The sequence below is a fragment of the Xenopus laevis genome, chromosome 5S (genome assembly GCF_017654675.1).
Source record: "Xenopus laevis strain J_2021 chromosome 5S, Xenopus_laevis_v10.1, whole genome shotgun sequence".
NCBI lineage: Eukaryota > Metazoa > Chordata > Amphibia > Anura > Pipidae > Xenopus > Xenopus laevis.
Window position 1 is genome coordinate 57,272,809 of NC_054380.1, and position 72,089 is coordinate 57,344,897.

Consider the following 72,089-nt stretch of genomic DNA (forward strand, 5'->3'; position numbering starts at 1 on the left):
CTGTGCCAACTTGTCCTTTGCTTATATTAGGGATTCATGACAAGCCTATCTAGCCGGTTTGATTAGAGATATGTACATGCCCCTAGTATAACAAGTAAGGAATTTTAATCCAGCACAAGGTGCAGAGTGCAGCATTCCCCAGTTGCAAGTGCTTTTTAAAGGAAAACTATACCCCCAAAATGAATACTTAAGCAACAGATAGTTTATATCAAATTAAGTGACATATTAAAGAATCTTACCAAACTGAAATACATGTTTAAGTAAATATTGCACTTTTACATCTCTTGCCTTGAACCACCATTTCATGATGGTCTGTGTGCTGCCTCAGAGATCACATGACCAGAAATGCAGCTCTAACTGTAACAGGAAGCAAAAGACAGAATTCTGTCTGTTAATTGGCTCATGTGATCTAACAAGTATGGTTTGTTTGGTTTGAATGTGTACACCGCGAATCTTACCATCCCAAAGGGTGCTCTTATTTTTTAAAATCGCGATTTTTTATTTACGATTACCCAATGGCACATACTACTAAAAAGTATATTATTATGAAAATGGTTTATTTACATGAAGCAGGGTTTTACACATGAGCTGTTTATGCATTATATTTTTATAGAGACCTACATTGATTAGGGGGTATAGTTTTCCTTTAAGAAACACTCATGTGTCCCTTACCACTTTAGCATGTACACCCCAGGCTTACATAAATGACCCATTTAATCTTATGTAGGGGCCCCTACGGGTTAATCTGCCCTTCAGCTTTAAAGGGGAAGGAAACCTTGTCGGCGCAAACCCCCACCCCCTCTCCCGTGTGTTGCCCACCCTCCCTCCTCCCCCCTGGCCTACCCCTCCCGCTGGGCAAATGCCCCTAATTTGTTACTTACCCTTCTGCGCAGGTCCAGTCCAGGGAGTTCACAGACGACATCTTCTTCCACGCGATCTTCTTCCTGCTGTGAACGGCGTTGTGGCGCATGCGCAGTAGGAGCATTTCGCCGGTACGGATCTACAAGTTAGGGGCATTTGCCCAGTGGGAGGGGTAGGCCAGGGGGGAGGAGGGAGGGTGGGCAACAAACGGGAGGGGGGTGGGGGGTTTGCGCCAACAAGGTTTCCTTCCCCTTTAAGGCCCCCACCTTTTTCTTAGAGTGATCTGCCAGGAGAGGTGTGACAGCTTCCTGCTACACTGCACTATAGTGTGTGTAAGGAGTGGTCTCTTCCTCTTTCCCCTCTGGATGGTGATCTAGCTGGGTGTGCTCAGAGGGGCTGGGTACAGCTAGGCCCAGAAGAAGGCATGTGTCCAAGTCGGGGACCAGGAAACCCCATGAATGAGGAATAGATGTACTAGGGAAGACTTGTCATAGTCTCTCTAGGAGAGAAAGGCAGAGAGGTTAGAGAGAAAGAGCAGTTCTGAGCTCCAACATAGGAGTGATAGATTTGAGGTATCTCTCCCAGGCCATATTGCCTGTAGTATAGGGATCCCAGTGGAGAGGGAATCAGGAGAGAGTGATTGCCCTGAGGTTGATCCAGAGACCACTTCCGGAATATGTCGCAGAGGTGAAGTGGGATACCTGCCAAGTCTGTCCCCAGGGAGTGTCAGCCTGGGTCTGCTCTAGGTGAGCCTGCCTGCAGATCTGTGTGAACTCTCTATATGCTGTTGCCTCAACTCCTGCCTGAGTAGAAACCTGATGTCACTTGCCTAGTGCTTAGTTCAATAAACCTTGTTCCTGTTTTATTAAGAACCTCCTGGCACCCAAGTCTTTTGTAGCCTGTGGGAGTTGTAGTTACACTACACCACACCTTTAATCTTCCATATAGCGAAGGCCCTAACCTGAAGTGTTAGCCACGTGTAACCCATGCTCTATTGCACTAGCTGCTTAATTAACCCCGGATGGCCCAAATAGGTGTTACACTTAATTTTTGCAGTTTTGCACTCCAGGACATAACATGTTGTTGGTTTGTTAGGTTTCCACTTAACCTAGGAGCCAGGAAATGGTATGAATAAGGCAATGGAAGAAGTGGATTGGAATAGACATTGATACAAATAATCATAAAATCTAGCCTGTTTCCTGATTGACCTTAACATCAGTCTGAAATTAGTCAGAACAGAATGACAGTTCAAAAAGCCACAAACAAATAAAAACAAACAAGATTTGATTGTGCTGCCTGTCACTGACTGTAACAAAAATCTATCGGAACACACATTTTACATTGGAACAATGAGGAATAACATTGTTTTTTTTTGCCTAACCCTGGTGCTGTGCAAGAGTACACATATGTACCTGCTGCACCTTTGTTAGCACAACCAGTACAGGGAGAAGAGCTTAAGGGAGACCTGTACTAAATGACTGCCTGGAGCATATGTTAAGATCTGTGGTCCTGGTGCACTTTGCCAACAGATATTCCATCAACCCAATCTAATAAATATCCTGCTACTAAGGGCCATACATGTGAATCGTTATGAGTTGCTATATCGCTGCTGCCACCCCTCACCTGCTTCTTGCTTACTTCTTTGGTTTTGGAGCAGGTCAAAGTGCAGAGAGTGCTATGGTGGAAATTCCAGAAGTTAAAGTTTTTTAACTTACGGAATTTTTGCCACCCCTGGTAATTGGTCATTTACTGCCTCCTGGATCAATGTTCTCACCTTGTCTCGTGGCAGGAAGTGCCCTGCTTAATAAACACTACACACTATTCTGGATCCAGATTCTGGAATTCAGAGCAAATATCTTTGCCTCACAAATACTGTCTCTAAGAGTAGAGAGTGTTCTTTATTCTTTGTGCACTTTATGCCTATCTAGTGAGAAAATCTATCCTGGTCAAAAAATTGGCAAAGTGCATTGAAGTCAATAGGCTTTTTTGTAGTAACTTCTTTCCGCAAAATCCATTGGAATGAATGGGCATTTCTTTCTCAGTGACTTTTTTCAGGGCAACATACTTTGAAGTCAATGAGCATTTTTTTTGTAGCAACTTTTTTGTGGCTAAATACATTGGGCTCTGTGGGCCAGGAACATTTTGGCATGGTTTTACAAAAATATTCACAGATGACAAAATGTGGAAATTTATCATGAATTCATTTCTGGTGAACAATTCTGCTCATCACTATACTTATTAATATTTTTTGTTTCCTTACACAAGTGTTTAATGCGAAACATTTTGAAGTCCTCAAAACATTGAAAGAAATAATTGTAGAGAACCTAGCAAGAAGGACTGCATTTAAATGCAATAAGTGCAGCTCTGCAACTTGCATTAGAAGTGTTCCTGATTTTAAAATGATCTGTACCTGTAGCACGTTAAGTCATATCAAATGTTTGCGGCAATAAAAATTATTGCGGTAGTAAAAATTATTATTGCAAGTTGCTCTTGCAGCTGCAAGAGGATAGTGTCCCCCACTATGTCCAAATGGAAGAAGAATCAGTCCTGGTGATCTTTTATATGTTAAAGAAAATACGGAAGCTATTAAATGGTTGAAAACAGTTAACTTTATTGACTAGTGTGGTGTGTATACAAAGGGCCTCTACTCATCCTCGGCTACCAAAACACAACAACTAGCAGAGAATGTAATTACTTATCCACCTTAATTTTTTTAATTACAGGCTTGAGGAAAACTATATTGTTTGTGAGGGAGTTTGCCTGCCTCGATGCATACTCTATGCTCACTATTTGGACTTCTGCAGAAAAGAAAAGATAGAACCAGCCTGTGCAGCAACATTGGGAAAGGTATAATTCTCTTCTTAAATGGTCATTATTGCTTTTTAAGTGCTGTAAATTGTATAAATTATGTAGATATGCTATTTGCATTTTTGTTTTAATAACGTCTTCATTAATAACATAATCATCAGTGATCACTTTTAAGATCCACAAGAACAGCAACATAATTTAATCAAATATATCATAAAACAGATATAACAAGATAAAAAACAACCTGTCATCTCTCTCATAGTAACATAGTAACATAGTAAGTAAGGTTGAAAAAAGACACATGTCCATCGAATTCAACTTTTTTTTTTTTTTTATTAACTACCTATCTGCCAGTTGATCCAGAGGAAGGCAAAAAACCCATCTGAAGCCTCTCCAATTTGCCTTAGAGGGGGAAAAATTCCTGCCTAACTCCAAAATGGCAATCAGACTAGTCCCTGGATCAACTTGTACTATGAGCTATTTCCCATAACCCTGTATTCCCTTACTTGCTAAAAAGCTATCCAACCCCTTCTTAAAGCTATCTAATGTATCAGTCTGTACAACTGATTCAGGGAGAGAATTCCACATCTTCACAGCTCTCACTGTAAAAAACCCCTTCCGAATATTTAGGCGGAACCTCTTTTCTTCTAATCGGAATGGGTGACCTCGTGTCAGCTGGAAAGACCTACTGGTAAATAAAGCATTAGAGAGATTATTATATGATCCCCTTATATATTTATACATAGTCATCATATCACCCCTTAAGCGCCTCTTCTCCAGCGTGAACATCCCCAATTTGGCCAGTCTTTCCTCATAGCTAAGATTTTCTATACCTTTTACCAGCTTAGTTGCCCTTCTCTGTACCCTCTCTAATACAATAATGTCCTGTTTGAGTGATGGAGACCAAAACTGTACGGCATATTCTAGATGGGGCCTTACAAGTGCTCTATACAGTGGAAGAATGACCCCCTCCTCCCTTGACTCTATGCCCCTTTTAATACAGCTCAAGACCTTATTTGCCCTTGATGCTGCCGACTGGCATTGCTTGCTACAGCCAAGTTTATCATCTACAAGGACTCCAAGGTCCTTTTCCATAATGGATTTGCCTAGTGCAGTCCCATTAAGGGTATAAGTGGCCTGGATATTTTTACATCCCAGGTGCATGACTTTACATTTATCAACATTGAATCTCATTTGCCACTTAGCTGCCCAGATTGCCAGTTTGTCAAGATCCTGTTGCAAGGATGCCACATCCTGGATGGAATTAATTGGGCTGGATAATTTTGTCATCTGCAAACACTGATACATTACTTACAACACCCTCCCCTAAGTCATTAATGAACAAGTTAAATAAAAGTGGACCCAATACTGAGCCCTGGGGGACTCCACTAAGAACCTTAATCCAAGTAGAGAATGTCCCATTAACAACCACCCTCTGTACCCGATCCTGTAGCCAGTTTCCTATCCACGTGCAAACGAATTCATTAAGCCCAACAGACCTTAGTTTAGAAAGCAGTCGTTTGTGGGGCACAGTATCAAACGCTTTGGCAAAATCCAAATAGATCACATCTACTGCCCCCCACTGTCCAGAATCTTACTTACCACATCATAAAATGCAATCAAATTGGTCTGACATGACCTATCCTTCATAAAGCCATGCTGAGTGTTGCTCATAATGCCATTCATTAGGACAAAATTTTGAATGTGATCCCTTAACAAGCCTTCAAATAATTTGCCCACCACAGATGTCAAGCTTACTGGCCTATAATTGCCAGGCTGAGATCGTAATCCCTTTTTAAATATTGGAATAACATCAGCTTTTCACCAATCCATAGGCACCATACCAGATGACAGTGAATCTGAGAAAATCAGAAATAAGTGCTGGTCTAAAACTGAACTAAGCTCTCTTAGAACGGGGGTGTATGCCATCAGGCCCTGGAGCCTTGTTTACATTAATTTGTATTAAAGCTTTTTGAATCATATCCTGAGTCAGCCACTGACTAGATTGAGCTGAACCATTCGTGCAGTTATTAAGTGAGCCTGTGAACCCAGACTCCTCTATTGTATACACTGAAGAAAAGAACTGATTTAACACATTTGCCTTTTCTGTATCTGTTATAACCATACTGGTACCATTATTTAATGTAGCAACACTCTCAACCTTCATCTTTTTACTATAAATATATTTAAAAAACTTTTTTAGGGTTAGTTTTCACCTCCACCGCAATTAACTCTTCATTTCTTTTCTTAGCCTTCCAGATTGCTGATTTACAACATTTATTACAGTGTTTATATTCATTAAATGCAGCTTCTGTCCCTACAGATTTGTAGTTTTTAAATGCCTTTCTCTTCTTTCCCATTAACTTCTTTACTTCTGTATTAAGCCACACAGGATGATTCTTAGAGCTTCTATGTTTAGTCCTTAAGGGAATAAATTGAGAACAGTAATGATTTAATATCATTTTAAAGGACAACCATTTCTGTTCTGTGTTTTTAGCTGAAAACCTAATGCCCCAATCAATCCTCTGTAGGGCAGCCCTCAAGGCACTAAAATTAGCTTTTCCAAAATTCATGGTTTTTGTTGCCCCAGTATATTTTTGTTTTTTGCACCAGACATTAAAAGATATAACATTATGGTCACTATTACCCAGGGGTTCAATGACTTGCACATTTGCTATAAGTTCTGGGTAATTTGAGATCACTAAATCAAGAATAGCATTTTTTCTGGTAGGCTCCTCAACAACCTGTGCTAAAAAATTGTCATGCAATAAGTTTATATACTTGTCCACATTAACTGATCTAGCAGTACCGTTGCTCCAGTCAATATCTGGGTAATTAAAATTACCTAAACTAGCAGCCTTTTCTATTTGCATTAGGAGCTTTGTCTCTTCCTTCTCACTTACATTAGGGGGTCTATAGTAGTGATGGGCGAATTTATTTGGCAGGTGCGAATTCGCGCGATTCGCGCCGAGTGAATAAATTTGCGAAACGCCCGCGAAAATTCGCGCAAAAAATTTGCCGGCGTCAAAAAAATTTTTTTTCCGAAAAACGGGCGCCGGCCTCAAATACGGGCGCCGGCGCCAGAAACGGGCGCCGGCGTCGAGAAAACGGGCGCCGGCGTCAAAAACGAGACGCCGGCGCCGTTTCGCGTTTCGCAAATTCGCCCATCACTGGTCTATAGCATACTCCTACAATTAATTTGCTGGATTCTTTACAATTGGTGAAGAACTCCACCCATACGACTTCTGCCCCCTCATTTTCTAACATAACCTCCTCCTTTATATGAGCTTTTAAATCCTGCCTAACATACAGACATACCCCTCCTCCTTTTCTATTGCCTCTGTCCCTCCAAAACAAAGTATAGCCACTGATATTTACTGCCCAGTCATGCGACTCATTCAGCCATGTTTCGGCCACACCAATCACATCATATTTTCCTTCCAACACCAGCAGCTCCAGCTCTCCCATTTTACCAGTCAGACTTCTTGCATTTGTAAACATACATTTAATACTGGTACCATATTGAACATATGACATGTGGTCCTCCCTATTAGGGATGTCGCGGACTGTTCGCCCGCGAACTAGTTCGCGCGAACATCGGGTGTTCGCGTCCGCCGAATGTTCGCGAACGTCGCGCGACGTTCGCCAATTTGGGTTCGCCAAAGCTGGCGCTTATTTTTGACCTCTCACCCCAGACCAGCAGATACATGGCAGCCAATCAGGAAGCTCTCCCTCCTGGACCACACCCCCTGGACCACTCCCCTTCCATATATAAACTGAAGCCCTGCAGCGTTTTTTCATTCTGCCTGTGTGTGCTTGGAAGAGCTAGTGTAGGGAGAGAGCTGTTAGTGATTTGAGGGACAGTTGATAGTAACTTTGCTGGCTAGTAATCTACTTGATACTGCTCTGTATTGTAGGGACAGAACTCTGCAGGGATTTGAGGGACATTTTAGGTTAGGTAGCTTTGCTGGCTAGTAACCTACCTTCTACTGCAGTGCTCTGTGTGTAGCTGCTGTGGGCACTGCTGCTGATCTCTCATCTGCTGACTGCTGCCTGTAACCCAATAGTCCTTGTAAGGACTGCTTTTATTTTCTTTTTTGTTTTTTTACTTTGCTACTATAAGAGCCCAGTGCTATTAGTCTATCTGTGTTGGGGTGGGGAGTGGGACTGGTGTGCTGCTCCTAGTAGTTCAGCACCAACCAGAGTAATTTTTTTTTTTTAATATATATATATATATTTTTTTATTTTACTTATCTCACTGTTCTTTAACGTGTCCAGTGCTGTTTGCTGTTCTTCATAGTAGTGCACCAATAGTAGTGCACTTGCAGGCATTATTTGCCCAGTGTGTTCTTCAAACAACGGCCACCTAGCTGTGTGAGCTTGTTCACATTCTGTCTAAATATCAATAATAATACCGTCTCCAGAAACACCACCTGAGTGACGTTTTACAAGCAGCAATAATATATTCCGTATCCACTGCTGTAGTGTATACGTTGACCTTGCAGGCATTGTTTCAATTTGTTTGCCCAGTGTGTTCTTCATTTTCAAACAACGGCCACCTAGCTGTGTGAGCTTGTTCACATTCTGTCTAAATACCAATAATAATACCGTCTCCAGAAACACCACCTGAGTGACGTTTTTCAAGCAGCAATAATATATTCCGTATCCACTGCTGTAGTGTATACGTTGACCTTGCAGGCATTGTTTCAATTTGTTTGCCCAGTGTGTTCTTCATTTTCAAACAACGGCCACCTAGCTGTGTGAGCTTGTTCACATTCTGTCTAAATATCAATAATAATACCGTCTCCAGAAACACCACCTGAGTGACGTTTTTCAAGCAGCAATAATATATTCCGTATCCACTGCTGTAGTGTATACGTTGACCTTGCAGGCATTGTTTTTCCAGTGTGTTCTTCATTTTCAAACAACGGCCAGCTAGCTGTGTGAGCTTGTTCACATTCTGTCCAAATATCAATAATAATACCGTCTCCAGAAACACCACCTGAGTTGTTGTTGTTGTTTTAAAAAAAATGCCAGGCAAAGGCAGGCCGCCACGCAGAGGCACTAGGGGCCGTGCTGCTATGCTATCCTGTGGCCCTAGGAAATTGCCCAGTTTTACAAAGGCAATTACCCTGAACTCCCAAAATGCTGAAGAGGTAGTTGACTGGCTTACACAGCACACCCCATCCTCTACCGTTTCTAACTTTGCCACAACATCCTCATCCTCCTCTGCTATGGGCACCCCACGTAACACTTCCTCCACCACCGGCGCCCCTTCGTCACTGGAGTCAGAGGAGTTATTTACACATGAGTTTTTTGAACTGAGTGATGCGCAACCATTATTGGCAGAAGAAGATGAAGGAGATGAGGACGTTACACCAGATATAATTCTGGCAGACAACACAACAGAGATGGACATAATGAGTGATGAGGAGGTCCCCGCTGCTGCTTCCTTCTGTGAGCTGTTAGAAGAAATTGATGCATCTGAGGAGAATGATGATGAGGAGATTGATGTTTTGTGGGTGCCCAGTAGAAGAGAGCAAGAGGAGGATAGTTCAGATGGAGAGACGGAGAGTCAGAGAGGCAGGAGGAGAATAAGACTTAGAAGAAGCATGGAGGACAGCTCGCAGGGAACAGTAGGGCAACAACATGTATCGCCACCTGTGGTCAGCCGGCCAACGCACCCGCCATTGCCGCCAACTTCTACTGTTACCGCCAGATTGCCAGCTTCAAATAGGTCAGCAGTGTGGGATTTTTTTAATGTGTGTGCCTCTGACAAAAGCGTTGTAATTTGCAATGAGTGCAGTCAGAAACTGAGTCTTGGGAAGCCCAACACCCACATAGGTACAACTTCTATGCGAAGGCACATGAACGGCAAGCACAAAGCACTATGGGAGCAACACCTCAAAGGCAGCAGACAAACTAAAAGCCACCCTCCTTCTGGTCCAGCATCTTACTGCTCTACCTCTGCTGTCCTTGACCCGTCTGAACCACCCTCCACTCCACCTTCCACCTTGACCACCAGTTCCCAGTCATCTGCCCCCAGCCAAGTTTCTGTGAGGGCCATGTTTGAGCGTAAGAAGCTAATGTCTGCGAGTCACCCCCTTGCCCGGCGTCTGACAGCTGGCTTGTCTGCACTCTTAGCCCGCCAGCTTTTACCATACCAGCTGGTGGACTCTGAGGCCTTCCGCAAATTTGTAGCAATTGGGACACCGCAGTGGAAGGTACCCAGCCGCAATTTTTTTTCAAAGAAGGGAATACCACACCTGTACCACCATGTGCAGAGCCAAGTCACCGCATCTCTGTCACTTAGTGTTGGGGCAAAGGTCCATATGACTACTGACGCATGGTCCTCCAAGCATGGTCAGGGCAGGTATGTCACCTACACTGCCCACTGGGTGAATTTGGTTATGGCTGGGAAGCAGGGAATGCGTGGCTCAACAACAACAGTGGAGTTGGTGTCACCGCCACGGATTGCACGCGGTTCTGCCACCACCTCTACTCCTCCTTCGCTCTCTACCTCGTCTTCTTCCTCTGCTTCCTCCTCCTCTGCTGCTGGGTCCTCCTCCTCCACACCTGTGCACCCCCAGCTCCCCCTAGGCTATTCGACGTGCCAGGTACGCCGTTGTCATGCTGTCTTGGGGATGACGTGCCTGGAAAGCAGAAACCATACCGGATCTGTACTCCTGTCATCTCTGCAGTCACAGGCCGATCGGTGGCTGACCCCACACCAACTGAAGATCGGAAAAGTGGTGTGTGACAACGGAAGCAATCTGTTGGCAGCACTGAGACTGGGCAATTTAACACATGTGCCCTGCATGGCACATGTTCTGAATTTAATAGTCCAACGTTTTATCTCGAAGTACCCAGGATTCCAGGACATTCTCAGGCAGTCCAGGAAGGTGTCGGCCCATTTCAGACGTTCCTACACAGCCATGGCACGCCTTGCTGACATTCAGCAGCGGTACAACATGCCAGTCAGGCGTTTAATTTGCGACAGCCAGACTCGCTGGAATTCAACGCTCCTCATGTTTGAACGTCTGCTGCAACAGCAAAGAGCCGTCAATGAATACCTGTTTGAACTGGGTGGTAGGACTGGATCTGCAGAGCTGGGGATTTTTTTCCCCCGTTACTGGGTGCTTATGCGCGATGCCTGCAGGCTCATGCGCCCTTTTGAAGAGGTTACAAACATGGTCAGTCGCACCGAAGGCACCATCAGCGACCTAATACCCTTTGCTTTCTTCCTGGAGCGTGCCGTGCGACGAGTGACAGATGAGGCTGTAGACCAGCGTGACGAGGAGCAGGAAGCGCACGATTTCTGGTCGGAATCACCAGAACGAGCCCAGGCACCTGCTGCAACGCAGGGAGAGGTGTCAGAAGTGGAGTCAGAGGAGGAAGGTGGCTTTGTGGAGGAGGAGGACCAACAGGAGCAGGCTTCCCAGGGGGCTTGTGGTGACCGTTTGGGGACCCCTGGTCTTGTACGTGGCTGGGGGGAGGAGACCGTGGATGATGTAGCCCTTGATAACGAGGAAGCGGAGATGGATACCTCTGCATCCAACCTTGTGAGAATGGGGTCTTTCATGCTGTCATGCCTGTTGAAGGACCCCCGTATCAAGAGGCTTAAGGAGAAGGACCTGTACTGGGTCGCAACGCTACTAGACCCTCGGTACAAGCATAAAGTGGCAGAAATGTTACCAACGTACCACAAGTCCGAAAGGATGCTGCATTTACAAACCAGCCTGCAAAACATGTTGTACAATGCTTTTAAGGGTGATGTCACTTCAGGAACTCATCAACATTCCAGGGGCAGAGGTGCCAGTAATCCTGCCACGAGCGCACCTGCAAGGACAATGCACTTTGGCCACTCTGTAACGTCAGACATGCAAATGTTTTTCAGTCCAAGGCAGCGCCAGAACCCTTCGGGATCCACCCTCAAAGAACGCCTCGACCGGCAGGTAGCGGACTACCTGGCATTAACTGCAGATATCGACACTTCTGAGGAGCGATGAACCCCTGGACTACTGGGTGCGCAGGCTTGATCTGTGGCCAGAGCTGTCACAATTTGCCATGAACCTCTTGTCTTGCCCCGCCTCAAGTGTCCTCTCAGAAAGGACCTTCAGTGCAGCAGGAGGGATTGTAACTGACAAGAGAACTCGCCTAGGTCACAAAAGTGTGGATTACCTGACCTTTATTAAAATGAACGAGGCATGGATCTCGGAGGGTTACTGCACGCCGGAAGACTTGTTCTGACTCCCCATGCAGCTGTCCTTCTCTGCACGCCGCATGACTCCACACACAGCTGTCCTTTAGCGTCCTCCTCCCTCCGCCACCGTTACAAACTAGGGTGCAAACCCTACTGGTTTGGTTTCATTTGAATCAAAACTTTTTGGACAGGTAAATCCTGAGTTTTTCTGGCCTCTGTGCTTCAGTGGCTGCGACAAAAAAAATGACTATTTTTAGCATTTATATGGCATATTTTTTCTGGCCTCTGTGCTTCAGTGGCTGCGACAAAAAAAATTACTATTTTCAGCATTTATATGGCATATTTTTTCTGGCCTCTGTGCTTCAGTGGCTGCGACAAAAAAAAATGACTATTTTCAGCATTTATATGGCATATTTTTTCTGGCCTCTGTGCTTCCGTGGCTGCGACAAAAAAAAAGACTATTTTCAGCATTTATATGGCATATTTTTTCTGGCCTCTGTGCTTCAGTGGCTGCGACAAAAAAAATGACTATTTTTAGCATTTATATGGCATATTTTTTCTGGCCTCTGTGCTTCAGTGGCTGCGACAAAAAAATGACTATTTTTAGCATTTATATGGCATATTTTTTCTGGCCTCTGTGCTTCAGTGGCTGCGACAAAAAAACATGACTATTTTCAGCATTTATATGACATATTTTTTCTGGCCTCTGTGCTTCAATGGCTGCGACAAAAAAATGACTATTTTTAGCATTTATATGGCATATTTTTTCTGGCCTCTGTGCTTCAGTGGCTGCGACAAAAAAAATGACTATTTTCAGCATTTATATGGCATATTTTTTCTGGCCTCTGTGCTTCAGTGGCTGCGACAAAAAAATGACTATTTTTAGCATTTATATGGCATATTTTTTCTGGCCTCTGTGCTTCAGTGGCTGCGACAAAAAAAAAAAGACTATTTTCAGCATTTATATGGCATATTTTTTCTGGCCTCTGTGCTTCAGTGGCTGCGACAAAAAAAAGACTATTTTTAGCATTTATATGGCATATTTTTTCTGGCCTCTGTGCTTCAGTGGCTGCGACAAAAAAAATGACTATTTTCAGCATTTATATGGCATATTTTTTCTGGCCTCTGTGCTTCAGTGGCTGCGACAAAAAAAATGACTATTTTTAGCATTTATATGGCATATTTTTTCTGGCCTCTGTGCTTCAGTGGCTGCGACAAAAAAAATGACTATTTTCAGCATTTATATGGCATATTTTTTCTGGCCTCTGTGCTTCAGTGGCTGCGACAAAAAAAAATTATATTTTTAGCATTCATATGGCATATTTTTTCTGGCCTCTGTGCTTCAGTGGCTGCGACAAAAAAAAATTATATTTTTAGCATTCATATGGCATATTTTTTCTGGCCTCTGTGCTTCAGTGGCTGCGACAAAAAAAAATCATATTTTCAGCGTTCATATGGCATATTTTTTCTGGCCTCTGTGCTTCAGTGGCTGCGACAAAAAAAATTATATTTTTAGCATTCATATGGCATATTTTTTCTGGCCTCTGTGCTTCAGTGGCTGCGACAAAATTTTTTTATATTTTTAGCATTCATATGGCATATTTTTTCTGGCCTCTGTGCTTCAGTGGCTGCGACAAAAAAAACATAATTTTTCAGGAAAGTACACATGCCTAATTTTTCAGGGTTCTGCAACAGTGGCAAAATCGCATCTTTTATGGTCACCGCAGGTGATCAATAAAGTAGACCAAAACTGGGCCCACACTGCAGAATCAGTGTTTTTTGGTTCACTTCACTGTACATTGAATTACCTCTGCCTGACCGTGCACGTGCGCACAAGCACGGTGACTGCTAAACACACCACTACAGAAATATTGCCACCAACAGGACGAACATCCTGGAGGTGACAAGCAACTAGTAATTAAAAACTATTATTTGCTCACTTGACGGTATCATTCATGAAAGCTCTTTGCGTTTTTTTGCGTTGCAGTAAGCGACGCGTTTTGTCTTTGCGTGTGAACAGGCTGTAACCTTTACACGACTTGATTGGCATGTAGACGCCGGACGTTTTAAAGCAGTTTATTACACAAGTTTAGAAATGTAGTGTGATTTCTGCCCTTTACAGCACAAAACGCAGCGCTGTGTCAACAATGTATTTTTCAGAAACATTTTTGCCCTTGATCCCCCTCTGGCATGCCACTGTCCAGGTCGTTGCACCCTTTAAACAACTTTAAAATCATTTTTCTGGCCAGAAATGTCTTTTCTAGCTTTTAAAATTTGCCTTCCCATTGAAGTCTATGGGGTTCGCGACGTTCGCGAACCGTTCGCATTTTTTCCGACGTTCGCTACATCCCTACTCCCTATCTTTAACAGTATCCCCAGCCAAATCTCCTCCCCCATTTTCCCTTTCTTTGCCCACTATCTCATCTAACCTGTCTTCCACTGAATCTTTTACTGAACCCTCCCCCCACACCTAGTTTAAAATCTCCTCCAACCCTCTAGCCATCTTCTCTCCCAAAACAGCTGCCCCGTCATCATTGAGGTGCAGCCCATCCCTAGCAAAGAGCCTGTAGCCGACCGAAAAATCAGCCCAGTTCTCCAAAAACCCAAAACCCTCCTTCCTACACCAATCTTTCAGCCACACATTAATCTCCCTACGCTCTCGATATAGAATGAAGGGGTCCTCATAAAGATTTAGAAATTTATAACATTTGGTATTAATTGAAAGGTTAGGACTGAAACAGAGTCCATCTGAATACATAAAAAAAAGCTTCACCCATAAATTTGTGATGTAATTTTTCCTTGACAGCAAATTCCAAAAATAAAGATCATCTTTTTTTTTTTCAAATGTATCCCTTACTTAAGGTTACCAGTTTTGTATCTATAAGCTTCTTGTAAACATACAGAATGTCACCTCTAAAGGTGGAATGTCCTATGTTATCCAGAAACTAGATAGATGATAGATGATAGATAGATAGATGATAGATAGATAGATAGATAGATAGATAGATAGATAGATAGATAGATAGATAGATAGATAGATAGATAGATAGATAGATAGAGAAATTGACCTGCAGTTAGGACGAGATGCAAATAGTTCAAATAACAACCATACAATTTTCAAGAGTTTATTTCTATTCTAAAGCTGGCCATAGATGAACAGATTTTCAACAGATCCAATCCACATCGTGAGACCAAGATCTTTTGAGAACCATCGTACGAACGTTCGAACTGTCCATCAACTAAAACGACCAATTTACCAGGAAAACAAAGGGGAGCTGCCTGCTTGGCCCTGCAAACATCCATAGATTGTACTGGGACCGACAAAGATTTTTTAACCTGGCCGATCAATTTCCTGGCAGATGTCGGACGAAAAATCGTAAGATGTTCGATCGTTTAAATCCCACTAACCGCACGATAATTTGACGAATCGGTCGGGCTGCGCTGAAATCGGTCGTTTCGCAAAGAAGAATCGTCGCGTCTATGGGGGCCTTAACAGGCTAAAGTGTTGTTTACAGCTTTTGCCTGCATTTTGCATTATCCATTCTTCCTTTATTTTCTAACAAGATGACCAGTCCATGCATCTTTTTTACAGTAGGCATGTTTTTTTGTAAGGGTAGAGTTGTGTCAAATTTGAGCCTCACAAATTGTCTTAATGCTTGGCAAAAAAGCTCTATTTTGCTCTCAACAGACGACAAAACCATTTACTGTGTGGCTGCTGGGCCATGCTTATGCCTTTTTGTAAATTCCATATGGGATTTTATATGGTTTTTGAATAATGTTTTTTCTTGCCACCCACCCACAGAGGCAACCAGAAATCTTGATATTTTATTATAGGTATGTGTATATATACAGTAGTTTTATATCCAAGAGTATAGATGGTTTTGTGTAGGTATAAATGTATAAATACAAGATGGTCTTTTTTCAACCCAAATTAACTATGTATAAGCGAGGGCATACTGTTTGTCATTGAATAACAACTCACACATCTACCTAGAAGCTAATGTCACCCAAAAGGCATATAGCATGTGGTTGTTTCTGATCACTGTGGTTCCTCTGAGGAGAACTAAGATAATCAAAAGATAATCATAATGCCATTCCCTGCAACAGTTACTTTACATTCACATCAAAAAATTAGTTACTATAGCGGGAAATGCTAGGCAGGTGCTACTTAGAAACTCCTACAGTAAATCAGCATATCTTAATTATACCTTGTGCCTGTAAACTGAGCCACACAACCAACCAGAAGGGATGCAGCATGTTTCAGATAGTGAAATGTATCTTTCTCCTATTAAATTAGTCAATGTAAATGTCTTGAAAAACTTCTCAATTAATATTTACATTTATTTTACGTGTACTTATTTTTTTAGACAATTTGGCAGAAGTTTCCACTTCTGACCACAAGAAGACTTGGGACCCAAGGACATTCAAAGTAAGACTGATAAAGGAATGCATAGCACATGTTATAAATACAAAGGTCATTTATTGTATGCAGTTTCCAGGTTTAGGTCTGGTTTAGTTAACTAGCCATTATGATAATAACATATTGATATTAAGCATTACCATGTTTCTCTTTCTCAAATATTATCAAATGTTATGTGTTCTGAGACATTCTGTTTAAAGGCTGCTGCTGTACTGTATCACAACACATCAGGTGACTGCTCCAATAAGGACAACATGGATGCTGCTTAGTAATGAGTATGGTAACATTGTGGTCAATTGGGCAAGCCACGTCTTGTTTTTTTATAGTTTTTTTTATTGGTTGTTACTTTATTGTAGGCAGCAACTCACCTGCTGTAATTTGTATAATCTAGTTGGTCTCACAAAGAAGATCCATTTAGCTAGCTTCAATCTTGTTCTTTTGCTCTGTTGTAGAGAACACAATCTATCATATTTTGGTTGGGAAAAAAATTGCTCCATGGGAAAAAAAATTTATTGTGTTGTTCTAAACAGACTTACCGTATATACTCGAGTATAAGCCTAGGGTGAAAAATGACAGATCAACCTGTTCCTGTCAGGATCAGCCCGGGACTTGAACTCTGGTAGTGCTGTTCTGCTTATTTGCAGCACTTACCTGATGAGCCACTGGGGGCTCTCAGGGCTGATTCTGAACTCTGGTGTGTATTGTTTTCTGTTATCTGCCATTCACAGTCCGTTTTCCACCCACCTCGTTTACCCTCATGTGTTTCCCATTTCCTAATCACCTTCCCTTTATAAACCCCGCCCTGAGCTTTGCTCAGGGCTGATTCATTGATTGTATTATGTTTGTTCCTGACCTGCAAATCTGAACCTGAATCTGAACCTGAACCTGAACCTGAACCTTGAATACCTTGTATGTCTTGTTCCTGAAAACCTTGTTTCCTGAGTGAGTACCTTTGTTCCTGTGTTCCCCACTTTTCCCTCACCATGTGGATTCCTCGATCAGCCATTTTGCTTGTTCCTGCCTTTTGTGTTTCTGTGTTCCGACTGCAATAAACCTACTATAACTTCATCACCATCATGTCTTTGCCTACAATTACCTATGGCTACACCCCTGGGCGTCCACCATATCCACTCCCCTTGGAGTGGCTATCCTCAGTTACAGCGGTTCCCCGTTGTGAAAGTTACAGTTCCATTGCATACCTATACTATATACTTGCTATATAAAACTGTGCAGATGAAGTGACAAATAACTAGGTCGGACGTTTTTATTTTAACCAGATCCAAAAACAGTGCAGTTCTGAGAACACTCTGTGCCTTTATACATTATAACAACAAACAATGTGTTCAATGCGATGTCACAGCATCCACACGCAGCAATGACATTTATCCACCCCCTTGCAATGTTCCTCAAAAAGAAATCTTCCATTTCCCCGGGTACCACTCACAGGGCAATAATGGGCATTGTTTCTCCTTTGGCAGAGGCTCACGCCATTCAACGAGTAGCCACACCAGGCCATATGTGGTCAACCTTCCATGCTGTCACTCACATCGCTACTTACATCAGCAGCCTCCTTCCTATACAGGCTCGTTCTGTGGACAAACAAATTACGTCCCCGCCCCATCTGTTTCCTCTACTGTCTTACCTTTAGCCGCACTTGGCTGCTGCGGCTGTTGGGCAGCAGCGAAAAAGAGATGGGCCGCAAGTAGCCGCAAAGAAGCAGTGTGAGGAGGACGGGGAGCAACCGAGCCATGGAGGCAGAAGACCGGAACTAGCTAGTCGGAAAGGGAGGGCTCTGGCATTCTGGTTCCCCTGCATGCGCTTCAGTGTGCAGCGCACCGCTAGTGCGCACACGCGAAATTTGCTGACAGTCCAGGACCAGGTAGTGGCGCACTGGGAGGACGGGGCAGCTAGTGGAAGATCCGGCCGGGAAAGGGGGAAGCGGCACTGCCTCCTCTGTGGACGCCCATGTACCTAGCTAGGTAACTTTTATACTGACTCGAGTATAAGCCAAGGTAGACTTTTTCAGCAGATTTTGGGTGCTGAAAAACTCGGCTTATACTCGAGTATATACGGTATTTGTAAATCAGAGTGTAACAATTTACCGCCCTGGTGATCTAGCAGTGCCATGCCGCTCCCCTGTACCGGTAAATTAAAGGCACGCTCGCTACGCATCTTCTGTAATTATAGGCGTTATGACGCCAGCACACAATGGCGCGAAATTCAAAGGTATTTAATGAGACAGTTTGTATTTTGTGATTGCCTGTTATAGGATAATTTTTAGTGATTTCCTGGTGCTTCTGAGTCTGTATTCTGTCTGATATCTGATACCTGTTGTGACCCCTGCCTGTTTTGATATTCCTGACTTCTATAATTCTGACCCTGCCTGGTAAACCGACTCTTCTATATCCGCATCCCTTCTAATTGATATACTGGTTTGACCCTTGCCTTTCTGACTCCACTTGTACTCTGCCTGCCCTGACCCAGCCTGATTGACTATGCCTTCTGTTTATTCCTTGCACTGAGACCTTCTGCCCAAAAGACTTTGCTTTACCATCGTGCCCCTTTGCTTGTCCAGAACCCTTAGCTTGGCACCTCTCTTATTAAGACCTGGCGGCATCCGATAAGCCAAGGGCTCCTCCCGAGGTGAAAAGCGGCTGTTAAAGGCAGAAGCAAGAGCCATGAACAGGGTGCTAAGCATTGGTTCTGGATTTAGGGTGCCGACCGTGACACAGAGGAGTTATAAAAAAGGTATGGGATAATGTTTGGATCACGTATGTTCCATATGTCAAAAAGCTGATTGTTATAAAAAGTTAATTTTTAAAAAATGACTTTTTGGATTTTAGCTGGGAAAAAATATCTGAATGCAAAATACTATATATGTACTGTAGACTTAAAACATGCTCTATCATAAATGAAGAGTTTTAAATTCCAAGATTTTTCCAGAGAAGAATTGTGGTATATAAAAATGGAGAACAATCTAAGCAGTAAATTTGAAGCAAATGTACACAGCTGATTCCTAAAAAAGAATTATGCGGCCAAATGTATAGCAAGGTATCATACTGACAGTTATTCCCATTTATGTTCATAAGAAGCACTGGGAATCCCTGGTGGTTTGTGCTGCAACTTCTTCCTTCACTGCACTTAAAATGCACTGTGTACCAAAAACCTAAAACATCTAACCCGTTACTGTGGAATATAAAAAGGCATAGTACAAAATAAATAAGACACACCATTTTGGTTTCAGAGAAGCTTTTTGGTGTAAGAGAACGTCATGTAATCAGAACCCATTTTTCTATATGGCCAGACTTCAGTAGAGTAGCTATGGCAAGATGGCATTATGGTCATGCTGTGCTATTATGAAAGGTTTCGTGGAGCTTGGGAGGTGGGGGCAAGAAATTGGGCACTGATTCACTAGATTAGTAAAGGGAATCAAACAATATCCCCAGGAAAAAATATTTATAGCCAGAGACACTGGTGCATATACATCATAGCCTTATGCATCTTTGTGCGCCCTCTGTTGGTTATATGAAAGAATAACAATGACTGCAATATCACACATCGCCATCTGTTGGTTATATGAAAGAATAACAGTGACTGCAATATCACACAGTGCCCTCTGTTGGTTATATGAAGGATTAACATGATGGCAATATCACACAGCGCCCTCTGTTGGTTATACGAAAGATTAAAAGTGATGGCAATATCACTCAGCACCGTCTGCACATGGTAGTGGGACAGTGGGACAATGCACACAGTAATCCGTTTGGCAATTCTCTGTCACCATCAACTTTGCAAAGAAGTCCGGTTGATCGCTGGGGGGGTCGCTTTGGCGGAATGTGTGCTGCTGGGAGACAGGGCTGTAGTTGTGTCTAGGCTTATACTCGAGTCAATAAGTTTTCCCAGTTAAAATTAGGTACCTCGGCTTATACTCGGGTCGGCTTATACTTGAGTATATACGGTAGCTGATGTTTTTAGGTGCACACAAACCTGCATTTTACAAACACATCAAAAGCTTATAAAAACACTCACGTGTAAGAGCCCTTATAGTGTTCAGGTACTTGGGTATCAACTAAGGGAAATGTTTCTTTCTTTAAAATACATTATAATAACCATATACATGAATAACCAGGACTTTGGGAAAAAGGTTGGATGCTTTTTATAAAAGCATGTGTGAGAAAAGTTTTACTTTTAAGTGTACCTCTATTTGAGGTGACTTGCATTTAAAAAACACTCGTCTAGAATTTCATGTTGATGCAAGTGAAACCATCGAAAGCCTTAGTAAACGAGTCTCCTACAGATGCTTGACTTTTCAGATGACGGGAAAAAGATATCACTCTGAAAAGCCATAAATACATGGCTATTTAAATTTCAGTCTTGTTATGGTTAACATTAATAAGCATTACAAATATAGGAAAGCACAACACTGAAAAATATTTTGACAGTTTTATTATTTTCCATACCAGACTCCTAAATGAGTACGGTTGTACTCTTCCAGACAGGTGCTTTCATTTTAACCATTGCTTTTTTAAGACAAATCTCTTGCATGTCATGTTCAACAACTGTGGCTAATTGGGGATTTTGATTGCCCCCAAACTGAACTTTATTTTCATCCCGTTGACATAAAGGAGGAAAATCATAGATTCCTCTGGACCTGTGATTGCTGTCCTAAATTCTACAATGTTTGTACATGTATACACTTGTTTTACTTGTCAATTGAAAGCAATAGGTTGTGAGAAGAGTGTATCCATTGCCTATAATGATTGTATATATTACAAGGCTGCTTTTGTCCATCCCCCCCAAATCTGTTCTGAGTCATTAAAATAATTTACAAACACCCTAGATGCAAATGATAGTATTAAGGGGTGTACAATTGTGACACTTGTGCTTATTCACTAATTACATGTGTCCATGGCATTGCTGAGTTCTGTACCGTGAAGCAGATAAAGAATCTTGCGTGAGGGTGCAAGACAGCCACATCCTTACCTCCTGCCAGGTCTCCAAATCACTTTGCACTTTCTAGTGGGTAGGGGCACTATGGAGGGTGCCTACATGCCTACCACAGCCCACCCATCATTAATACAGCCATACTGAACACTAAAGGGGCATATGATGCCACTTACAGCTTCAAAAACAAACTGAAAGCAATATGGGTCACAGTCCTTTATTATAAATTAATCAAAGAAAAGCAAATTATATGTTGTGCCTACAGAGTAGGTAACCAGAGGAGCCTGAATTCACAATGTACTTGCACTCTAGCTTTTCGCACTCTAGATTTTAAAAAAAAATGTTAGCTAAATGATGGGACCATAACTCACAGCACTTATTATCACTCTTTATTAATTTTACATGTTGTCACTAAAACTTTCTTTCATTTGGGGTGCAGCTAACACAACTAGGCTCAACCTCCAAGACATGGGGGTTTGATTGAACATCAGACTCCTTCCTCCCCACTTGGCTTCAGGGCTACTTCTGGGAAAAGTTTTGGCTGAACTTTGAGAAAGAATCCTCCCTAGTTGTGAGGAGAAGGAGGGTATAAAGACTCTTGCGATTGCAGAGCCCCCTTTTTTTTAATCAAAGAAAAGCAAATTATATGTTGTGCCTACAGAGTAGGTAACCAGAGGAGCCTGAATTCACAATGTACTTGCACTCTAGCTTTTCGCACTCTAGATTTAAAAAAAAATGTTAGCTAAATGATGGGACCATAACTCACAGCACTTATTATCACTCTTTATTAATTTTACATGTTGTCACTAAAACTTTCTTTCATTTGGGGTGCAGCTAACACAACTAGGCTCAACCTCCAAGACATGGGGGTTTGATTGAACATCAGACTCCTTCCTCCCCACTTGGCTTCAGGGCTACTTCTGGGAAAAGTTTTGGCTGAACTTTGAGAAAGAATCCTCCCTAGTTGTGAGGAGAAGGAGGGTATAAAGACTCTTGCGATTGCAGAGCCCCCCCTTTTTTTTTAAAACCCAATGGTTAAGATTTAGCTTAAGCCATGTTCCCTTTGATACTGTGGTTCCTTCACAGAGTTCCTTTTGCTTGTTATGCAGATGAGGACAGGGTTTGAATCCATTACGTTTTTCACCACTAAAAATAGCTAATTAATATGGAGTGAAATATTCATTCTGTGTGCTTGAAGCACTTTATTTCCCATTACTCTTGCATCTTTTCTTTCTCTTATACAAGATATGAATGCGTTTTTGCAGTTGCTGTTTGACAATGAGCCCTGGTATTTTTAAGTACTTTTACTACCGTATATTATATTTGTCTAAAACTAAGAATTTGCAAATTTAGGTGATTATCAAAAAGCATGTATGGTATTGCAGTCTCTGAAAGAACATACAGTTTATAAGTCACAACGTTCACTTATACATTGCTTGTTTACTCCAGATTGTATGATCACAGTACTCATCAAGACATATTTTACAACCTGTACCACCCCTTGCCCTCTGTCATTGACAATAATGGAAACCAAAGCATTCGGGCTAAAAAAAAAAGCCAAGTCTAATATAGCTGTGAGGCATGGGGACATTTTCTCAAAGAAAAATACTCTTCTTGATGAAAAAAAAAATCGGAGGTTTATTTAACTTTCCAGACCTCCATAAAAAACAATAAGAAACTTTTTGTTAACAGTTCAAAAACTTGCAAAGCAGACTGTTACACATAAAAAAAATGATTTCTGCATCATACAGCACCACTTGTTTAAGCCAGCACTTCCAACTTGTGCTTTACAAATGACTCCCCTGCTTTCTAATCACTCCAGCCTTTTATAGGAGTCAGAACTCCCAACATGCACTGCAGCATTCCCTTTAAATTCCAGGAAGTGCTGCTGGCCTGCTTCTTAAGAGGTGCAAGCCACCACACCAGGCTGTATCACAGGTAAAACTTTTAACTTCAAAGCTGCATTTGCAATCATGCTGTATTTTAAAATCCTTCACAATATAGTTACCACAAATTACATTTCCTATGCATATGTGTACATTGTAGCATTTATCTTACACATTTAAATGTAACACAATAGCAGTTAGGTTTTTTTAACACAAGCTAGTTAATTACATGCATGGTTCACAGGTGCTGTCAGATTTAGAGTAGAGAAAGGAAAGTGCATTAGGTGGCCAGCCTAATGGAGAAAAGGAAAAGTAACAGAAAGGAATACCATTCACCCAGCATAGGTCTGTCAGTCCATGTGAACACTTGCATTAAAACCAGTGTGACAGATTTTAGTACATATTATATACAATTTGAAGCTGTACCATTCACATCTCCACAATAGCACATGCTGTATTTACTAAATACCAGCATGGAGCTTGTTGCCCTACAATTTTAGCCTAGATCCTTCACACTATCTATAAGGACCTGAACTGTGTTCAGCACTGCATGTTCAGTTTATTAATGAGCCCTCCTATGCAGGGTCATATTTACCATGTAGGCACCCAATGGCTAATGCCTAGAGTGCCTGTCTTAAGGAGTTGGCTCCAAATGCCTATATGATAAATAAATAAAGCATACCGAAAATTAACACAGCCCACCCGATGCATACTGTGGCCAGTCAAGTACCTAGGGTGTACTGGACCTAAATATAGCTCCTATGCTCATTCCTTTGTCAAATTATAGCTTCACCATATATGTCCCATTTGTTAATCCTAATACATGTAATAAATACTAAACCACTGTTCAAAAATTGGTCATGTTTAGGACCATTTTAATATATATGCAAACTGACACCAAATCTGATCTTTTGGCCTTAGGTACCACTATTATGGAATGGGAATTAAGGAGAGCAGCGCTTACTACCATTCAGTTTATTCTGGAAAGGGGTTGACAAGGTAAGAAAGGAAATAGAAATTACATATTTAATGGATATAGATATACGGTACATGAATGAGTAATTTGTCTACACTGGGACATTGCATGCATGTACCTTGTACTGTATATTGGGATATTTTTGCCCATCTTACTCTTTGATACTAAGCATCCCTGTCTTCTCTTAAAGGGCAACTAAAGTCTAAAATAGAATAATGTTAGAAATGCTGTATTATGTATACTAAATATAAACATGAACTTACTGCACCAGCAGCCTAATAAGACAAATGATTTATGCTTTCAAAGTTGGCGCAGGGGGCTGTCATCTTGTAACTTTGTTAGACATTTCTGCAATATCAAGACTCGCACATGCTCAGTGTGGTCTGGGCTTCAGTTGGGAGGTTAAGCTTAGGGATCGTCATAAATTATCAAAACAGCACAAGTCAAATAATATCTGCCATAGAAGCCAATACAGCAAGACTGATTAATAATCATAATATAGAGACTGCACTGCGTCTCTGGATACAAATCTCTACAGGGAATCCAACAATGCTGCTCAAGTTCTGGGAAGTAAGGTGGGGGGGCTCCCCCTGCCATTTGAAAGTATGATCGTTTACCTGCACAGCAGTTGGGGACCATCTGACAATTCCTATCAACAGCAGTAAAAGAAGGGGGAATTGCACTGCATACAGTCAGGTTTATGATAAAAACTGTAGACATCTTTTAATTAAAGTATATTGGAGATAGATTTCTTTTTCATTAAAGAAAGTAAAAATGGGATTTTATATTTTTGCCTTTACATGCCCTTTAAATGGAGTTGAGACATTTAAGTGAAAATTAGGAGTTCTTTAGTTATAAAAAGTGCCAAGAAATAAACTGCATACAGCTGGGATTCCACACTGTTGCTACCTGACTATGTCTGGCAACCTGGGTCATAACTGTTGCTTTTGAATCTGAGCTGAATGCTAAGGATCAATTGCAAACTCACTGAACAGTGATGTCCCACTTGCCCACCCCCCATTCAAGTCACTGACTAACTCAGAGTTAGAGAACTGAAAAGCAGGAAGTAGTGTTGTGTTCTGTTATGTTAGACATATACTCACTCCAGCCTTTATACATTACATTTTAACCGACTAACTATATTAGAAACATAATTTATTTTGCACAGCCTATCTATTCTATTTACCCACTTTATTTTGATGCATAACTTGTGCCACTCTCAAATTGATTTGTTGTTGATATGAGGCAGGCATCTAAATTATGTTTTAATTTTGGGAACACAAATTAGGAGTTCTTTAGTTAGGAGTTATTTATTTAATGTTTAGCATTAAGGGCAAGCTGCACCTGGCTAAGTTAATAGATAAGTTATTTTACGACATGTATTCCTGAATGTTTTAATATGACAAAAATATTTTTTTTCTTTTTGCCAAAATAGGTTTTCTGGTAGGAAGTTAAAGAGCGAGGTACGTTTCTTGAATATGTATTGTAACTAAGTAAAATTTAATATTCAGAATGCTTTAATATACAGTGATAAATATAAATTAGTGGACCATAAATAACTGTGTGGAATAGATGATCAACACCTTGTTTGGGATCCTATATCAAGATACCTTGATATGCCTTGATATATCCAGAACGCTGGGAATTATGGGAAGGCCATCAACCATAGATTCCATTTTAAGGGAATAATCATTTAATAATGATTTCATTTTTCCTCTGTAATAATAAAACCGTACCTTGTACTTGTTGGTAATGCTACGTAAATCTATATTGGTGGCAAAACAACCCTATTTGCCCTATTTAGGGGCCGATTCACTAACTTCGAGTGAAGGATTCGAAGTAAAAAAAACTTAGAATTTCGAAGTGTTTTTTGGGCTACTTCGACCATCGAATGGGCTACTACGACCTACGACTTTGAATCGAAGGATTCGAACTAAAAATCGCTCGACTATTCGACCATTCGATAGTCGAAGTACTGTCTCTTTAAGAAAAAACTTCGACCCCCTAGTTCGCCATCTAGAAGCTACCGAACTCAATATTAGCCTATGGGAAGGTCCCCATAGGCTTTCCTAAATTTTTTTGATCGAAGGATATTCCTTCAATCGTTGGATTAAAATCCTTCGAATCGTTTGATCCAAAGGATTTTATCAGGGTCGAACTGGAGGGCTTTGGGCCCACCGGGGCTATTGCCCCAGGGCCCCGCTCCGGCCCCCGCTGCTGCTCCGGCGTGCTTCATCGGATGCAGTGCGCATGCGCGCGGCGCCGCATTTGTGCGCACGCGCGCAGCAATACCTTTGTGCGCATGCGCAGATCCTCTATTCTACCGCGACCCCCGACAAAGTGGGGTCGCGCAGCCAAATTAAGTAGCGGATCTGGGCCGGCGGGGCCCACAAGAGCCTGGGGCCCACCGGGTTTTTTCCCGGTGTCCCGCCGGCCCAGTACGACACTGGATTTTATCGTTCGATCGAAGGAATAATCCTTTGATTGTTCGATTGCACTATTTGCGCTAAAATCCTTCGACTTCGATATTCGAAGTCGTAGGATTTTAATTCCCAGTCGAATATCGAGGGTTAATTAACCCTCGATATTCGACCCTTTTTGAATCGGCCCCTTAATGTTTAAACGTTTTTTATGGAGATATGTATTAAGTAATAATTAAAGAACCCCATTTCAGAACATCTGTAATGTTTTCGAAGTGATGTTAAGCTCTAGTGATTGGAAATCCATGCATGGTATTCAACCTGATCTACCCATGATACTGAAAACAATCTCAAATCTGTGTGCAAAAATAGAGTTTATGTGGCAAATGGGAATATCTATAGAAATCAGCTGACATGACCTGTTCAGCAAATAATCATTTCTAAAACTATAAATACTAGAAAATAAGCCATTTACCTGTACTTCAAAGTCATATAATATCTAATTTATCTTTTACCATTGAACATTACAGCCTTCCATATATAACTTACAAGGCTTACCAGGGCTAATGGGAGATGTATTACACAGTAATCAACAAATGGACCCTTAAAGTCCTCATTAATATCTACATATATTAATATATTTATTATGTTCTGAACCGGAAGCAATTTTTTCTGCCCAATGGGGGACTATAAAATTCACCATGGTCATAATGACATGGGGTGTTGATAATGTGTCACAGGGGCACTCCATGAGGCCGGGGAGTAAAGGCGGAAATGTTTAGGCAAATATACAAGGGTTGAAGATATGGGGTAAAGAGGGAAGATTTACGATTTATGAAACATCTGTTGACTGGGGTGTGGGTGGCAATATAAAAAAAACCTATAACTTGCTGTCATATTTACTTTCATTAACCACTTTACTCTTTCAAAGATGAACGGTATTTTAACATATACCTAATTTACATAGACAAAACACATACATAAAACGAATAGTTTACCTGTAACCCCTTTAAAGGTAATTTGCTATATTATGAAAGGTAATAATGGAAAATTCTATCATACTTACCGTAATTTTCCTTTCCTGGACTGAAGCATGGCAGTAGGCACTAATGGGTTAACTCCCTCGCACAGCGGAAGTACAGGAACCAATAAACCTAATTCCCAACCCCCTTACCCCATCTCTTTCCCTGTCCGAGCTCAGGTACTGAAGGGGTGGGTCGTGCCTACTGCCATGCTTCAGTCCAGGAAAGGAAAATTACGGTAAGTATGATAGAATTTTCCATTTTCCTGTCCTTCCGCATGGCAGTAGGCACTAATGGGAATTAACTAAGCAGTACAGACTTTGGGCGGGAAAATCATTTATTAAATTGAACTGAAGAGAGGACTTTAAGCCCGAAACCAGCTTTGTTTACGGAACAAACATCAAGCTTATAACAACGAACAAAAGTAGATATAGAGGACCATGCAGCTGCACTGCAAATTTCTTCCGGCGTAGCTTGAGCCTCGAACGCCCAGGACGCAGCCACCGCTCTAGTGGAGTGAGCCTTAACATGGGGAGCCTGCATAGCTTTGAGTAAATACGCCTTCTTGATACAAGCTTTTATCCAGCTTGCAATCACACGCTTAGAAGCTTGATGGCCCATAGAAGATCCTTTAAATAGCAAAAAGAGACTATCACACCTCTTGAATGCCTCGGTTCTTCGCAAGTATATTGACAAACACCTCACCAAATCCAGTTTATGCCAGTTTACTTCTTCTTCCGTAGCGGGGTTAGGGAAGAAAGCCGGCAGCACAATCTCCTTACTAGCATGAAAGGAGGATACCACTTTCGGGAGGAATTTCTCTGGTAGCCTTAACGTTACTTTATCATGTAACATTTTCAGATATGGTTCTTTCCTCAGCAATGCTTGTATCTCCCCCACTCTCCGTGCTGACGTTACCGCTATCAAGAAAGCAGTCTTCATTGACAGGAGGTCCAAGCTAATTGACTCCAGAGGCTCAAATGGTTCCGTCATGAGAGACTGAAGAACCAAATTCAAATCCCATGATGGCAAAATTGGTCTCACTTGCGGTTTCAGATGTTTGACTCCTTGAATAAAGCGGGTCACTAATGGATACTCCGCCCATTTGACTTTCGTCAATGCTGACAAGGCTGACACTTGCACTTTCAGGGTAGCCAAGCTGAGATTCTTCTCTAAGCCTGACTGCAGAAAATTTACTACTGCCGACTCGGTTGGTGATGTAAATGAATCTCCTGACAATGTACACCATTCCCTGAATCTTTCCCAAATTCTATGGTAGGTATTCTCTGTTGATGGCTTTCTAGCTGCCAACAGTGTGTCAATAGTCATTTCTGCGAGCCCAAGCTCTGTCAGCTCTTTCCGCTCAAAAGCCACCCCGTCAAAGCCCATTTTTGTGGGTTTGGGTGGAATATTTTGCCTTGGCATAGCGAACCCTGGTGATAGGGTAGCTTGACTGGATTGTCCAATGCCATTTCCCACAACCGGGCAAACCAAGGCCTTCTCGGCCACCATGGCACTACTGCTATAACTGTAGCTTTGTCTTTCTGAATTTTGTTCAATACCCTTGATATGATCGGGATCGGCGGAAAAATGTATGCCAGTTTGAACATCCACTTCAGACTGAAAGCATCCTGACACAATGCTTGCCTCTCCGGGTACCAGGAGCAGAACAGTCTCACCTTCCTGTTCCTGGATGTAGCCATGAGGTCTATCTGAGGGAGGCCCCAACGATTCACCAACGTTTGGAAACTCCCCTGCGACAACTCCCACTCCCCTGGGTGGAGTGTCCTCCGACTCAACAGATCTGCCAGAATATTCTGACGACCAGGAATATAAGTTGCTGACAAGTCGAGGAGATTGTTCTCTGCCCATTCGAAAATCTCCAAAGTCAGACTCAACAATTTCCTGCTGTGAGTCCCTCCTTGTTTCTTTATATATTTTACCGTTGTTATATTGTCTGACTGAATGAGGACTGCTGTCCCTTTGAGCTGACTTTTGAAGCTCACTAGCGCCTGCAACACCGCTTTCAGTTCCCTGAAGTTCGAGGACCACGTTACTGCCTCCGGTGGCCATATGCCTTGTGCTGATACACATGCCGTATGAGCCCCCCATCCAAGGCTGCTGGCATCCGTCGTGACCATCTGCCACGATGAGCAATCTATTGGCTTGCCCTGAGAAAGATTGAACGGATTTAGCCACCACTCCAGGCTCTTCACTGTTTGTCGTGACAGAATAATGATTTGAGACTGAGTAACTCTTTTCCACTGTTGAAGAAACCCGAACTGGAGCTGTCGAAGATGAATCATTGCCCACCTGACGGCATCCTTCGTAGCTACCAGTTTCCCTATTATCTCTTGACAGATCAGAGCCGTGGTATAAGGAAATTTGATAACACTCTGCACTCTTCGAATAATGTCTTCCACTTTGCCTGGGGGAAGATATAGTCGCGACTGCTTGGTATCCACTAGAACCCCCAAGAACTCCATCCGTTGTGACGGGACCAGTTGTGACTTTTGGAAATTTATTAACCATCCATGTTCCTCTAGAACCGTAATGGTCACCTGGACCTGCTGGTTCAGCAGTTGTTCGTTTGAGGCCTTTATCAGCAGGTCGTCCAAATAGGTGAAGATCTGTATGCCCTGCAGGCGTAGGGCGGCTATGACTGGAGCCAGAACTTTTGAAAAGGTTCTCGGTGAAGACGCTAGCCCAAAGGGAAGTGCTCGGTATTGAAAATGCTCCCCCCTTACCGAGAACCTGAGGAATCTCTGGTGACTTAAGAGAATAGGGACATGAAGATATGCATCTCGCAAATCTATCTTTGCTAGCCAATCGTTTACCCGTAGGTTCTGCGAAATAATACTCAATGTCTCCATTTTGAATGACTTTACCTTCAGGAACGAATTTAATCCTCTGAGATCTAAGATAGCTCGGAACTCCCCCGACGCCTTTTTCCTGAGGAAGATCGGAGAATAGATACCTTGTCCCTTCTGGCTTTCCGGCACTGTTAAAATTACTTCCTTTTCCAACAGATCTAATAAAATGTGATTCATTGCTCGATGAGCTTCCAGCGTTTTCGGAACCTTTGATTCCACAAAAAAACTTCTGTTTGGTTTTTTCGAAAACTCCAAGTGGTAACCTAAGGATACCACTTCCCGGACCCAACTGTCCATCGTAGTTTTCCCCCAGACTGCCTGGAATTGAAGTAGTCTTCCCCCTACTGGCGGCAGCTGGGCCTGAACACCGTCAGAACGATTTAGGCTTTCCCTGCTTGAACTCTTTTTTGAGCTGATTTTGCCCGCAATTTCTCCAAAAGGGCTGCCTATCAAATTGCTTTCCAGGCCTATAGGTCTTGGCATCCTTAAACGGCATTCTGTCCGCCCAGCCTGCACGGACTGGCTGACGTCTCACACGCCTTTCTTGCGGCAAAAAGGAGCTCTTGCCCGCCGAAGCCTTAGAAATAATACTGTCAAGTTTTGGCCCAAACAGCAACTCCCCCTCGAAAGGGAGCGCACACAGATTGAACTTGGAAGGGGTATCTGCTTGCCAATGTTTTAGCCACAGCATCCTCCTAGCTGCCACTGCATACCCCATATTTCTGGCTGCCAATTTCAGCACCTCCAATGATGCGTCCGTGATGAAATCAATAGCCACCTTTATATCACCCACTAGGTGACCCACCTTGTCTTTGTCTCCAGCAAGCTGCAGCTCAGTTTCTATCTCTTGCAGCCAGATTTTGGATGCCTTTGCCACACACGTGACTGCTACCGCTGGCTTGCAGAGTAGCCCCGAAACTGAATAGGCCTTCCTCAGCACTGTATCCTGTCTCCTTTCTACAGGATCCTTCAAGGAAACCCCCTCATCCACTGGCAATGTGGTCTTACGAGCCACCCTTGTGATGGCAGCATCCACTTTGGGGGGGTTGGTCCACCGACTCACATCCCCCTCCGCATACGGGTACATCTTCTTCATGTGTCTAGGTTCTGAGTACTTTTTATCTGGTACTGCCCACTCTTCCTTAATAATATCTTTCAGTACATCGTGGACTGGAAATACCAGATCTTTCTTTCCTGATGATTTAAACATTCTGTCCTGCTTTTTCTCTTGTTCAGTGTCCTCTAGTTCCAATACTTTCCGGACAGCTTTTACTAGAGGTTCTATTAGATCCAAATCAAACGAGGAATCTTCATCCAATACAATTAGCTCCTCTTCCTCCTCTGAAGTAGCCGAAAGGCTACACCTTGCTGCCCCCTGCTGACGTGCTTCACACTCCGCAGGCACCTTAGGATCACGGCTCTCTTTCCCCATTACTGGGGCACTGGGACCCACTTTCTGTATCACATTAGCTGTCACAGTTCCTACTAGGTCCTCCAGTGATTTAGACATAGACTCCTTAAACCAGTCTCTCATAGCACTCCATTGATCATCTGCTCTTTTGCCAGACATAGATTCCCAGCACATTAGGCATACTTTTTTGTTATGCATCGCTGGATTATCACATATTGAACACTCTTTTTCCACCGCCTTCCTTGAATGATGACTCCTCCTTCTAGGTGACCTACAAAGAAACGAGTTTGTTACCATCACATAGGAGTCACCACACATCTCTCTGATACACTTACCCCCTAGAGGATGACCGGGATCTCCGGCTCCTAGAACTCATGCTCTGAAAAAAGAGGAGTAAATATAAGTAGCTGTACAGTTCACCTAGGTCCCCAACCGGTAGGCCTGCAACACTGCTTACATTCAGGCTCTCCCAACCAGCAAACGGCTCCTGCTGCATGTACTGCAAACAAAACCTGCTCCTGCTGTACAACAGGTAATGGGCGCTTTAAGAGCCAAGGGCGCCTAGAGATGACATCATCAAGAGTCTACACAGTGTCTTACCGCGGGATCCGACTTACTGCACTCAGAACGCCTTACTGCACACCCCGCGTCTTACCGCGTTCTAAAAGCCCAGCTACCAGGCTCCACCGGCTATATGTGAACCGGTCGCTTCGGTGAGGCAGAGAGGAACCACACCGGCACAGGGGAATCCTTCCTGATGCGAGGACAGGAAAAAAAGAGATGGGGTAAGGGGGTTGGGAATTAGGTTTATTGGTTCCTGTACTTCCGCTGTGCGAGGGAGTTAACCCATTAGTGCCTACTGCCATGCGGAAGGACAGGAAATTATCTTCACTGATTAAGTCGAAACAGCTGGGGTTTCAATTAAGCAAGTATATCTAAGTGCAGTAAATGTATGCCAGATAAACATCTCAGGAACATAAAATTAATCCATTCGTTTACTGAACGAGGTAGACTTGCATTTCTCATTAGGAAGATTATTATAAGTGACATATCTTATGCTTATCTTTTAATACAACTAATGGGTTATGTATGCAATAAAAAGAAATGAAATTGCATTTTTAACAGCAGACAGAGAACTTCTAATGTTAACAGCTAATTGATCAACTATAAAATATTTATTTGTGAATTATTTCTGCTTACCCAAATTTTGTGTCAATATAGAAACTCAATGCATTGTAGCTGTTTTTGCTCCACATAGCAAAATCACTTAAAACTAAATCTAATCTAAAGTCAGTTCAGTGGAAGGCAAAGCTTTGTAATGAAACTTCCGTTGGCAATTTATAAATCCTTTCAAGTCATAACATTTGAAGGGCAGTAAAATGTAAAATTTGCAATTTTTAAAGACAAAGCACAATTTTTTAACCTACAGTGTTGTGCATTTTGCCAGTATTTTGTCATCATTGTGGGTGTCGGCTATATGTTAAAACTTGTGTATGATGCATTCAGGATGGCAACATTTCTCCATTCATGAAACCAGGTAGTGAGATCAGGAGCTGGGGTAGATGATGGGGTGGACCTATGCCATAGAATTTTGTCCAGGAGTTCTGGAGACAACACTAGAACCAGTACAGATGGTTTGGTTAATCACACCCAAACACTGGCAACAGCATCACTTCCCATGTACTAATGTGGATAGTGTCTAAAACAGTCTTAGTTTCTGACTTAATTGGCACATGTCAGTTGTGGGTATGGACACAAACTGCTAGGTGAACCAAAAAATGACCTGCTGGTAATACCAGGGTTTCCGTTCTTCCAAGGGAATTAATCATAGCTGAACAGGCACAATGGCACATTTAGAAGGAACATGTCTGGAAGCAAGAACCCTTTTAAATGGTGTTTATTTCAACTGTACTTATTATTACAGTATTTATAAAGTGTCAACATATTCTACAGTACTGTACAATAGAAGGGTGTTAATAGGTGTTCAATTTTGGATTCATTATAGTACACTGCCATGTGCTTCCATTTATAAAGAAAGCCTTGAGTCTCTGAGAGCAATGACACACTTGGTATTGATATTGGGTGTCTGCATTGCTTCCTAAAATTGCTCCTGCTAAGGATTTTCAGGCACTTAAAACTTGGAAATGTAGACTTAGAAATAGGCAGTGCAGGAGGGGACAAATTCAGATCATCACAAGTGATACTCGTAAGTATGGCATTGCCCTTAAAAGCAAGTGCTTCACAAAATATTAAGGTAGAAATGTAATAAAAGTCTGGTTATATGCATACATAAGGACAAAAATTCACATTCGCATATTCAATATATTCTTCAGATATTACACAACTAAATTTAATTCTACAAAGAATGTTTTATAAAGCCTGCTTAAAGATGACATATTTTCCTGATGTAAAAGTAATGACTTGGTAAGAAGGTATATTTACATACACCTACATACTGGGTAAACTGTAAAATGTGTAATCTTTTTTTGGGGGGGGTCCTTGTGAAAGTTATACTAAGTTAGTGCAAAGGAAAAAAATATTGAAATACCAGAAATGTTAAAGGTGTATTTTACTTCATTTTTTAAAAATATATGCTTCCCTTGTCTTCAAATCAACGATTTGGGATACTGTAATTCCACCTTCTAATCTTAAATCAGCAATTATAAGATGTTACATAGAAACACTTGCAAAATGTACCAAAATGTACCTCGTCCAAAAACGAGATGCCAGTGGCGTTTCGCCCATCACTAATTGTGATACCAACAACAAACAAGATGTTGAGGAAAGAATTGAAAATGTTAGTGTAGATGTAAACATAATTTGGTACAGCAGTGGATCCAGGCTACCACATCCATACAAGTTGTTCAGTTTTTATAATGTGCAAACAAAATAAGATATTTGAGTACACGGCATTTAAAAAATGTAATTTCTGTGGTCTATGTATCGTTTATCCTGGCTGCCATCTCTATTTAAGGCTACGGTCATGCGTAGCCAAACCTCTTGCCTCAGATTGATCCAGTGTCTGCATAAATAGGCGCTGTGTAGCTCTTTGTGCTCTACTTTAGAAAAGGTGAAAGAAGCACACTACGACAACCCCTTCCTCCGGTGTTCCCTGAAAGCTTGTGCCACATTACTGCTGTAATAAATGTTTTAAAAGGCAGGAGCGAAGTATGATGGTATTCTTCTTTTCCCTTTTCTAAAGTAGTTGTCATGCTTGGCTTGAAGGCATCCTGGGACTGAATACACCCTATGAATATTAGTAAGTGGTGTGCTGAAGATAAAATAGTTTTCACTCTTTGTGCAGACACACAAAACAAATTTCAGAGCTTAGTGGGTCAGCACAAAGGTAGATGCAGTATCTGTTTATGCAAGCACCGAAGCAAGCTGGGGCAATCAGTTAGGCTGTTACTCGGCCTGCGTTTATCTGAGAAAAAGCTACATGTGACCGAAGCCTTAAGTAAAGTTAGTTTCTCTTTCTTTGATCTCGCAGATCAACTACATACAATGACCCTGCTCCCCTTTGTGTTCAACACTCCAATATAAGTCCATTGAAAAAAAACTGAGTGCCTTTTATTACATATGGGGGATAATGTAATAAAATACACAAAGCTTGCCTGGAAGCAGTAACCCAGAGCAGCCAATAAGATGTTTGCTTTTAAACAGGTGACCAATAAATTCAACCTGCTGATTAGTTGCTATGGGTTACAGCTCCTGGGCAGAGTGCCCAGGAGCAAAAAGGCAATAAAAGGCATAGTGGCTTTTATTACATAATACCATTAGTTTATTAAAAGTAGTGCCACTGTATAACTAATAGTGTGTAGGCACATATTTTCAGGTCATATCAAATAATCAGCAGGCATAAGTGAAAAGGAACATTATTTGTCCATGTATGTTTTCCTTTAACTTCGAGAAATGTTTCTTGTTTGCTTAGAGTATTTCCCCTGGTTTAAAAGCACACGTGGCCACCAAATTAAGTGACTGATTTATAACCTCCTATTTGGTTTCCTAATCCTGATCTTTTCCCAAAAGATTCGTTATCATGTTACTCATTAACTGTCTTGAGTTTTTTTTTTTTGTTTTTTTTTGTTTTTTTTTTTTACAAAAAAAAAAATTTCAAATAATTACATGCATGCGTGCAGACGCAGCGCCGTGCGCACATGCGTGCAGACGGAGCGCGGTGCGCACACAGAGGGGGCCATCGTGTGCACATGCACACTGAAGGACGACGCGTTGCAGCAGGGGGACGGGGGTCTGTAGGGGGGCCCTGGACTGGAGTCCCGGTGGGCCCCGGGCCCCCCAGTCCGACCCTGCCTGGGACTCAGACTCACTAGCCTCTGCCAGTCCTTTTCTCTTTCTTTCCCCACAAGGGATTTAGGCTCCAAGCTCTGGAACTCTCTTGCTGGCAGAACAGCTCCTTCTGCCCAGCTCTGTCTCTCACAGCCCCTCACTTCCCTGGAGAGCCCTGAGTTGTGCTCACACAGCCCTTTTACATGGTCAGGTAGCTCCTCTCTCAGCTGCCACTTAATTACCTGGCTGAGAGGGAATATTAACCCTACCTGAGCCAAATATTCCTTTGCAGCACATACAATGCAGTTTAAATGCACTCTTTTATGTGCCTTTTGCTCTAAGACAGTGGTGTTTCCCAAACACCCTGTCACAGTATATTTAAAATGAGGCCCCTAAATATGGCTTATGTACTTTACAAAATTGTTGTACACAGTGCAGATAAAGAACAGTTTTATAGCCGATTCCATAAATTTTACAATTCTGGGTTTTTCTTTGTCCTATGTCAATGATTGGACAGAGATAAAAGCATTAAAATGTATGTCTCTCTTGGACAGGGTTGAGATTTTTCTATTTGTATTAATAAATTAGACAAACATCTCTTATCAGTTCCTTTGTGTGACCTATTTATTTATTTTGATAGGTAGATACTCTCATCATGATGTATAAAACCCACTGTCAGTGTGTGCTCGACAATGCAATTAATGAAAATTTTAAGGAGGTAAGTCTATAAATATATTGCCGTTATTCTTATTTGTAGCACAAACAATCATTAATATCGTTTACTGTTGTAGATCCAGCACTTCCTATTACATTTTTGGCAAGGCATGCCAGACCACCTACTTCCATTGCTTGATAACCCTATAATCACAGACATATTCTACGTTTGTGATTCTATCCTTTACAAGGTGAGGTGCATATTTAAATGTATGATCTTGATAAATCTCCAACAGTTATAATTAATATGCTCATCCCTGCAACAATGCAAGAAATGCCAGAAAGGTAAAAGGTTTTCTGTTTTGTGGTGCAGTTTGTGGTGCAATTGTTTCTTCTTCGGTGTAGGTGTAAAATGATTTCTTGCTGCATTATGTATTATTGCATATACAGTACGGTATTACAGAAGTCCTTTTGTAAGGCAATAATAACTATAATACGAAGGGTGTGGCCTGATGGCATAGGGAACATTGCCTAACATAACTGGTTACAAGGAAAGCCCAAAAAGCTTTTAGGCAGATTATATATATATATATATATATATATATATATATATATATATATATATATATATATATATATATATTATATATATATATATATATATATATATATATATATATATATATATATAGAGAGACATATATATATATATATATAGACATAAAAGGTTGAACTTGATGCACTTTTTTTAACCTAACTGACTATGTGCTATGTGATAAAAATTTGTATCAAATATAATGACTGAAAGCACACATCAAATGTACAATAAACAATGTCATATACCTTTTAGAATGCCCTTGCAGATTGCAATACAAATTGTTCCATTAGTGAACATATAAATAACATCAAATAAGTGTTGGGCACACAACCCCATGTCTCCAAGCATTTTTAAATGGTTCCTGAAAAGAATCCCTTGGGTTTAAATGTTATGACATTGAGAGGGTTCAGGGTCGGACTGGGGGGGCAGGGACCCATTGGGGCTGCTTCCTCAGGGCCCCACTCCGCACCCCCGCCACGCGTGTGCGCATGAGCATGGTGTTTTTGCCACTGCACAAGCGCACGCAAGCACATGGGTGCGGATCTGGGCCAGCGGGGCCCACAAGAGACCAGGCCCGCAGGGTTTTTTTCCCTGTGTCCCACCTGCCCACTCTGACCCTGAGAAGGTTAATTAAAACAATTCGTGTAAATGAAGCAGTAAAGGAGGACATGTGAGAAAAGGCCCACTGTGAATTGCTAAGTACTGTTTCTATTTTTGCAGATGATACTAAATTGTGCAGAACTATAGGTTCCATGCAGGATGCTGCCACTTTGCAAAGTGATCTGTCTAAACTGGAAAACTGGGCAGCAAACTGGAAAATGAGGTTCAATGTTGATAAATGCAAGGTTATGCACTTTGGCAAAAATAATATAAATGCAAGTTATACACTAAATGGCAATGTGTTGGGAGTTTCCTTAAATGAAAAGGATCTAGGGGTCTTTGTAGATAACACGTTGTCTAATTCTGGGCAGTGTCATTCTGTGGCTACTAAAGCAAATAAAGTTCTGTCTTGCATAAAAAAGGGCATTAACTCAAGGGATGAAAACATAATTATGCCTCTTTATAGGTCCCTGGTAAGGCCTCATCTGGAGTATGCAGTTCAGTTTTGGACTCCAGTCCTTAAGAGGGATATAAATGAGCTGGAGAGAGTGCAGAGACGTGCAACTAAATTGGTTAGAGGGACGGAAGACTTAAATTATGAGGGTAGACTGTCAAGGTTGGGGTTGTTTTCTCTGGAAAAAAGGCGCTTGCGAGGGGACATGATTACACTTTACAAGTACATTAGAGGACATTATAGACAAATGGCAGGGGACCTTTTTACCCATAAAGTGGATCACCGTACCAGAGGCCACCCCTTTAGACTAGAAGAAAAGAACTTTCATTTGAAGCAACGTAGAGGGTTCTTCACAGTCAGGACAGTGAGGTTGTGGAATGCACTGCCGGGTGATGTTGTGATGGCTGATTCAGTTAATGCCTTTAAGAATGGCTTGGATGATTTTTTGGACAGACATAATATTAAAGGCTATTGTGATACTAAACTCTATAGTTAATATAGGTATGGGTATATAGAATTTTAATTAAAAGTAGGGAGGGGTGTGTGTATGGATGCTGGGTTTTCATTTGGAGGGGTTGAACTTGATGGACTTTGTCTTTTTTCAACCCAATTTAACTATGTAACTATGTAACTATGTGACCAAGACACGAGGAATGAAGACATATAAAGGGAACAGGGAAATACCCTGGAATCTTGCTCCAGTAGGCATAATCTGTTGTCACAGTTGCGGCTGCCTTTCCCTGCTGTTTCCCTACCTTGCCACCAACCAATATAAGTAGGCAGATTGCTGATTTAAAAAATGAGGGGAAACAGGATTTGTAAAAAATTATGTATATAGGTCATTCAATCTTTTGTGGGCTAGCTGGGAACAGAGACACAAGGAGGAACTTGGGAGGGTTTTCCCTGCTACTGAGAGTTCAGCCAGTCAGTCAGTGCTGTGACCATTTCCTGTGGCAGAATGAACTGACACTCCCACTCCTCTTTCCAGCCTAGACTGTGTGGGAAGGTTTTCTCAGAAGTTCTGATATAATGACCTATAACTGTATGTGTTTGGATATAATAATACTTTGATGATTTGTGTGTAAAAACTCTGTGTTATGGTGTCAATAAAACGTTTGTTTTGTTTGCAAGAACCTCTGGAGTCCTATTTTTATTTCTATCCAGCACCACAAAGTTGTGGTTGCAAAACACCAACTTCTTCCTCCACTTAGCGACGGTCCATTTGGATCATGCATAATGCCCATTAAAAGGCATACAAGTTGCTAAATAAATACAGTGCCTCTGTTACACACTATATATTTGCCCCAGCATATACAGTACACAAGTATGTCTTGCAAGATGAAACTGTGACATAATTCCTCCACATAATAAAGCACTGCTGCCTGGAGACCGAGAGGATAGGGAGCACAATTTGGTTTAGGGAGTGTGGTTTGACATGTAACTGTGTCTGTCATGAAATAATTGGGGGCCACTGTGTTTCATGAAGTGCTTAGCGTGGTAGTTTGGCATGACCAAAATGTTATGCTGCCACACTATGCACTGCAGTTAGTAATGCACCCTTTTAGACGTGTTTTGGAGGTATGCAGCAATGTTGCTTGCATATCTAGGGTTAATTCAATACTCTAAATGAATTGCTTAGATTCCTAGCTGTTATTGTTTTAATGTAAGTTGTAGTCAGTAGTGTATGTTAAAATAAAACTACGAATAATCTGCCTATACTGGGCATGGAAGGCAGAGCAATACCAGTCATCCAAATAACTGGAGATTGAGCACTGGGGCTTGATAGGGCTAAGAGAAGGTATATTTTCTCATATTTTTTACATTTTTTCCACTTTGCATATTGTGCTATTTTAAAGCTACGTTTGAAGTGGCTTTATTCTAGTTTTGGGCTGTTTTTGTAACTGACTTTAGCTGGTTTTGAAAATGACACCTGACCGTTTTGGCAAGAGGCATTCTGACTACTGTGTAACTGTGAGCCTGCTATAGGTGGAGTAGAGACAAGCAGAGATTCTGATCCAGTGGAAGCCTGCTACAGAGAGAGAGACAGTCTGGAGAGAAGCTAACCCTGCTATTCTAGTTGTGGACCATTACCTGTAAAAGATCTGTCAGCGCTAGGCAAAAAGGGAACAGATTGCCTACTTAAAGTAATCCAGTGATTTAGGAGCACAGACTGTGAGTAATCTGGCAGTATCCTACTCTATTGGGAGACTGTGCAACCATTAATCAATAAAAGTTAATCCTGCTGATGCTGCGCTATATATTTTGCTAAGTTGTTCAATTCCTGGAAGGATAATGTTTGCCCTAAGGCATTACTGGGGCAATGTAATAAAAATCGCAAAGAGCAAAACAATTTGCACAAATAAGAATAAAAATTCACATTTTGCATTGTAATACTCTTCCTTAAACTGTGACTGTTTCAATTGCATATTGTGCATTGCCCACTTTTAAGAAGTGCTTGAAGGTTTTGTAATCTATTGGAGCAAACATAGCAACTTTTTCAGTAAGAAGTTTTCTTACATTCACTGCACCCAGGCACAAACTATAAAATCCACAAACTTTCTTCCAATGGCAGAAGTGGTCGCTTAACAGTTTTTGAGCTTGCAAAAGCTATATTAAATTTGCACAAAGGAAAAGTTGTTGGCACAAAGGCATAACTTTTCGGCTACTTACTTTTATTACATTCCCCCAGTACATATTCTGACCTGCCAGCGTTATACAGTCACTGGCTAATTAAAGTCACTGACTGGAGAAACTCAACAAAGGCCCCAATGTGCATAAGTCATTTGGGGACTATTGATAGGGTAGTTATGTCTAAGGAGTTAATATAATATTACAATGTTCATAAACTTTATTGTGTACTTTATAGTCATGATTCTATTTGTATTACAGCTTAATAATACATTATTTGCTTAATACTGTTGGCTTCATTCAGATCCCTGCTATGGATCTTATTGTTTAAATAACTGTCTGGGAAAGGTATAGAGTATCACTGAGTGTGCTGGGTTACCTATATTACATACATATTAGTCTCACCCATGGGTGGGCTACAATCAAAATGTTAAATAGAAATAAACAACAATTCTTTACAAATGGGTTGTTGCTATTTTTGTTATTCTGACCTCGTTTGTAAGACAAAACGGAGAAAGGAAATCCTTTAGTAATGAGTGAGGTCATTTATTTATTTAGCCCAACAAGACATTATAACAGTTTTGTCTGGGTAAGCTGTTGAAGTGACACCACGGCATGACACCTAGGTGAAACCCCAGGACTTATCAAAGATACTCCCACTTGACATAAGCTTTTATACCAATGTAGGGACCCTGAGGTGTAAGTTCCCCTTTTTATTTGGAGCATCATGGTGTATACAGTGTTTCCTGATTGGTGCAACATGGCTGATCCCAAAAGCAGGTGGAGGCACTGCCAAAGAAGAAGAATTCCCAGTACCCTTTCACATAGCAAAGGGGACTCAGGACCTGTAAGTCAGTAAATATGGTGATGTACTTTGGCACCAGGGTGTGGCAAAAAATGGGTTACACCATTTTTGATGTCATCGATGGTAAAACAGAAGTGGGGGTACATGGACATACCATACATGGTCTGAACCCTCCTTATACATTGTAAAGCAAGAAGATTTGCTTAGCATTATAGTTTTGCAGAATATATTGCGACATACCTTGGCTTTCTGGTTACAACCGGCACCAACCTTGTGATCTATGTCTGCTAAATTGAGACACTATTTCAACATCAGTTCTGCTAAGCAACATTTCTGTACTGTGGCCCAACTGATGAATTCAGCACCCTGACATCTGTCTGTAGGGCTATGACCTCTGGTTAACATGTAATTGTATCCACCTCCCTTTATCTATTCTGGTTTAGGTTGTTGGCTTCTAGGAGACAGAGCGAGTGGGGGACTTAAGTAATTGATATTAGTTCGATAGAAAAAAAGGAAAAAAGGGACCGCAAACAACTCGCCGTTCTCCCCTCACAAAACAGGTGCTCTGTCAGACAGTGTCCCCACTGTATATACACCAAAAATCCAAAAAGCAGACGGCACTTCTGAAAGGTGGGTTTTATTGGAGATCCTGCTGGAAATACCTTACGCGTTTCGGGAGTTATCCCTTAGTCATAGGTTAAAAGATCACTAGCAACAGCTGGGTTATTTATACAGAAAAGATTTTGGTGCCATCTAGTGGGCACACAATAAAATTACATTTTTTATTTAAATACATTAAAACCTGTAGCCGAGTGAAACAGTTAAAATGGATACTTTAAAACCATATTCATAGTTGAAAACCAAACAAACTGTAAGTGCAGAAGTTGTAACATAGATGATACTAATGTGTTCCTAGATATATTCTAACTAGAATATCTTTTATTAACTTTATTATTTTAATAAGGACCAAATATTGACATGTCTAGTATAGGTAGCTAATATCGTGTCTAAAGATATTCTAGTTAGAATATATCTAGGAACACATTAGTATCATCTATGTTACAACTTCTGCACTTACAGTTTGTTTGGTTTTCAACTATGAATATGGTTTTAAAGTATCCATTTTAACTGTTTCACTCGGCTACAGGTTTTAATGTATTTAAATAAAAAATGTAATTTTATTGTGTGCCCACTAGATGGCACCAAAATCTTTTCTGTATAAATAACCCAGCTGTTGCTAGTGATCTTTTAACCTATGACTAAGGGATAACTCCCGAAACGCGTAAGGTATTTCCAGCAGGATCTCCAATAAAACCCACCTTTCAGAAGTGCCGTCTGCTTTTTGGATTTTTAATTGATATTAGACTTATATTATTGCACTCTGTATACTGGCCATTTACCCGTCAAGGAATAGGTTGTTCTCAAACTGTTATCATATTTTTATCATCAGGGGGGAGGGGTGGAGTTCAAATCCCCCACCCCTATACTCCCCGCAATGTTTTATGCCATTATTGGATAATCCAATTGGGAAATAGGCTGAAGAGGCGAAATATGCCCCCCTGTCCATGCCTTGTCTATTTATCCAATGGTATGTCCCAGTATGCCAATTTTTTATACGGATTTCAGTCTAAAGGAAAGGACTTTATTTGTCTTAGAGGATCCACTGAAACAAACTAGAGAGCATAAGAACATTTGTTTTGTGTTTTCCAATGTATCAAGACTTTCCTGATCAGAATTGTTTTCTTGGCTGATAAGCACCCAGGACCAGGAAGCAAGGGATGTGGAAAACTTAGAGCACTTGGAGTTGCAAGAATGCTGCTTTAAGTCCCATGTTTTTTTATGCCTGAATGCTTCATTGATGTTGTCTTTTTTAACAGGGACATCTTGGGTACAGCAAACTGTTCTCAAACTGTTAGTATCATATTTTTATCATCAGGGGGGATAAAAATGTGTGTGGGAGGGGTGGAGTTCAAATCCCCCACCCCTATACTCCCCGCATTTCCAATGTTTTATGCCATTTTGAAAGTCTCTGGGAATGTGCTATAACCCATTGTGTCCATCACAGTTTAATTACATTTTATAACTGAAATGCTTGTTGTTTCCCTAAATAAAATTGTTTGTGCCAATCATCTGCTAATTCACTAAGGTTTTGTATCTTTTAATCTTTGTAAAGCTACTGCATGTGTAAGCAAAGCAAAGTTTAAGATCTATTTAAACTGTAACTGTTGCAGTTTAATAATGAAAGAGGAGAATATTTGTCATACAAGATTAAGGATTACACTATGGAGCATATTTTATGCTCTGTAAAACAAAAAGGTGTAAAAAGCTGTGTAAAATAAATGGTGGATTTATCAAGGTGTGTTAGACACCAGATTTGCTGCCATTATTTTACACTTCTTCAGACCTTTATAAATAAGTTCTAGATGCATGTTTTGTATGCTGAGTCTAATGAATATACTCCTTCATGGAAAAAGCAAAATTTATGTTCATTAAAAAAAAAGTCCAAAGGTATATTTTATTGGTTAATATTTATCAAGTTAGAACTGCGGCCAAAGAAATGCTGGGAAGAGGTCAAACTATTTTGCAATCTGTATATGAGCGAAAGTGTAAAGGGGATATCAACCCAAGATACAAAACTCTAACTATATGTTGCTTCCCCTAATGTGAAAAGTCTTTATTTAATCACATTTTTCTGTTTAAAAAGGGAGCTACTTTCTGTATTCCTTGGAATATTGCACATTATTTATTAATGTGTTTACAAATATAGTGAGTATACTGTACACTCTTTATGAAACCTCAAAACATAGGTTCTTTTAATTCTTTTAGACCACTAGCTACCAGTGGTGAATAACCATGGGCAGAAAAGCAGGAAAGTCTTTGCAAGTGTTTGGAAGGTCCATCCAAACATGGTTATAACATTAACTTGAAGGATTACACTACATGTATGTCAAAGAATGGCAGGTGGTGAAATTGAGGCTATCATGATGAGATAATAGCCCCTTTGACAACATGGCAGGAAGTATGGAGTGCCGCTCTCTAACTCACCCAACTTTAGCTATTGGAGGAGGTGTATATTCCTTAAAAGAGTAGTAGATCTATGTAGTCCTGTTGAAAGTAGCTCAACTGTGTCTTAGGGGGCAGTTTCCACTGTTTAACTGGGAACTGTTAGAGTTTAACAATGAAAAGGGAGCATATTAGTCACTCTACACATAGATATTAACTATTTATTTATCATATTGTTCAGATTTAAATTAGAACATTACTAGAACATTATTGCACTTCCCAATATTTTAAAACACTCTCTTTTACATAAAAATATTAGTATATTGGGGCTTTAGTAAAAACTAGAAAATGGAAACATGAATCCATATGCCTTAGGTAGGAATTTATGTCTTTTAGGTACAGATTAAAGGAAATTACTCCACTTTCACAGAAGTTTTAATTCTTGGCAACAAAGAATATCACTTTGTTTGCAGAAAACAGTACTTCATAACAGATAAGTACAAAGGGCTCCTTGGGCTCAAATGGCTCCAGCAATAGAAGATTGAACTGTTTATTTTAGACATATACAGTATATAAATTTCTTTCTAGAAGGGGGAACTGTATTTTCTTTTGTATCACAGATAACCATGTCAAAGACTACTCCTGTGCCAGATAATCCATATGACTTCCAATTTAAAGGATGTTGTTTCCCAAAAAGGGTAGTCACACCAGAATACCTTGAATCACTTAAAGACTTTTACATTCGGGACACTGATGTTTTCTTAGTGACATATCCAAAGTCAGGTGAGTTTAACATCTCTTTCTTATAGTTGCACACATTTCATAGAGATATTATTCTACTCCAGTCTAGCAGCCTAAAGCTGGCCATCGACGCAATGATCCGATCGTACAAATCGTGGATTCGTACAATTTTGGACCGTGTGTGAGAGTCCCGACATTTCTCGTCCGGCGAAGATCGGTCGTTTGGTCGATCGGACAGGTTCGAAAATTTCTGTCGCTTGCCGATAATATCTCTGCAGGTATTGCCGATCTTACGATTTTCAGTGGGAGACTGTCACTAGCTTTGTCAGACATAACTATCGTACGATTGCTGTCAGAGGTAGTACATTGGCTGATCTGTTCTTTTACTACTTTATTTGATCGGAATGGTAAGACTTTGATCTTTATGGTTAGTGGAGGGTCGGAAGATGGGAAAGTCCGATCGTACGTTGATTCGTACGATCGGATCTTTGCGTCTATGGCCAGCTTAAGGGTAAGCAAACAAGATGTTAGAGGAGGATGAAAAGTAAGAGGGTGCTTACCCATTAAGTCACACCAAGCCATTGGTGCACCAAATACCTGCTCTGGCCATGGCAGAACTGCAATCCATACAAAAAATCAGCACAATGGTATAAACCAGTGTTTATGAAGGCAAAAAAAATTGAGTAGTAAAATGTCAAAGTAGTAAAATTAATTTGCATTTATTGAAATCTTATAAACATGGGCAGGGGAGATATTAGGCCTCTTCAGCCTAATTCACAATTATTGGATAATCCAATTGGGAAATAGTCTGAAGAGGCCTAATATGCCCCCCTGTCCATGTCTTGTCTACTTATCCAATGGTATGTCCCAGTATGCCAATTTTTTATATGGATTTCAGTCTAAGGGAAAGGACTTTATTTGTCTTAGAGGATCCACTGAGACAAACTAGAGAGCATAAGAACATGTGTTTCGTGTTTTCCATGTATCAAGACTTTCCTGATCAGAATTTTTTTCTTGGCTGAAAAGCACACAGGACCAGGAAGCAAGGGATGTGGAAAACTTAGAGCACTTGGAGTTGCAAGAATGCTGCTTTTAGTCCCATGTTTTTTATGCTTGAATGCTTCATTGTTGTTGTCTTTTTTAAACAGGGACATCTTGGGTACAGCAAATACTCTGTTTACTGTATTATGAAGGACACCGGACTGGCACAGAAAGCATTAAAACTGGTGAAAGAATGCCATGGATTGAATTTAATTTTAGGAATATTGATTTTGATTCTCGCTCATCACCACGTCTTTTTACATCGCATTTACCTTATCATCTTGTTCCACAGGACTTGAAAAACAAGAAAGCCAAAGTAGGGAGCATATTTAACTTATGTGTGAAAAATGTAAAAATGCTGTGTAGGTATCTGAAAGACCACCATCTGGTTTAGAAGGGAAGGATGGAATCTACAAATTACTTGAGCAAAATCTGAAAATATTAGCATTCCCTGGTCCCTCTTTGATTCCCCAAGATAGTTCTGTTTACCATAGTTCCAATCAAAGCCTTGTTTGCTGTTCTGATCTCCTGGTTATTGACTCCATGTGTGTCTACAGTCAGGAGTGATACTTTTTGGAAATAAGGCTCCTATTGAAAAATATAGCAGTCTTTAGTTTTCATAATGACATAAGGTTTCCAAATACAAAGGAGGAACTGCCTGAGCTACTATACCTAAAACTCAAGGTCCCTACAATTCGAAGTTATGAGTATAATTAGGATGATAATTTGTTTGCATTTATTGATATGCATTCCTCTTTTAAGGTAATATACGTGATCAGGAATCCAAAGGATGTTATGAATTCTTATTATCATTTTGAAGATATACTTGAAATTGAAGTTCAGAAATCCACAAACTTTGAGAAATTTATGGAGAAATTTTTGGCTGGAAATGGTACTTTACATTTTTACATTTTTTAAAATCTTTAATTGATAAAGTCTTAAGAAGTTAGGCATCAATTTAAAATTTTTATGAGCAATACAATCTGGTAAATTCTTAAATTTGTTGTGGATTGCTGTGCTTATTACTTGATCGTGAGGCCAATATCATGAGCTCAAGATATTAACATTTTAATGTTCAAAATTAAGTAACAAAATTGGTTGGTAGTTTTTGGGAGACAGTGAGTCTCTGCTGGGTTTAGGTATTACTGAAATTCTAGCATCTAACTATCTCCAACTCTATTCACCATTGCCATGGAATTTGCACATCAGAGAAAATAATACTATTAAGGGCCTAATAGTTAAAGGCAAAGAATACAAACTACCTCTTTGGCAATGATTTACTGGTCAACATTGCAAAACTTCTTACCTCTCTACCAAGTATCATGTCTACTTTAACCAATTTTGCAACAATTTCAAACCTGGAAACATTTGGTTAAGTTGAATTTTGGTTTAAAAGTACAAACAGATTATCTATAATGGTTGAATCTGACCTGTTTCGCTTCAACAAAAATTTGCGAAACCAAATGCATTGAAGTCTATTGGCTTTTTTTCACCTATTGGAGTCTCGATATATGGATGTCTTTTTCGCTGTGAAACCAGGCAAAATTTTTCACTATCTGTAATACCCTATTAACCACCCAAATCTCTTACAAGACTTAACATAATGGAACAAGCTAAAAGATTCCTGTAGCAGTAAAATACAATGTAACAGTGTGATACTACTACTGAAAATACTTTATCTCTTTAGAACTCTGCTCATAAAAGATCCCCTACTGGATCGTCACAGAATCTAATCTAGAGTCTTTATTTGGTGCCACAAAAACCTCTGTGTTTGAAAAAAGAGAATGTCCCCAATCAGTCCCCTGGACTGCCAGAGTAGCTCAATTGGACTCCCACCCATGCTAACCAACAAACTCAACTATGGGTACAATACTAATAATATTTATTAAAACTGCAGAACATACAGAAGATGTTGTTGATACGTGTATTTGAATTACAATATGTTATTATAAGTATATAACCATAAGTGGGAACAGTATTGCCCTATGTGTGTTCTTCATTTTCTCTCATTTTCTCTAAATTTTTACTACTTGGCTTATAATCAGCTCAGTGTGAGTGCTGAATATATGGAAACAGTAAAAGTAAAGTGGTGCAGCATTCATTTAATTATTTATATTGCTTTTGTTGAGTATGAACAATACGCTGCCTGAACAATACGCTGCCTAAGATACCCCAACAGGACCTAACCAACACTTCTACAATTACACTGGATACAACTATGAATGGCACTAAGGAAAAAAATACCACTTAGCCTCCTTTCCAAGTTCCCTACAAAACAACCATGGTTTTTTCCTAGGCCTCTCAAGGTTATCTTTTTCATGTTGATAAATAAAGTTGTAATCAATTTTGAATTCTTCAACTAAATGTGGCAAACCACTAACTTTACCCCAGCTCCAGGAAAAATACCAACCTTGCCAACAAGAAATATATCAGGCACTCAACTGAAGCAATATGCATGAAAGCAGGGAAAATGTTGTGACCACAATCCATTAACTTCTTCAAGCTTTGAGAAGAAATTGTGATCAGTGTCTAATGGTCAACAAGGAATCCCTTCTGCATCCATCAGAGGAGTATCTGCAACCCCTAATGTTTCAGAGGCTGTACCAATGATGGAACAATGGTACATGTACATGTACAGTATGTACAATGTGAAAATGCAGGATTGCATCTGCCTTTTGGATTACCAACCTCTTTTCAAGGGTGCTTCTTCAAAATCCTTTTACCTTAACATACAAATTTATTCAGTACACAAACTCAGTCAACACATTTTTATGGCTGCAATTATAGCCAGCAACTGGAAGAAATGCACACTCCCATCATCAACAAACTACTTATCAACATGCACGAAATGACATGGAGGCATATGACAAAATATGGCTTCTATGGCTGGCTCATGAAAATGATGCTCAACTATTCTCTGCTTTACATGCATGATAACAGGACTTACACTGCCAGGACCCCAGTCTTTGGCAAATGGTTTCTACCCATAATTTTGCTAGATGTATACTGCAAGCTACTCACCAATTACTTGACACATGGAGGCTTATTTATTAAAGGTCTAAACTCACAAACCCTAAAACCAGGAATGTCATTGAAATTATTATTATAAAAAGTACGAATGAAAAAAAAAGCGCTTAAAGATCCAAAAAAATATGAATACCTCTTAAAATTTTGAAAAAATTTGTCAGGCAAATCCTCATAATTTGTCATTTATATTTTTTCTGTCCACAACAGTAAGCCCTTGTACTTGGTTTGATCATGTTCGAGGATGGTACACACACAGTGATGATTTGAATATTCTCTTTGTTAAGTATGAAGATATGATCATGGTAAGTTCAGACTGTATTTGTTATAACAGAATATTAGAAACATTCTGGCTGCCACACAAACAAGTAGCCACACATGCCTACACAGTATGCATAGGTAATTTGGCAGATTTCGATCATACTGAACAATCTGGCCATCTATAGCTGCCTTTAGTTCATTATTATAAGATGATGCTACTTCACTCCATATGACTATCTGTATGCTAAATACATACTGCATGGCTGTACAGAATAAGACAGCTGCTTGCATCTATATGCATTTATATATTTATTTCCATGAAAATAAATATGCATGTCCTTTTAAAGGACTGGAATAACAATCCTAGCTATTAATAGTTTTAGGACTCTGTTATGCTTTAGTTTATTTTCAGTTTTTATTGGACAGCTGATTTAGTATACTGCTCAGTTTAGACAACTCCAGGAATTGGAAAGGTACAGTCTAACAGTGAGTGTAACTTAATCTTTATGTTTTCCTCAAAAATAATCTAATGCATAGAATCATTTTAACGCATGCTACATTCAGGGAAAAGTGATATGTTATAAAAAAAAAATGTAAAAAATATTTTACAAATCCAGTTCCTGTAAAATACTTTTTTTATCTATAGGATCTACACTCTGCAGTTATCCAGATCAGCACATTTTTAGGGAAAGAGTTAGACGACGGGTTGCTGGATACTGTAGTAAGGTGTGCAACATTCAAACATATGAAAACTGATTCACGGGCAAACAAAGATGATGTGCCAGGTATACTTCTTAAGGGAAAAGGAGACTTCATGCGTAAAGGTAAATACTAATTGAATTGCTGTCTTCTTGGCTATATAAGCTTTAAGCAATATCAGTGATGTTAATTAAGGATCATTAACATTTTTAAAGAGATACTGATATCAGAAATGAAACGATTTTTACATCTATCATAACATTGTCTTTACATGCTTTTTATAATTTTGACATAAAAGTATTTTTTTACATTACCTATCAGTTCCCCAATGTTCCTCTATGAGGGGGCTGCCATATTTGTGCAGCAGGAGTCCATCAGCATTAGAAACTGAAACTGATAGGTTGAGAAGGGACAGTCAGCTTTGCAAAACAGTCACAGAACAACTGACCAGCTTTTATATATATATATATATATATATATATATATATATATATATATATATATATATATATATATATATATATATATATATATATAAATTGCAGGGCCTCATACGACAAAATTTCCTGGGCCCCCTGGGCTGCACCCACCGCAAGCCCCACCTGCAGGTCCGCCCTCCACCACACATTAAAAAAACCAAAAAAATATTGGTGGCTAGGTTTCCCACATGTTAATAAAAAATAAAAGATATTGGTGGTCAGGGCCCCCCCCCATAAAAAAACATTTGTGGCCAGGGCCCCCCCCATTAAAAAATATTGGTGGCTAGGACCCCACATGAGAAAAAAATTGGTGGCCAGGGCCCCCCACATTATGAGAAAATTGGTGGCCAGGGCCCCTTAAACGTCCATGCCTTCCCGAAGTCAGCAGCCCCCCAGAAAGATGGGGGGCCGGCTAATCAAGTAAGTGTGGCATGGCCGGGCCCCCCCTTACCCTCAGGGCCCCCTACAACTCTCCCCTGTCCCCCCCTGATGGCTTCCCTGTATATATATATCTGGAGCAGTAGACGACACACCAAGGACTCATTGACAACAGGATCAGCTTGAAAACATAGTGTAGGTTTATTAGACCAAAGTTTCAGTTCCTCACAGGAACTTTAATCAGGGAAGGCTATATATATATATATATATATATATATATATATATATATATATATATATATATATATATATCATTGTTTTTATTTGTTATACATATTGTAATTACAGGTGTAATTGGAGACTGGAAAAACATAATGACTGTGGCCCAGAGCGAAAAATTTGATGAAATATATCAAGAAAAAATGATGGACCTGCCAGTAAACTTAACTTGGGACATGCAAAAAGAACTAGAATAAAGGAGTGTCTTGAAAATTGCCAAACAAAGCTACAGCAGAAATAGGATCTTGTTAAATATGCTATCTAAATACATCTGACATGCTATAAACCGGTTCTCTACTCTAAGAAAAAAATCCATGATGGCTTCCTCACCACTTTTCTCACCCGACTGGTGAGAAGGGCCTGTTGGTGACTCTCCCTCCCTCTACAAAAAAATGACAGGAACAATAAAAATACAAGAACAGTTAGCCTTCCAAGATAGGAACAGACTCGTGTGAAAAATAAATGTGTTGCTTCCATTAAATTTATACAAATTGGTTTTGCAAACAAATTATTAATAATAAGTAATCAGATTTGAAGTTTCATATTGTGTTATCCCTATAATCTCCTATAATGCATTTCCCTGATCTATACCATTTTTTTCTGATCCCTGAAAAATGAAAAATCTGGGTTCTACTGTAATCTTAACTTAATGAGCAAAAGGAGTTATGTTTTTATAGCTTTGGCATAGTTTTAGCATAGTGGATTTGCAAAAGGCAAAGTTCTCCCAACAACTTTGAAGACATTGTTAGGATTTACAATAGTTTCATTTCTGTTGTATTTATGCTCAGAGAGCAATATGTTAAATCTGCCCATAGATGTCAGGCTATGCCAGCATAACTACGAAATCTACACTAATTTTTGTAACTTAAACCAATTATTTTCAAATACACTTAAATGTGAATACACTGAACATGTTATTTTGGCATATTTATAAGGATGCCACCTGACCATAAAAATGATTCTTAATGATACAGTTATAAAAACATAGGAGGCTATTTATTCCAAAAAAAGATGAGTGTAAACATTTTATTGCAGAAATGTCAATCAATGTAAAATCATTGTAAATGTTTCTGTAAAAAACATGGCATATTTAGAAAGATTTGGTAATTTTCTATAGCATGAATTAAAGCCATGCTTTCATATCATGGAAGTAATTAATTACAAAGAGATAATTATAAAAGTGTATTTTTTAAGTGAGACGAATGCCTGCAATTATACAATTTTCACACCATGTTAGACTTAGCTTTACTCAGGTGATTATTTAGAATTTTTACAGAAATTTTGGCGATAAACAGCAACCTATTTTGACTGCTGCCATGGAGCAGAATTATAAAACTGAAATGGTCTTATGGAAAGGACCCTCAAATCCCATTAAGTCCAGGACTTTATTCATATATGTCTAATTCAGATGGTCAAAGGCCTTCTTTACCTCTAAGCTTAGAACTAGGAGAGGGGTCTTCATAGAGTTTGCTAGGTCAATGAGGATTATCACCTTTCTAGTTTTGTCGCCTGCTTGCCTTCCTGTGATAAAACCCACTTGGTCTTGGTTTATCAAAAATGCCATATGCAGGGTTAGGCGATTGGCCAAGATTTTACTAAATATTTTTATATCAGTGTTTAGTATGCCTATTGGGCGGTAACTAGCACAGGAGTGGGGGTCCTTTCCCTCCTTTAAAATAAGAGAAATATGGGAGAAAAGGGTGGTGGGGAAGTTTCATTTAAGATGCCATTAAATATTGTAAGCAGCTGGGGGCCAAGTGTATCATAGAAGGATTTGTAATAAAGGTATGTACGGCCGACCGGGCCTGGGGCCTTTTATGTTGGGGAGAACTGGAGCGCATACTTAAGTTCTTCCTCTGTTATTGGCTCATTAAACAGGTTCTTTATTTCTGTGGTTATCATAGGGAGGGTGGAAGGGGCGAACATGTCATTTTGTTCGAGGGTACTGTTAACCTTCACCGTTAAAGGCGTTAGATTGTATAGTGTGTGGTAATAATTCTGAAATGTGTCTACTGGATTAGTAGTATGTCAGCTTTCAATTGGTTTGCCTCTTTAAAAGCAGATATCTTTTTAGGGTGCTGTTTAGACCTTCCACATTTACAGTAATTATCTTAAGCTGGCCATAGACGCAAAGCTCTGATCATACGAATCAAGCTTTCGTACAATTTCGGAGCGTGTGTGGAGAGTCCCGACAAATTTTCCGTCCGGCGGATATTGTCATTTGGTCGATCAGACAGGTTAAAAGATTTCTCTCGGCTGCCGATAATATCTCTGCATGTATTGCCGATCATATGATTTTCAGAGGGAGACTGTCACAAGCTTTCGTACGATTGCTGTTAGGGGCAGAACATCGGCTGATCTGTTCTTTTGTACTTTATTTGATCGGAATGGTTAGTGGCAGGTCGGGAGATAGGAAAGTCCGATTGTACGATGATTCGTACGATCGGATCTTTGCGTCTATGGCCAGCTGTAGACATTATGCTGCTTCAAAATCTGGTGAAAACATATTTTCCCCCTTTGTACAAGTTAGAGAGATCCCCCGGACTCAGACAGTAAATATTAAACATGACATCAAACATGATAAATATTAACGCAACAAGTAATGCAAACAACTTTGAAAAACATGTGTGTGGAGCTGAATCAGCTTATTTGTATAGCTCAAAATGAAGGGTATACCATCCCATCAGTGGGGCTACCATGGGCTAGCCTCCAATAGGCCAGTTAGGGGCACTCCATGCGTACCTCTTGCTGTATTGAGTTGGGTGCTGACATTGTGGCCTGTAGGAGAAGCTGTGGTAGGCTAATAGCGGGGATATCAGGAGGCAGCACTCTGAGCTATCCCCTTATGCAGACAACTTTGTTGTGTGTGTGTGCATGCACCCCAATACAGCTACTTTTAACTTATGAATCAACACCAAAAATGGCCTCCAGTTTGAACTTAGTATAATTACAGAAAAAAATGAAAAGTTCCCCTGCAGTAGAAAATAGTAATTGCTAACTGCATAACTGATTCTAAACCATTATTTAAATTGCAGAACTGATTCCTCCCACTTAATTTGGGTTTGAATTCCACTTTTTAGACCCTCATATAATGCAGAGGTTCAACAGGTTTTAACCTATGCAATACACAGTAGTCACCAACACTGTAATGTTCTGTGTGTGTGTGTGTGTGTGTGTGTGTGTGTGTGTGTATATATATATATATATATATATATATATATATATATATATATATATATATATATATATATAAGCAAAAAGTAGCGACACTTACAGGTTTTTCTTCATGGTGCAAAGTAGATTTATTGTGCTCGACGTTTCGATCCCCCACAGGGATCTTTGTCAAGAGATTTCCAGTGAAATCTCTTGACAAAGATCCCTGTGGGGGATCGAAACGTCGAGCACAATAAATCTACTTTGCACCATGAAGAAAAACCTGTGAGTGTCGCTACTTTTTGCTTTTATTATTACTTCATTCAGACGAGCACCCAGGTATTACCCTTGTCTACGGAGTGCACCCTTTTGGATTTGTCTATATATATATATATATATATATATATATATATATATATATATATATATATATATATATATATATATATATATATATATATATATATATATATATATATATATATATATATATATATATATATATATATATATATATATATATATATATATATATATGTGTCTGCTCTAGTGGTTTATGTAAAGCAATGATCCCCACCTAGTGGCTTGCGAGCATCCAGGTACTGAGTGCAGTCAGTGCCTTGGTGAGAACTGCACATGCTTTGTGCGAGACGGCAAGGCCTACTGCACACTGGAGAAATACATTTTAGTAAATTGGTTTTTCTTTGGATATAGCCAGCCCAGAGCAGACACAGAAATAGAGCTATAAACTGGCGCAGCACTGAAACAGCGACGGAGGGAATACGTTTTCGTTTGGCGGAGGAGGGAGACGGGGCAGCGCAGTGCGGGGCCTGGGGGGTGCGGAAAGAAAAAGACATGTCAGGGAGAGATGGAGGAGCAATGCTGGGAAGTGGGGAGCAACTGGCAGGCAATGGTGATGACCGTGGGCTGGGGGAACACCCTCCTACCAGCCCAAAACAGCCTCCTACCAGCCCACTATATGGTAACTTTCTATGGAACCATACAGCAGCCCCTCTGGCATTTGCCAGAACCCCCAGATTGCCAGTCCGGGCCTGTGTGCATCACTTAGAAGTGTTGCCCCATCTTGCCAGCAGAGCAGAGCGGCCAGGAGAGATAGCCAGGGAGGAGAAATCAACTGCTGCAGAATGGATGGTCGTCCTGTCGCCTTTTCGGAAGTGGAGTTTCAGTAAGTTAATTTTTACTGTAATAAAGGCCTTGCAATGTAAAAGTTGAATTTGTGTTGGTATTTATTTTTCGATGTATACTAACACATTTCTCAAAAAAAAATTTTGATGTTACTGGTCCTTTAAGCTCAGTAACCCTGTATTTTCTTCCTTGCAAAATAAGAACCCAACCCTTTCTAAAGCATCAGCTCTTCCTGTATATAAATGGCAGGAAAGTGTAATTTATATACACACATTACATGATCACATTGTTACCTACACAGTCACCCTACAGCCCAAGGTTATTTTCATCTCCTGACATTCCACCATTGATAAGAGTGAGAGATTCCTCGGCATTAGATCTGAGCTCGGATAGAGGTAAGCCTGGTGAAAGGGCTATGATCTGTAAGTAGTGAGGAGTGGATTAAGGATTTTTTTTTGTATAGCCTTCCTTTGCTAGTGATACTGTTAAATTCCTATTAACTACAGGAGCATGTCATTGGCGTAAGAAATTAGGCATGTTATCAGAGGAAAAACAATATTTGCATAAACATTTTGAAATTGTTTTATTTTTTGTACCAGTTTCAAATTACTAATCATTTCTGATTCAATCATGGATCTGGTAATAGTAATCTCAACTCCCATATTTTGAGACAGATGATTACATATAAGTTATACAGAACAGATTGAAATTCATGTTATTCATAGCCTATGGGAATTAAGTAGCTGCAATGAAAAGGAGCATGTCCATCATTTTATGAGGTACAGCTATAGCCAAGGCATTGAATTCCACAAGTGCATGCCTCTTAACTTCCAGAGAGCAAAAGGTCACTAATACTGTTTGTGGACTCTTGTGACAAGCATTGAAGGCATTTCTCTCATTGGTGGCAAATATCTTAGAAATCTCACTGCATTTTTGGCACCGTAAAATATGCTCTCTTTCTATCACTAAGTGAAACAAGAAGCAGCAATAAAAAACAGTTATCCCAACACAATAACATTTCCAAGTCAACAAGTCATCGCCTTGTAGACATTGGACTAAAACATTTTATGCAGTACTGTCAGGTAAATAGTTTATGCTCTAGAAGGGTTCTGATGAAACACATTTCAGAATATTGACACCATTGGGTAATGACTGTATAAAGAATGTAAAGGTGCTTATCTGCTGTTACCTCGAATATCAGATAGCACTGGCTATTTAATATACCACTCAACCACAAGTTAGATAAGTATAGACTGGGAGCCTTCACAATTGTAAACATTTATCTAGTGTTTAAAAACTACTGACAATGCTTAACCCTCATCTAAAAAAATGGCACAACATTTAAAAAAAATGTAGGAATGTAAATAAATATTACTCAATAATATGATAAAAATCAATGGTGTAACTGAATTGGCTCGAGTGAAGGATGTGCACCCAGCCCCCTCCCCCACCAGGCCCTTTCCCCTCCAGAATCGCACCCAATGTTCTATGGGTGAATCTATGGAATTTCTCAGTGGGCCCCAAGGGGGTACAGGCCTGGGTGTGGTAGTTACACCACTGAGTTAGGCCTGAAGAGTGAGCAGGTTGCCTTTGGAGAGAAAAAGAGAGACAGAGCATTCTGTTGTGTAACGTGTGTTGTTGAATTAAAAAAAAAGTTGGTTCAGCAGCTGAGTTTTCCAAGAATCTTTGTTAATATTTACAAGTGAGTGCTGCTGACAGTTACATCTAACCTCTGGGCAGGCCCGGACTGGCAATCTGTGGGTTCTGGCAAATGCCAGAGGGGCTGCTATAAGGTCCCATAGAAAGTCAGTATTTAGTGGGCTGGTGGGGACTGTTTGGGCCTCTATGTGGGCTGATTGGGCATCTAAGTTCCGGAAATGCCAGGGCCTATTTTAATTCTCAGTCCGGACCTGCCTCTGGGGCTAAAGGCAGGCTCCTTTTTGTAAATGAGATTTTGTGTCTTTATATTTCCTGTGGCTAAATTTAAAAGCAACAAAAATGATTTAACTTAATCAGCAAAACTAAGGCAGGATGTTAATCATCTCAGTAGGGGCTAAATTTATCAAAGAGTGAAGTTAGAGATAACCACAGTTTCCTTTGTGAAATATCGTCTCTCCATTCATTTCTATGGGATTTTTAAAGGCGTATTTATCAAAGGGTGAAAGTTCGTCCTTTGATAAATACGCCTTTAAAAATCCCATAGAAATGAATGGAGAGAGGCGGTATTTCACTCTAGCAGACTGTGGTTATCTCTAACTTCACTCTTGGATAAATATACCCCTAGGTTTGTTATCCTGCTGCTCTCATTCCTCTGATTCTATTCCTACCAAATAGCATTTTTTTCTGCCTCATTTGTTCCCATACTGTAATCAGGGCCGCCATCACAGGGACACGGGGGGTACAAGTGTACCAGGCCCAGGCCTGAAAGGGTGCCCCGTAGTGCTAAACTTTTGAAAGAGCCGGCCACCCTTGACAGCGTCGAAGCCTGAAGCCGCTGCCTCCTTCTGAAGTCCTGAATGCGGAAGTGCAGCAAAGCTGAAGTCTCGAATGCAGAAGTGCAGAAAACAGAACAGCGGATGTCCTGAAGTGGCGAAAAGACCTCAAGCCACGACAATAGCCAAAGCCGAAGTCGCAAAGTGGCAAAAAGTCCCGAAGTTACGAAAACAGCCAAAGTCCTGAAGCGTCGAAAAGACCCGAAGTTACTGAAACAGCCGAAATTGAAGTCCTTAAGCGCCGAAAAGAAAGGAGCCGAAGTTGAAGTCCTGAAGCCACAAGTTCAATTCCTCTAAACACCAATGTGTGTGTGTGTTTTTTTTTTTTTTAATCCCCTGGCCACCAATGTATTATTTCAATACTCTATAGGTCCCTGCCACCAATGTTTTTTTTAAAAATATTCTTTGGGGCCCCAATTTTTTTTAACTTGTAAGGGGGGCCCTGGCGCCAATGTTTTTTTAAAAAAAATATACTTTGGGCCCCAATTTTTTTCAACTTGTAAGGGGCCCCTGGTGCCTATGTTTTTTTTTTTTTTAACTTATAGGGGGCCCTGGTCCCCAATAGCTTTTTATAACCTGTGTGTGTGGGGGGGTTTGATGTCTGTGTGGTCTTTTAACTGTTAAGTAGAGTGGGCGGATCTGGGGTGCAGCTTGGGGCCAGGGTGGGCGGGGCCTGGTGATTACTAATGGAAGCCCTGACTGTAATGATTAATCTGTTTATACGTGTGTATTTGACTTTTTTCCCATGTGGGTTTTCCTTTTCTGCTGCTGAACTCAGAATCCCCTTTAGCCTTCTACTTCTGTGAGGGTACTAGGAGTTCTAATGAGCCATTAATATACTTGGGTATATTTGAGGGTGTATACAGTAACTAATTAGGACTAGGGATTAGTGTGATAGGCTGTCAGTCATGGTAACAGATAAATGTAATGAAAGATGGAACAATTTCCCCTTGGGGTAGAGGGGGGCATTGTTTAATGAGATTAATTGTTTAATCAGAGTAAAAGAGTTCTTGTTTCAGCCTTGGTCCTGGCATTGCCTGGATCCTCTCTCAAATCATATTAATAATAGGATTTACCATGCTTCAACTAGCATACCACATTGCAATTCATCTGCAATACAACACTGCACTATCCCAGTCACTGAGAGAAATGGGATTACTCTTTGAAAGCAGGTCCTACGGGGTTGGACCCTAAATAGTTGGGCCAGGTATTGCTATCTGTATCTGTATCATATATATGGTGATGAGCCTAAACAATATAGTCATACTTCTGGCGACTTGTCTCTCACAAGAGACACTAAAGGACCAACAAACACATATACTGATTGGTTACTGGCTTAATGAAATGATGGTGACAGGAGCTGCCACTATATTGTATTACACTGAAGGTAAAGGTTCAAAAAGGGAATTTGCTTTTCTCTTAGAAACAGACAATATTAGTTTACTGTATGTAAATATAAATATTTTGGGAATATTGCAGAATGGTAACTTGCCTTAGTTTCTGAATAACAGTTTTAGTGAATATCCTGCTTGTTTAATGGCACTTGGGGAAACTTTAGCCCCTGATGTTGTATTACAGCCTCTACTGCTGTATTACAGTCTCTACTGCTGTTTATGTCATTTCCTCTGCATTTTCTTTCATTTTTATTCTAGCCTAATGATGATGAGACACAGGGCATATTTGATAATGAGAAGTGAACCTGTAATGCACACAAGCGCATCACTAACCTTTGGTTGCCCTGTACCTGCATGTACCACTATTCTAATAATAATAACCCAGTGTAATGCAGTTACACAAGGCTTATGGGGTGAAGGGACTGCTGCACAGGTCTGTCAGGTGTCATTCTAATGTCCCAGCAGCCTGATTCCAATTGACCATTTAGTAAGTGAAGATTTCATAATGATAGGATATTTAATTATAGAATTCCCACTCACTCACTTAAATAATTAGGGTGTCCTTAGTGATTAATAAGAAAACAGTGTTTGGGCTTAGAACAACAGAAATCTCCCAACGATAATTGATAATTGATAAGTAAGTATTCTCTGTAGTGGTTATGTTACAAACCACCTTTATTAGAAACAGTGTATCATTATCAGTAAAGAATAATTGGACACATACACAAGTCATGTGCAGGTATAAATTGCAAGTGTACTGTCAGGTTAACTGTCAGCATCTTACACCAAGGAAGCATATTGCATTTACAGTAGATGAGTTCAAGTTGGAGGCACAACAATGTGGTTTGGGCTTTTTTAAGCATATGACACAATCCATAAAATATGATATATATTGGCATGTAGTCAATAAAAAAGGTGATACGGTACACATAAATCACATCTAAAGTAAGCACAAAGATCAATCAACCAAAACTAAAATATTGTTGCTGAAATATCCAAGCTTAATTTATTTAACTTGACTTGATGTAATGCACAAGGCATAATCAATTTATAGGCTTGATATATGAATTAAGAGCTTTTCTAGATACATTTGGAGGTAATAAGCAATAGAGTTGAGTATATCTTTATTCTTGAAGCTTAAATGACCACGTGCAAATTATTTGAGGTACTTTTATGTAAGTAACATGCATGTTCTTATTTAACCTCATGTACCACTAGTTATAGAAGGTAGTTTAGTTTCATCCATTAACAACAGAGTGCTTCAGCCAATTGTTAAAATGTAGCAATCCTGCTTTTGGCAAATTGAAGCCTATTGACACAGGGCACTGAATGAACACTGCAGATACCTCCTGGTCCAGAGGTGGCAGTTCCAGGGTTCCCCTGTATCTATTGGCACAGCAGCAATTGAGCAAGTGCAACTATACAGAAGGGACACATTTTGGCACAAAATTAATTAATGGGATTTTACACACATTTTATTGTGCTTGCTGTCATAAATTACCTCTATGGAGTGCTCCTTAATGCTAATGCTTCATAAAAATATCCACCATTTTCCTGTAAACATGGCAGCCACATATTCGTTGTTACTTGTAAGTCTCCCAAAACTGAATATATCAATGGCTGTACATGTTTAGACAAGTACATTCAAGTGACATGATCTTGTCCTAGGGCTGTTATAGTGGTGCATCATCACCCATTTCTATAGCTGCATACTGGGCATACTGACGGCTTCAGCCACTTGTTGTGATTCCTTCAACTAAAGATTCAATATAGCCCTTCTCTCCCTGATATTCTAAACAAGATTTCTCTTTAATAAAGTTCTTGGAACCACTTATTACACACATATCTATAGCCATCTCACCAATACTAAATAAGTGTAACTTATTTGCATCTTAGTCATAGGCAGAGGGGTTTTAATTGTTTGGGTAGGCTAAAGGTGAACTATACACAGGCTGACTGAAAAATAATGTCAAACGTATCTGATTCTCCAATGGCACTGCCATGTTATGGAGTAACATGCATTGGGTATGACACCTCAAACAGTGAAGATGCAATGGACACTGGCACGCCAAGCACATGATATACAGCAAGAGACAGTAGGTGCTGGAAGCCCAAACCTTGCTTGACCCCCCATAATGAGCATGGTATCTGGGACTATAGTGCTACCACTGTGCAGGAGACCAAAACATGCATGACTGCAGTGATAAGGCGCAAAGTTAAAGTTGCAGCCACTGCATGACGTTTCCTCCTGCCAGTTAGACAGCATGATGCTGCCAGATTATAATTATACTTCTTTAGGGGACATGTCTCAGTGCATGTCCTCATTCAACCAAGTCTCGAGATGCAAGGTTTTATCCCTGTTTGCATTTGGTTACACTACACAAGCCCTATGAAAGGTAATAAGGGTAATAATTTTTTTTGGTCATTTATCGTAGGACCCCTGTTTGTTCTAAAATAATTGTAAATCACTAAAGGGGTTATGAAATAATGGGTGTTATGTTTGCCCAGGAGCAGTAACCCATGGCAATGGGTAGGTAGAATTTAATGGTCAGCTGTTTAAAAGCAAACATCTTATTGGTTGCTATGTGTTACTGCTACTGGGCAAACGTAGCACCTTTAATTACATATGCGACTGAGTGCTAGAAATTTTTACATTAAATTGCAAATAGTATTTTTGCATTTCTGGCTATAATAAAGCTTCCTTTAAAATAATAACAAATATATTATTATATTTTACATGTAATGATATATTAAATAGATATTTTGTCGAATGGTAAGATAAATATGTATAAGAAATGTGAATAAGTAAATTGAATTAAAAGCAGATTCACATTTTTGTTTAATGTTCCATTCTAGAAGAGGAACTGAGCTGATTATTAATATGTGGCACCATGTCAATAAACTTAAATAAGTGTTATGTCCATGGTCACCCACCTAATCAGAGGGTTAAGCCTTTGACTCTACCCATACCTAGCACCCAGTTGGGTTTGTTGTTCCCTATGCCCCATGCCAAACTTACACAGGATGGTGGAAGGAGATCAAGTGTATTACCCATTGAGGCCAGGGATAGGATTGCTTCCAAGAGACCCCACATCCCTTTTTAATAGGGTTCCTATGGTACCTAAGCTTTTATATATACACCTTCTTGAGTGTTGTAGTTGCATTGGTGCCACAGTTTGATTATACTTGACAAGTCCCTGGATTAATCACCATAATAATAATAATATAACAACCTGTATAATTAAACATTTACTATGCTTAAAGGGCAACTAAAGTCTAAAATACAATAATGTTAGAAATACTGTATTTTGTATGCTAAATATAAACATGAACTTACTGCATCAGAAGCCCAATTAAACACATGCTTTATGCTTTTAAAGTTGGCACAGGGGGCTGTCATCTTGTAACTTTGTCAAACATCTTTGCAATACCAAGACTACGCACATGCTCAGTGTGGTTTGGGCTTTATTTGGGAGGTTAAGATTAGGCATTGTCATAAATGATCAAAACAGCACAAGTCAAATAATATCTGACAGAAGCCAATACAGCAAGACTGATTAATAATCAGAATATAGAGACTGCACTGGGTCTGTGGATACAAATCTACACAGCTGTTACAGGGAAAAGCTGTTTGAGTTCTGGGAAGGGCTCCCCCTGTTGTTTAAAAGCAGTCAGGGACTTGCAGCTGTCAGAGGAATTAAAATGAAGGGTGAATTTCACTGCATACAGTCAGGTTTCTTATAAAAACGGTACATATTTTTTAATTAAATTATATTGAAGAATGGTTACTTTTTTATTAAATGAGGGATTTTATTTTTTTGCCTTTACATCCCCTTTAATACCACTACTGTTAATGATAAGTGTAGAATGTTAATAACTATACTAATAATAATAACTATACCACTATTACTACTACTACTAAAAATACTATCTAACCATATAATAACTATAATTAATGACTCAAAATATTAAACTATCGAATAATACTAATAATAATAATGATAAAAATATTTGTAAAATAGTAAATTATACTATATAATAACCTATTTAATTAAATATACATTTACTTTGCTTAATCATAATAATAATATTGCCAATAATTAGTGTATAATGTTAATAACTATACTAATAATAATAAGTATACTACTATTACTACTACTACTACTACTACTAATAATAATATATAACCATATAATAACTAAAATGAATGAATTAGTATATAATACTAATCTAGTAATAATAATAAAGTATACAATAGTAAATTATATAATAATCATATAGTATATAACTATCATTAATGATGCCAATATTAAACTGATGAAAATAACTATAGAGTCATAATAAGTAACTATATAATAATAACAACAGTATATAACTATATCTAAAATAATAATATTGATTCAGAAGAAGGCAAAAAAAACCCAGCAAGATAGAGGCCAATTGCATCTTACTGTGGGAAAGAATTCCTTCCTTACCCCAAATATGGTGATCGGACAAGTCCCTGTATCAATCACTCAATTATCTTATAGTTAGAAAAAGAGGGGCAGGGTGGGTTGGAGTTGGAGAGGGTATAGGTGGTGCTGAAAAAAAACCAAGAAACCTGGGACATACTTACTCTTTTTTCCATGCCTTTTTCATTATGATTTTTAGAGGCATCTAGAAATAAGGAACATTTTATTATTTTATGCAAATCCCTACATTCAGATATAGTAGATGAGGCTCAAAAATTATAGTAAGTTACCTCTATGTACAAGTTAACCCTGCCAGTTAACCCTGAGTTAAAAATCCTTTTGCACTGGCAATCGGACCAGCACCTGGATCAAATTTGTTATAACTTTGTATTTTTTTTGTGGCTAAAAGGCATCCTTTTGAAACGATGTAAAGTAATGTATCTGCCAGTGCAACCCTTTCTGGGAGAACATTCTCCTTACCCATGTTTAACTATAGGAACCTGAGGTGTGCAAAATATTCTATTGTACAATCACAGGGTCATGTTACCCTCCTGCCAATAGCAGCTCTGCTAGAGATATGCAGCTAAACTGTGTCACAAAGAAGCCTTGATCTGCATAGTGAGGATCAGATACATAATCTGAGTGATAATATGTAATAAGTACATTGTTGGGAAACCATACAGTACATATGCTGCACTTCCTGACATTCCCGAATTCAGATACATTATCACCAGTTTTGGTAGATCAGCCTCTTTGGAGGCAGCTGCCCTCTGCTGGCACAATGAGCAAACTGATGGGCTGTCTGGGACCTTAAAGTAGAAATAGCCAAGTGGTTTTCTGTGCCATTTCCAAGCCAGTCCCATACCTCCCACTTGTCCCATTTTTAGAGGGACAGTCCCTCTTTTAATAGCTCAACCTGCAGTCCCTCATTTGTACTGGGAAGTCACATTTTTCTCTGCACTGAACAGCCAGAAAAAGGAACAATGTTTCCAACTTAATTGGCTTTTGGCAGAGAGCACAGAACAGCTACAACAGAAGATAAGATACTTTTGTAACAATTTCTAGATAAACAAATAAGTAATTGTAACAATATAAGATAAAAGGTCCCTTGGGAAAAGTTAGACTCACAGCTTAAAAGGCAATTCACCTTTATAAGCAAAACTGTAATAACTGAAAAAAAACACAGAAATATGTTCAACCTTTCATAACCTGCCAAATTTTCTAAAATTAACATGGTAATTAGGGCCACAAAATGGGCATGGTCAAAAAAAATCGCCTCGCTATGTGCATGTACATATTTGAACATCAGAATATTTTGGAGCATGTGTCCTTTAAGGAACATATTGCAATGTGGAAACGGTATGTGGATTATATGTTCCTAATTTGGACAGGTCCCCCAGAGTTATTATCTGACTTTCTCAGATAATATACATGATACAAATTCATCATGAGTATTGGCCCCCTAAGTGTCAGCTATCTTGACGTACAGGTAACTTACAGTGACTTACAAAACCAACAGATAGAAATAATACACTACCAAGGGACAGCTTTCACCCAATAGGAGCAGTGAAAGGGCTCCCTAAGAGCCAGAAGAATCACATCATCGGACATATTATACAAGAAACAGGTGCAAGGACTTACAGAGAAATGTAGGCAGAGAGGGTACAATAAAGCTGAATTGAAGGATCTTACACAGGAAGTGTGGGACCTCAGGAGGGAGGACCTGTTGTATAGAACAACAACATAAAAAATTCCAGCATTCCCTGTGTCACCACATATGGCCCACATACTGCCTTTATTAAAAAGGTGATAAAAAAATTGGCCAATCTTACAAAATGACAAGGTTTTTGGCAAATTTTTCATTACTAAACCACTTTTTTTCCTATAAAAAAGGTAAAACCTTAGGTGATTGACTAACTAGAGCGGATGTGAGAAAGAGGGATACCAGAAAAAAACTTTCTGAAAGGGTGGGGACCTTCCCATGCTATAACTGCAGTCATTGTAGTGGAATTATCAATGGGGATGTGTGTACCCATCCAAGTAAAGGGCATACTATAAAACTCCACTGCTTTGCAACCTGCAGCACAGAGGGGGTAGTCTACTTGTTGAAGTGTCCCTGTGGGTAACTTCAAGAGCATTCAAAGTTAGACTAAATGAACAAAAAAGTGTCATTAGAAATTATAAGCCTGAAAGCAAAACAGTAGAAATACAGGACACTAGGAAAGTGGAGGTCAAAAAAGAGACATTGTTAGCGATACTTTTTTTTTCATCAAAAGCAGGAAGAAGTTGTAACACAATCCAGCAACGATTTGAAACTGGCTTTACTTAAAAGAGAAGCATTCTGGATTTGGAAGCTGGAAACTTTACATCCAAAAGGCCTCAACAAGCATTTTAGCCTAAATTGTTTTTTATAAAGTATCTTTTATGGAGACACTAATATTGTATAATTTTTTCACAGATAATCTGGCCAGAGTGATATAGAGTTAATGATAATTAAACCCTGCTGGTTGTAAGTAATTATATATTTTTTATTGTACTAAATATACACAATAAAACTTGATACAAGGGATATGTTATGATTGAGTAAACAAAGTATTGTTAAATAGACTTATTGCAAATTTATTATGACTGCATAAGGAAATATTTGGGACATTCAACCTGCAATAAGAATAATTCAGTGTCAAGCCTCACTATAAATACACAAAGAACTATGAGTAATTGGGTGTGTTAAACAATGCTTTAAATGCCTTGGTAGCACTTGTGTTTTTTATCCTGATGAAGGGTTTGAATTTTGTCCTAGTGAATGGCATTATGAGCAGCAATCAGCATGGCTTTATGAAGGATAGGTAAAAAGTAGTGTAGGACCACGCACACCCTATAGAAGTTAAGAGACGCCTGGTGCACAATGGTAGAGGCTCGGCAACCTCACAACAGGATACAAGTCAGCGACATCCAATGGCACACAGGTCTACAGGAATTCTTCCAAAAATTCTTTATTTTCAGATTGCAAATGCAACGTTTCGAGGAACAAAAATCCCCTTTGTCAAGCTTTGCTGGAATGTCGCTGCCATTGGATGTCGCTGACTTTTATGAAGGATAGGTCATGTCAGACAAATTTGATAGGAAACTGGCTACAGAGAAGGGCAACTAAGCTGGTGAAAGGTATGGAAAATCTTAGTTATGCGGAACGACTTGCCAAATTGGGGATGTTCACGCTGGAGAAGAGGCGCTTAAGGGGTGATGTGATAACTATGTATAAATATATAAGGGGATCATATAATAATCTCTCTAATGCTTTATTTACCAGTAGGTCTTTCCAGCTAACACAAGGTCATCCATTCCTATTAGAAGAAAAGAGGTTCCGCCTAAATATTCGGAAGGGTTTTTTTAAAGTGAGAGCTGTGAAGATGTGGAATTCTCTCCCTGAATCAGTTGTACAGGCTGATACATTAGATAGCTTTAAGAAGGGTTTGTATGGCTTTTTAGCAAGTGAGGGAATACAGGGTTATGGAAGATAGCTCATAGTACAAGTTGATCCAGGGACTAGTCCGACAATTACTGAACTGCATCTAAAGCTGGACATTCTCCTCCCAAGGTTCTACTTCAACCATTACCCATACCTTCTCGACCCTGGACCCATCTGGTGATGGACTTTATTGTAGATCTACCTCTCTCCTTAGGTCACACAGTCATCTGGGTGGTGGTGTATAGATTTAGTAAGATGGCCCATTTTATGATTTAGATACCTTTGGCTGTGGAACTTTCTAAATTGTTCATCCAACATATTTTTTGGCTTCATGGCTTTCCAGCTTAAATTGTGTCCGATATCGGTTCCCAATTTGTTTCTAAGTTTTGGAGATCTTTGTGCAAAGCCCTTATCTAATGACACAATTGAGCATGTTAATCAAGCACTTGAACAATTTTTGAGGTGTCACGTTTCTTTATGTCAAGATGACTGGGCTAATCGCCTTCCTTGGCCCGAATTCACTCACAACAATGCTTTGCATGCCTCTTCAGAAAGATCTCCTGTCTTCTGTGTTTATGGTCAACATCCCCTGGCTTTTCCTCAAGACCCGCTTCTCATTAATGTACCTGCAGCCAATGACCAAGTCGCTCATATGTCAGCTATCTGGCACACTACAAGGGCCAACTTAGGGAAAAGCTCTATTTCTCAAAAAAAATTTGCTGACAAAAAACGATCGCCTACTCCTCAGTATTCTCTCGGAGATAGAGTTTGGCTTTCCACCAAGAAAATTCATCTCAAAGTTCCAAAGCTGGGTCCAAAATTCATTGGCCCTTATTCCATAATTGAGATCATCAATCCAGTGGCAGTTTGTTTCCACTACCTCCTGAGATGCGGATTCCAAATGTTTTTCATGTGTCCCTCCTCAAACCGGCGGTGATCTCGGAGGCTTCTTCTTCATCTTCTCCTCCTTCGCCTATACTTGTGGATGGCCATCAGGAGTTTGAAGTTCCTAGCACTGTGACACATGGTACAGTTTCACCTTCTTCCAAATCATTTAGGGTAAAGTATTAAGTCATTGACTTGTTTTCTTTGCTAGGGGCATTTTCTCCATAGTAAAAAAAGAAGCTTTTACTTGCATATCCCACTGAGAATAATGTGATCCACAACCATTTATTTTCCCAAGGTTTCTATCTTGCAGTTGTCTGTACTGCTTTTCACTTTCACATTTACTGGTTTCTGACAAGGACGCATATTTTTTGTACATTTTTGCATTTTCATCAGCAAAATTATAGGATGCAGTTGCGTATAATTCTTTACTGCAGTTGCTTTGCATTATGGCAATATGCAATGTAAGGAAAGGCCCATATAGAAATAAATTGAAGTCTATAACAGTTTTGACCAGCTGTGCTAAATTTACGGAGCAGTCCTGACAAATACAATTTGTATATGCAGTCCCTTTCATAGTATGTATCAGGTTTTGGCTTTTAAACAAATAATACATTTATGCAAGTGACAGTAACGTGACAGTAACGTTACATAGATCATAGAACTGCCATAACTATAGCTCTGTGACTTTAAGAAAGTGACAATCACATATATATAAATGGGAAGTAGATAGTTTGAACTGCAGATTTGGATTAAAGATTGAATGAGTGGGGTTTAGCATTCTAACAAAAGTTTTATATGACTATGATGCAGAAGGAGTACAGAAGGAGTGCAGATGGAGGAGGTCTCTTCTGGTCTCTGCAAGGTCCAGGCCTCCCAAGAGCTAAGAGCGTACCACCTGCTATTTGAAGGACCAGAGTAAGAATAGGAACCAACATTGCCCAAAGGGACACATTTCCATGGCTGACAAGGAATTGAGGATGGATATTGCTGGGATATGTTGTATTTTATATATTTATTGCTTGTAGACTTCAGTTCACTGAAGTGACTTCCTGTGCTTTGGCATTTAATGTCTTTCTGTGCTTGTGTAGATTGAGGGATTATTTTTTTCATTATGTAAAGGCATATGTGTTTCTAATTATTTGGTTTTAGAATTAATAATTCACCTGTTGTAGGAAAATATTTTGCAAAATTAAACATTATCATGGAGACACAACCTAAACAGTCTTCATTATAGGAACATGCCTGCATTATAGGCGTGTGCTTGCCCAGTCCCTCCCACTTTTGTGACATCAGAAATGGGTGTGTTGGGCTCAGGGCCTTTAAAAGAAGTGCCAGTCGGATTCGGGTCAGGTGCAGGCCGACTTTTTGTCAATCCACACATCACTACTGAGGACTCACATCCGCGCTTCATTCAGTTTATTCCCTTTGATTTGTTTTACTTTATATCTGTTCTGTTCTATGCTAACTGTTATTATTACAAGAAATATTCAGTAAATGGTAAGCCTTAAGTCACTGGTACCTGAAGGAGAGAGTCAGCAATGCTTATAAAGAGGGACTGTGATTTGTACAGCTTCTCAGTAAGAAGCATAGGCAAGTGTCACACCCTTCAAATGCTAGGGGACACATCAGAGATTTTCCTTCTTCTGCAAGCACTGATTTTATTGGTGGCATGCAAATGTTTGTATTTGCACACATAAAATGACATATCACAGCATACATAGTTACATACATGGTAGTTATCATCATCATCATATATTTATATAGTGCCAACAAGTTACACAGTGCTTTACATTCATTTGTAATGAACAGGGATCAAATGTTTATAATGTTCAACCCTATCTCATATAAATCTCCAGAAGGTGGCAAATTTCTTCTCCACTTTAAGATGGCAAATGGAACAATCCTTTTCTCAGTAGCCAAAAAGGCATCCAACCACTTGAAACTCTCCAATTCAAAGTCCAACCTTTTTATGCACATACCAGCTTTACAGCTCTCACTGTATTCTTCAGTTTGAATTTGAACAAAAATGACCTATTCACTCGAAAAAAAATTTTTTTGATACATTTCAGTAGGTGTTTTTTCATTAGAATTTCCAAGTTTTTTTTATTCTAAATTTGACCCTTGATAAATCTGCCCCTAATTGTGAATCCCATCTGCCACATACCTGTCAATCTTGTCAAAACCCCCCTGCACATATGTCATACCAAGATTGATTCAATTATTCCGCAGTTTGTCACACCTAGGGGCACATTTACTAAGGGTCGGCGTGAATATTAGAAATTCAAAAACATTTCGAATTAATTTTTGGGTACTTCGACCATCGAATAGGCCAAAATTCGATTTGAGTTGAAAAAATTTTGAATATTCGACCATTGGAAAATCTAAGTACTGTATCTTTAAAAAAGTTAGACTTCTTAAACCTGCCAACTTGCTATGTTAACCTATGGGGACCTCCTAGAACCTATAGCCAGTATTTGGCTAAGTTTTTAGAAGTCAAACTTTTTTTTTTAAATCGTTCGATTCATTCAGTTCGAACTATTTAATCGTTCGATCGAATGATTTTTACTTTGATCAAAAACGGGCTATTGAAGTATCAAATTCGATGGTCAAATTTTGAAGTTTTTTAACTTCGAAATTCGATCCTTAGTAAATGTGCCCCCTAGTAACCGTCATTACAATTAAGTAGGCTTCTTTAAAAACATTTCCCAAAAAGGATTCTTAAAAGCTAAAACATAAAAAGAAATTGAACTAACCTTTCCAACATACCATGAATTTGAATGATAATTTCTTACAGCAAGCAAATATGTTAAAGAGAATCTCCACCCATAAACAGATGTTTTGAATAATAAAAGAAAACATAATCCTGACAAATTTCCAATAAACATTTATTAAAACATTTCTGTGGTTATTTGTACATGTAACTCTTATTTAAACAGTGTCTGCCTGGTATAATTGCCCTAACTACCGTTTCTGACTCTTAAAACAATGTCAACTGACCTGGAAGATAACTGTCTTCTGCTACATTGTTTCAAAAGTCAGAACCACGGAAAAAACAAATTTTAATTCTTTACACTTTAAAACCATTAATACAGTTAACATAATAATATAAACACAAAACACATTTAATGAATGTATATTAGTAAAATAGGTATTCAAATAATCTCAGAAGAATAGTTGCTAATTGGTGCCACAAGTCAGTGTTTTCAGAATAATTTATACACTCTAACAGTTAATAAAGAAAATAATATTATTGTTTTTTTATATAGTAACACGTGAATTGTACTTTCGCAAAGAAAGAATTGGAATATTTCTCCTTTTTTAATGGCAGATGGGAGATGCCTCCC

At 39.8% G+C, this 72,089-nt stretch overlaps 2 protein-coding genes across 5 annotated transcripts; one reads left to right on the plus strand and one right to left on the minus strand.

The window, feature by feature from the left end:
• The first annotated feature begins 23,140 nt into the window (after positions 1 to 23,140).
• LOC108717922 (amine sulfotransferase) lies at positions 23,141 to 52,895 on the plus strand. Of its 3 annotated transcripts, XM_041564603.1 has the most exons (11): positions 23,141 to 23,174; positions 24,044 to 24,121; positions 25,534 to 25,561; positions 36,752 to 36,829; positions 36,903 to 37,016; positions 45,474 to 45,636; positions 46,743 to 46,951; positions 47,398 to 47,527; positions 49,870 to 49,964; positions 50,567 to 50,744; positions 51,825 to 52,895. In XM_041564603.1, exons 2-11 carry the CDS (start codon positions 24,060 to 24,062, stop codon positions 51,950 to 51,952), a joined length of 1,185 nt encoding a protein of 394 aa, XP_041420537.1. In that variant the 5' UTR covers positions 23,141 to 23,174; positions 24,044 to 24,059; the 3' UTR covers positions 51,953 to 52,895. The 3 variants fall into 3 exon arrangements, with proteins under 3 accessions (XP_041420537.1, XP_041420538.1, XP_041420539.1); XM_041564604.1 differs by lacking the exon at positions 36,903 to 37,016; XM_041564605.1 differs by lacking the exons at positions 23,141 to 23,174; positions 24,044 to 24,121; positions 25,534 to 25,561; positions 36,752 to 36,829; positions 36,903 to 37,016 and adding an exon at positions 43,180 to 43,761.
• Positions 30,658 to 32,708, minus strand: LOC121394228. Of its 2 annotated transcripts, XM_041564602.1 has the most exons (3): positions 32,282 to 32,708; positions 32,160 to 32,203; positions 30,658 to 32,095 (listed from the first exon to the last, which is right to left on the minus strand). In XM_041564602.1, the coding sequence occupies exons 1-3, from the start codon at positions 32,318 to 32,320 to the stop codon at positions 30,784 to 30,786; spliced, it is 1,395 nt and encodes a 464-aa protein (XP_041420536.1). In that variant the 5' UTR covers positions 32,321 to 32,708; the 3' UTR covers positions 30,658 to 30,783. The 2 variants fall into 2 exon arrangements, with proteins under 2 accessions (XP_041420536.1, XP_041420535.1); XM_041564601.1 differs by having other exon boundaries at positions 32,160 to 32,708.
• Positions 52,896 to 72,089: the final 19,194 nt, after the last annotated feature.

Excerpts from the sequence above, each read along its gene's own strand:
- LOC121394228 (XM_041564601.1), bottom strand. The coding sequence starts at position 32,320 with ATGCAGCAGGAGCCGTTTGCTGGTTGGGAGAGCCTGAATGTAAGCAGT. Across the intron at positions 32,096-32,159 it reads TCCCGGTCATCCTCTAGGGG|GTCACCTAGAAGGAGGAGTC; the intron begins GTAAGTGTATCA and ends GTTTCTTTGTAG.
- LOC108717922 (XM_041564603.1), top strand. The coding sequence starts at position 24,060 with ATGGGAATTAAGGAGAGCAGCGCTTACTACCATTCAGTTTATTCTGGA. Across the intron at positions 25,562-36,751 it reads GTAGGAAGTTAAAGAGCGAG|GTAGATACTCTCATCATGAT; the intron begins GTACGTTTCTTG and ends TTATTTTGATAG. Across the intron at positions 46,952-47,397 it reads TGAAAAACAAGAAAGCCAAA|GTAATATACGTGATCAGGAA; the intron begins GTAGGGAGCATA and ends TCCTCTTTTAAG.